Below are 72089 nucleotides of genomic sequence, written 5' to 3'. Positions count from 1 at the left end.
AAATTTTAAAAACTCTTTCCCTACTTTTCCACTGGAACAGTGACAAGTCCATGCCACTTCGTGTGCTGTGGTTGGAGACTGGTGTGGAGCAATTCAGCACTCACAGGGGTAGGCTTCACCCACTACTCATTAGTGCTGACCAGGCAAGTCATTAAAGCTTGTTTCTACAAATGGGCCTAATACTTTGCTTTTACTGGGTGCTTTTCATTCATAGATCATGAAGTGCTTGACAAAGGTGGACATAAATGAGTAGCTTCCACTTAACAGAAAGCATCGACTGAGCAGAGTCTTGAATGCATTTTTCTGAGAGGCGATGAAGTCTCACGGGCATTGACATCAGAAATCTAGGTTCCATTTCCCAGATCTGTCTCCAGCTGATTATGTGACTTTGGACAAATCATTTATTCTATGGTTTTAAAAAGTGTCCCCTGATTTTGGATGACTGAGTCATCTCTTCCACATGTTCAATATGTGAGTTTTAAAGGTCCATAACTATTAAATCAAACTCATTTCTTCTGGAACTAGGCAAGATGCTGCTCCTCAGTAAGGGCTATTTCCATAACGTTTCAACTTTCAACCCCAAGTTGCTACAGCTGTAGGGCCACATGATGAAAGGGTCACAAGAATTTAATGTCTTAAAAGAAAAGTAAACCTTTTTCTACTCTCCTCGTATTCAAAAATGGCCCAACCATTTTAAACCAAACTTTGAAAAAACAGAATTCACATTCAGGCAGGGACAAAGCCTGAAAACTTTCAGTCCAAAACATTTCAGAAAGTCATAAGCAACTGAAAACAGGGGGTTCTTATGGAAATCATTATGCAGTCTTAACTACAGGAGATCATGACAAACATTCAATATTTCTTTCAGCCTCTGGTTTATGAATGTTTGTGAGGCCATCATTTGAGTTGAAATAATTAAAACACTGGTGCATCTAAAGTTCATTAAATGCAGATACAGTCTGTAACAATTTCTTACTGTGCATGGTATTTCCAAACAGATGTTTAATTTTACTTTTACAAAACCATGCTGTGTAATCTTGTGACACGATCTACAGTTTGAAATAAAAGAATTTGGCTCTGATACATATATAGATATAGTATATTTAATATTTCTCTTCTTCATGTGCATAGCATGTCAGTGTAAAAACACTCACAGGAAAATATAATCTAAACGGCATTATAAATTCAAACAAAACAAAACTAGGTATTCTTCAGCTGTAACCATTTACCAAGTGTCCTTCATCAGCAGATAAATATGCCTCTATAAAAATCCTTATCAAACTTTACTTGCCAGCACATCTCTAAAAGTTTTAATTGTTATATCTCTAAGAGCATTACATCATTGTGTCAATTTGATGAAACAGTTTTTTTTACTACTTTTTTAATTAGATGTTTATTTCTTTTTAATTTTCTCTGTTCTGTCCACCTACTTTAGACTAATCCATGGCTTTGGCAAGTTCAGCCACAAGTCACTGGGCAAAATGTAGGAATTACTGGCGTAAAATTATATGGCTTGGTTATGCAAGAAGTCAGGCTAGATCATGGGTTTTCAATCTGGAATCATGACCACACTCCCTTTCTTTATGAATGAACAGTAGAAGGGGTCTCCCCCTCCAAAAAAAATTTGGTTTTGTAACATGGGATGATGGTATAAAAAAGATTGAGAACCACTAGACTAGATGATCACAATCTATGTATTTTAAAGTGCAGCTTCGAACCCTTGAGTATGATGGAGTTTCTCTGCACTGCTCCAAGGATCTCATCCAAAGCCCACTGAAGTCAGTGGCAAGATGCCTACTGACTTCGATAGGCTTTGGATCAGGCCCCAATGAGCTGTTCCGTCCCTGCGGAGGCTACGCCACCTGAATGCAGGGAAATGCTCAGATGGAATACATCATCTTCCTTTCCAAATGCAAACAGATGGACATCGTACCAAAAGGACTGAAGGTAAAAAATCCATTACAATCTACATACCACACAGACTATGCTGACAGCTTGTGCCACACGCTCTCAAAGAAACTGCGGAATCACCTGATCAACATCCTCTACAGCAAACAGGGAAAGATTAAGAATGAGCTCTCAAAACTGGATACTCTCATAAAAAACAAACCTTCCACACAAACTTCCTTGTGGCTGGACTTTACAAAAACTACACAAGCCATTTACAACACACACTTTGCTTCTCTACAAAAGAAAAAGGACACTAAACTATCTAAACTACTACATGCCACAAGGGGCCAAAACAGTGGTTCCCTTAACCCACCCAGCAATATTGTTAATCTATCCAACTATACTCTTAACCCAGCAGAAGAATCTGTCCTATCTCGGGGCCTCTCTTTCTGCCCCTCCACCCCATGATACAGTTCTGTGGTGACCTAGAATCCTATTTTCGACGCCTCTGACTCAAGGAATATTTCCAACACACCTCTGAACAACATACTAACCCACAGAGAGCTTCCTACCAAGAGTACAAAAAGAAGGATTCTGGGTGGACTCCTCCTGAAGGTCGAAACAACAGACTGGACTTCTACATAGAGTGCTTCCACCGACGTGCACGGGCTGAAATTGTGTAAAAGCAGCATCACTTGCCCCATAACCTCAGCCGTGCAGAACACAATGCCATCCACAGCCTCAGAAACAACTCTGACATCATAATCAAAAAGGCTGACAAAGAGGTGCTGTCATCATCACGAATAGGTCGGAATATGAACAAGAGGCTGCTAGGCAGCTCTCCAACACCACTTTCTACAAGCCATTACCCTCTGATCCCACTGAGGGTTACCAAAAGAAACTACAGCATTTGCTCAAGAAACTCCCTGAAAAGGCACAAGAACAAATCCACACAGACACACCCCTGGAACCCCGACCTGGGATATTCTATCTGCTACCCAAGATCCATAAACCTGGAAATCCTGGACGCCTCATCATCTCAGGCATTGGCACCCTGACAGCAGGATTGTCTGGCTATGTAGACTCCCTCCTCAGGCCCTATGCTACCAGCACTCCCAGCTATCTTCGAGACACCACTGACTTCCTGAGGAAACGGCAATCCATCGGTGATCTTCCTGATAACACCATCCTGGCCACTATGGATGTAGAAGCCCTCTACACCAACATTCCACACAAAGATGGACTACAAGCCGTCAGGAACAGTATCCCCGATAACGTCACGGCAAACCTGGTGGCTGAACTTTGTGACTTTGTCCTCACCCATAACTATTTCACATTTGGGGACAATGTATACCTTCAAATCAGCGGCACTGCTATGGGTACCCGCATGGCCCCACAGTATGCCAACATTTTTATGGCTGACTTAGAACAACGCTTCCTCAGCTCTCGTCTCCTAATGCCCCTACTCTACTTGCGCTACATTGATGACATCTTCATCATCTGGACCTATGGAAAAGAAGCCCTTGAGGAATTCCACCATGATTTCAACAATTTCCATCCCACCATCAACCTCAGCCTGGACCAGTCCACACAAGAGATCCACTTCCTGGACACTACGGTGCTAATAAGTGATGGTCACATAAATACCACCCTATACCGGAAACCTACTGACCGCTGTTCCTACCTACATGCCTCCAGCTTTCATCCAGACCACACAACACGATCCATTGTCTACAGCCAAGCTCTACGATACAACCGCATTTGCTCCAGCCCCTCAGACAGAGACGAACACCTACAAGATCTCTATCAAGCATTCTTACAACTACAGTACCCACCTGCTGAAGTGAAGAAACAGATTGACAGAAGAGTACCCAGAAGTCACCTACTACAGGACAGGCCCAACAAAGAAAATAACAGAACGCCACTAGCCATCATCTTCAGCCCCCAACTAAAACCTCTCCAACGCATCATCAAGGATCTACAACCTATCCTGAAGGACAACCCATCACTCTCACACATCTTGGGAGACAGGCCAGTCCTTGCTTACAGACAGCCCCCCAAACCTAAAGCAAATACTCACAAGCAACCACACACCACACAACAGAACCACTAACCCAGGAACCTATCCTTGCAACAAAGCCTGTTGCCAACTGTGTCCACATATCTATTCAGGGGACACCATCATAGGGCCTAATCACATCAGCCACACTATCAGAGGCTCGTTCACCTGCACATCTACCAATGTGATATATGCCATCATGTGCCAGCAATGCCCCTCTGCCATGTACATTGGTCAAACTGGACAGTCTCTACGTAAAAGAATAAATGGACACAAATCAGACGTCAAGAATTATAACATTCAAAAACCAGTCGGAGAACACTTCAATCTCTCTGGTCACTCGATTACAGACCTAAAAGTGGCAATACTTCAACAAAAAAAAACTTCAAAAACAGACTCCAACGAGAGACTGCTGAATTGGAACTAATTTGCAAACTGGATACAATTAACTTAGGCTTGAATAAAGACTGGGAGTGGATGGGTCATTACACAAAGTAAAACTATTTCCCCATGTTTATGCCCCCCCCACACTCCGCACTGTTCCTCAGATGGTCTTGTCAACTGCTGGAAATGGCCCACCTTGATTATCATTACAAAAGGTCCCATCCCCCCCGCTCTCCTGCTGGTAATAGCTCACCTTACCTGATCACTCTCGTCACAATCTGTATGGTAACACCCATTGTTTCATGTTCTCTGTGTATATAAATCTCCGCACTGTATTTTCCACTGAATGCATCCGATGAAGTGAGCTGTAGCTCATGAAAGCTTATGCTCAAATAAATTTGTTAGTCTCTAAGGTGCCACAAGTACTCCTTTTCTTTTAGCTTCCATAGTGGTTCCAACACTGCCCATCTCACGGCTACCCCGTACAGGGTGCATGAATGGGGGAACGGAGGCATAGACAAGGTATTCCTGTGCCCTGTGATGCCTGACTTCTGCCAGGGACACCTGAGGGCTGCTCTAATTTTTTGCCAGAGGTCCAGCCTAATATAAGATCAGCCCCAGAATCAAGGGAGGTGGGGTACAAAGGTGGGTTAAAGCTAGAACTCATCAAAAAATGTCAATCAAAAATATTTTGGACAAAAATTGACCTTTTTTCTAAACTAAACTTTGTGCAGAATATTTTTGTTGCTTTCTACATTTTTCCAGCTTTTAAAAAGCAAAACATTTTGGTTCCCCTTCCTGTTTCTCCCTTTTCCAGGGGCAAAATGAACAAAGAGGGTGAGGGGAAAGGGAAAAGGGAGAGAAATAGGGGGAAAATGAAAAATTTTCGGTTTTCAAAAACCCAAAAATATTTGGTTTTCAAAAAAGAATTGCAGACAATTTTGGGGAAAAAAATTGAAAACTTCTTGTGAAAAAGACTTACTATTTTTTGACCAGGTCTGGCTAAAGCCACCTTTGAAACACTCCCAAATGCTTCTCAACTGAAACCCATGGGTCCGTAGGAACAAATAACCAAATGCAGCCTAGTTCACATCCCAAATGGTTGCTATTTCTCCTCCAGCTGAAGTCGGCCCAGAGTACCAAAAACAAAAAGTAGGTTGATTTTGAAAAAAAAAAACAAAAAAAAAAAAAGAGAAAGTTGAACAAAGGAACTTAGAGTCATAAATTCGAAATCCAGAAGGGTTCACCAGATCATCTACTCTGACCGCCTGTATATCACAGGCCACCAACATTACCCAGTACCTGCACACTAAAACCAACAACCAAAATTAGACCCGAGTATTACATCCCACAGGAGACTCGACTATTGTGTGCCACAGGCAGAGAATAGTAGGAATCAAGGAGCACCAGTGCTCAAGACCCCAAAATGGCAGGGAAATGATTAAGTGAGATATACCCAGATAATCCTGGCAAGTGACCCACACCCATATACTGCAGTGGAAGGTGAAAAATCCCAAGGTCACTGCCAATCTGACATGAGGGAAAACTCCTTCCCAACTCCATATATGACGATCAGTTAGACCCTGAGTATGTGAGCAAGAACCAGCCAGCCAAACACCTGAGAGAGAGAATGCTTGGTGTAGGGTTGCCAACTTTCTAACTGCACAAAACAGAACACCTGAGCACTGCCCCTTCCCCGAGGCCCTGCTCTCTGCTCACTACATCCCCCCTCCCTCGGTGGCTCGCTCTCCCCCACCCTCCCTCACTTTCACTGCGCTGGGGTGCAGGCTCTAACTGGGGCTGCGGGCTCTACGGTGGGGCCAGAAATGAGGGGTTCAGGGTGCGGGAGAGGGCTCCAGCTGGGGCAGTGGACTGCGGTGCAGGGGGAGGGGCAGGGCTCCATCCAGGGGTGCAGGCTCTGGGGTAGGGACAGGGATGAGGGGTTTGGGGTGCAGGAGGGGGCTGCAGGCTGGGGGGCGGGGCAGATGGGTTCAGGGTGTGGCAGACAGCTCTGCACATGTCGCTACTCTTGCCCGCAGGCCCTGCCCCCACAGTTCCCATTGGCCACGGTTCCCAGCCAATGGGAGTGCAGAGCCAGTGCTCGGGGCAGGGGCAGCATGCAGACCCCCATGGCCCTCCCACATAGAAGCTGAACCTTCCAGGGTGCAGCGTGGAGCTAGGACAGGTAGGGACTAGCCTGCCTTAGCACTGCAGCGCCGCCAACTGCATTTTTAATGGCACGGTCAGCGATGCTGACCGGAGCTGCCAGCGTCCCTTTTTGACCGGGTGTTCTGGCCAAAAACCAGACACCTGATTACCCTAGCTCGGTGCCACCTCAGAGCACTTACTCACCCCATCCAGTTTCCTGCCATGCTCATCCCTGATGATTCAGAGGAAGAAGATTCAAAAAAAAAAACACAGAATACACTGGGGAGAGGAATCCCTTCCATACCTCTGCTGGTGGCTGGCTGAACCCCTGAAGAATGAGCCCATAGGCACACAAGAGGTAAACTGGAAGTGAGACCCAGGTCTGCTAAGTCCTAACCTCCACTAACACAAGCAACCCCATCATACAATCGCACGCATAAATTTGTCCAGCTCTCTCATGAAACTAATTAAGTTGTTTTCCCCCACAACTCCTATTGGGAAGTTGTTCAAGAATCTCATCTATCTGATGATTAGAACCCTTCTTCTAATTTCCAATCTGAAATTAGTTCGTGGCCAGATTATATCCATTTTTTCTTGTGCTAACATTGTCCTTTAGCTTAAATAGCTCTTCACCCTTCCTGGTGTTTATCCCCTAATGTATTTATAGACAGCAATCATATCATATCCCCTCTCGGCCTTCTTTTTGCTAGCCTAAACAAACCACATTCTTATAGTCTCCTCTCATAAGATAGACTCTTCATTTCCCTGATCATCCTAGTAGCTCTTCTCTGCAGCTGCTCCAGATTACATTCATCTTTCTGGAACCTCTTCTTGTTGCAGATAAAATCAAGAATATTTCTTTGCTGTTCCAACAAATTATACCAGCTCAAAAGTTTCTACAACAGCTTCAGACAGAAAATAAATCTCCCTTTTTTGTGTTTGTTGTCCCATTATTTTACCTCCAAAATGTTACTTTCATACGGTGTAATTTTAACTCTTACATAAGTAATACCTTTCAGATGAGGTTCTGAAAGCGTTTTATAAAAGTTAAGGCCCCTCTGTGAGGTTTTATGTCTACATTATACTGATTAAACTGAGACCTAGAGGGATTAAGGGACTCACCCAAAGTTATACCAGTTGATGCTTAAGCTGGTAGTGGAAACTAGGAGTCCCGAGTCTCAGCTCTTTGATGTGACCATTAGATTGTATTGATGTGGGAAAGACCGACATCTTGGACTCTCACAAGAAAGTGGTCCAGACCAAAGTAATCACTGGCATAAGGGGGTGTAACTCCACTGAAGTGAAGCTGGGGTGAATTGGGCAACTTATCTTCAAAGAAATAGAGTTTAATATATTCTTTGCATTTTGCCTTCACAAATATTACCCATATGTTGGTGAGAATGGGAGTCCAGGTATATTCATGCGATGTGAGTTTCAACATGCAAATTTACCTATTTCTCGCCATTTAAGTTGTTTGCACTCATATTCATAAAGAGCCATCAGATGGTTTGTTAATAGCTATGGACACAGTCCTGCTTCTGTTGAAGCCAATGGAATGGTAAAACTCCTATTGACTGCAATAAAACAGGTTTGGGCCATAAACCTGGAAGAAACCTTAATCAATTTAATTAATGAAAGGGGTGTCATAGAACCTGAAGAAGTGAATAAAGGAAGTAAGAAGTGAGTTTATCATCAGTACCTGACCTGACATGAGAATTGTGACCATTTGTTTAAGAATTGCGCACCTCTATTCCTGAGACATAAGCTACCATGGATGGCAGACCCTAAATCATATGCAGTACTTACACAGAGAATACTTCATAAATGAATAAGAATTGTATGGCTATAAAGAGTCCAATCCTACATTCCTTGGGCACCCAGAACCTGCACTGAAGACAGAACTCAGTTCCTGAAAACAGAAAAAGAATAATGATATATTGGTAATGTGTGACCACAAAAGCATGTAAACTGCTAGAATGCATTTTTTTAGAGTTTTTGATTTCAAGAGAGAAAGAATAAATTCCATGTTTTGTCAAAATATGTAAGTGTTTTGTATCCTCCAGTCATATTGCACAATACTAGGAATACAGCATAGCTAGGTAAGAGGGTCAGTGTTCATGTTACTGCAGAACTACAAAAACAATCTATCACTGTTAACTCTGGCACCACTCCTTCCAAAACTGTAAGAGTAAATAAAACAAAATGGCTCATTTCATAATGTGAAAACAATCAGCAGTCTGCGTCTTCTTTTAGTTGACAATAGCGGAAACCTATATGGAACTCTATTTTGGTAGATAAAAATATTGCACAAAGTCAGCCACATGTTCTTGTGGTTCTAAGACTTTCTGTGTAGACTTCTTAGTTGAGGCAAATTACTTACAAATGTACTTGTTCTTTATCCAACATATTGAGAAAAGGTCTCCTAACAGCGCAATAGGCTGCAGTGGATATTTTTAGTAACATGCTAGTTTTCAGATCACCCATGTATCTGCCAGTGGTAAGCCACACACAAGAATGGCTATAATTGTAGCTGCTAAGTTTATCCAAACAAATGTTTATCTAGGCTCTCTGTGTGTGTTTGATAGAGAAAAGAGGGGTACAAAGATCAATGTACCTTTGAGGTCCCATGTGTGATACATGTCCTTGATCAATTTTTTCTCTATTTTTTTTTCTAATAGTCTTTCTAGAGTTAAGTATCACACACAGGGAATCCACACAATACTATGGAAGTGCTAATAGATCATTTGTGCCCAGATGCTTTGGTAACCATAAAGGGTCATATGTTCCCCACCACTGCAGATCTTAAAGGGCACAAAGAGAGGTGGAAATTGAGCTGGGGAGCAGAATGGAAAGGTTAGGCCATTAAAATCCCCCATGGGGCAACAGCATCACCACAGAATCAACGCATGATTCAGAATACACATGTTTTGGCTAGAGGGCAGCTAGCCGGAAGAGGGTAAACTGTGGAAAACCCACTCTGCACTGCATGCTCCTATGCAAACTTTCTCTGATCTACACAACAAAATGCCGTGTATATTTTTGCTTCCAGTGGGTGGTTTCCACTCCCACTTCCAGAGGGAAAGGTAATTGCATGGCTTGGGGTCCCAGAACCTGCACTGAAGACGGGGAACCAGTAGCAGTAGAGCCATCCAGCTGTCCATGCTGCTGCGTGTGGGGAGGCCAGGAGGGCACATAGAGGGACTCCCTCTTCATGGTGATGACCCAAAATCTGGGATTCCTCATGGATCCTCAAACTTCATGCAGCTGGCAGGTCACGTCCCTTATACTTTCTACCTCACCATTAATCCTTCCCACAACAGAGGGAAAAGTAGAACAGCTTTCTTGATATATTGTACTCTATGTATTTTAATGTAAGTGTGTCTGTAAGAATGACCCTTCTACCCAAAAATTTGCATTAGGGGAAGATATGGGGCCTAATTCTCCATGCACCTGCCACACAGCATAAAAGGCCATATAGCAGGCAGAACTGGGTCCAAGGAAATATCTGGTTGTCTAGGGGGTTTCCCTGCTTGGCACAGTGGCCATGAAACAACTCTACGCCACCGCTGATAAGCCCCCATTGTAGGGAAATATTGCAGGCAAAGAGGTGGAGGGAAAGGTCATGGCCAGAGCATGTTGTGATCCAGCTATTCTCAACTGCCAGTGTACGTTTTCTGGGGTGTGTGAGTTAAACTGAGCCTGAGGCTTTATGAGAGTCAGGGTGTGTGAGGTAATATCTTTTATTGGACCAACTTCTGTTGGTGAGGAGACAAGGTCTCGAGCTTACCCAGAGTTCTTCCTCAGGTCTGGAAAACGTACTCAGTGTGTCACAGCTAACTATAAGGTGGAACACATTGTTTAGCATAGGTTTCAGAGTAGCAGCTGTGTTAGCCTGGATGCACAAAAAGAAAAGGAGTACTTGTGGCACCTTAGAGACTAACAAATTTATTTGAGCATAAGCTTTCATAAGCTACAGCTCTGTTAGACTCTTACGTGCCACAAGTAATCCTTTTCTTTTTATTGTTTAGCATAAGTTGTTAACACATATTTCAAGGGAACATTCAAGGTGAAGTGGCCCATTAATGCCTCTCTAGTCACAGGGGGGGAAGGAGAAAACAAAAGCTGGGGTGGGGGCAGAATGGGTTATAGATTGTTGCAATAATTCATACACCCAATGTGTCTATTCAGTTCATGATGTTTAGTGTCTAACATAGTTATGATTTTAAGCCCCCAGGTTTGCCTTTTGAAGGTGCTGTGCAGGTTTACTTTGAAGATGTGAACCAACAGGTCAGCTATAAAATGATTGCTTTTTGATAGGGTACTTTTGTCTTTTATCATTTTTCTGTGTGAGTGCATTTGAGAGCATAGTGATTTTATCATTTCAGTCAAATGGTTATTGGGGCATTAAGTGCACTGGATGAGGTACACCACATTTTGTGATAGGTATATATAGGACCCAGGAATCTTGTAAGGTGTGTTGTGGGGGATGTTGATCATTGTAGCTGTGGAAATATATCTGCAGGTTTTGCATCTGTTGGGTCTGGTGCAGCTTTGAGATGGTATGTCTTGGTCTGCGGGAGCTTGCTTCTGATGATGAGCTTGGAGAGGTTGGGGGGTTGTTTGATGGCCAGAAGAGGGGGTTTAGGAAAGATTTCTTTCAGGATGTAGTCTCCATCAAGTCTTGGTTGTAATTATTTAATGATACCCCTTATGAGTTCCCGTATAGGTGGTGACAACTAGGGATGTGCAGTCAGAAAGGGTTTTATTTCCATATTGAAGCAGATTCTCTTGGGGTATTCAGGTGGCCCATTCCATGATGCAATCTACTTCTCTTGTAGAGTGTCCTTGCTTGGTGAAGGCAGTTTTAAGTGTGATAAGGTATGTATCCTGGACTTTGTCCTTGGAGCACATTCTATGGTATCTGAGTGTCGGGCTGTAGATAACATTTCTTGGTGCATTTGGGGTGGTTACTGGATCTGTGAAGGTAGGTGTGATGATCCAGGGGTTTCTTGTATATAGTTGTATGTAGAGATTGGCATATTGGGGAGCCATCCTAGTACTCCTGGCTGTTCCCATGGTTTGGACAGAGTGTTTGTTGTTGAATGTAAAATTGTTATGGGTGAGAATGAAATGGATGAGTTTGGTTTAGCTCTCTGGGGATTGTCCATTGTCTTGTAGATATCTGAGGCAGGCAGCAATGCCATCATTGTGAGGGATGCTGGGTGTAGGGAAGTGACATTTAGGTGGGGGGGAAGGAGGGTGTTCTGAGGGAGGTTGCTCTGGGACTAACAGTCTGCAGTGTTGTTGTAGCCAATACCTGAGGTTTTGTGTCAGGGACCTGACAGTTCCCCAGACCACCCCGAATTCAGGAAGCATAGAAGTATCTTGAAACCACCTTTGCTGCTCCTGCAACCACCTGTTCTTGTACCAAGCACATGAATAGAGAGAGAGAGATAAGCAAGCCCTGGCCCCTAGGATTTAGCTGGCCATTTTTCTTTTCTGTATCTACATTTACGTTCTTGGGGCTGGGCTGGGCGGGGGCAGCATGCAGAGATGCCTGGCCGCACCTCCAGCTAGGAGCAGCAGGGACATGTCGCTGCTTGTGGGGAACTGCCCGAGGTGAGTGCCGACCAGAGCCGGCACCCCAAGCCCCCTCCCATACCCTAACCCCCTTCCCCAAACTCCCTCCCAGACCCTATGCCACATACCCCCTTCTGCACCCCAATCCCCAGCCCTGAGCCCCCTCCCACACCTAAACTCCCTCCCTCTTAGTTAACCGGAATTTTTTTACTTATTGGCACTCCCCATTCCCACAACATGCCAGATAACAAAGCTTTTACTGTAATGCCTTGTTATCTGTTACAGGTCAAGGAAATTGCATCAGTATTTCCCCTCAGTGGTTCAGCAAAGGTACCCACTCCCAGGCTTCCAGCTCCTCAACTGTTGCCTCTCTTGGGTGAAGACCTGCATCTCACTCCCTGAGCAGCGTACGTGCAGGCTGCCAAGGGTATTTTATTTTTCTGAAATAGATGATGTGGTGTTTAGCCCTGACTTCCTTATGGAAAAATATTTGAGAAAACTGATTTGTGCATGAACATGCAATGGCAGAAAACACCTACAGCTTCTTGTCTACAAAAGGGGCCCATAGGAGGCCAATACAGCCCTAGAGCTGGGCTGGGATGTGCTGATTCCGCACTTTCTTACTGCAGACTCCACTGCAAAGTCTGCTTCAGAGATCCCCTGATGGAATGTAGCCCTCTTCTGGCTAACCCCTGGGGAGGGTGGAAGTAACGCTGCTTGCATCTCTAAGGAGTCACTCTTTTCTATAGCACAAGCAGTCTTGCTGGCATAAGGAGGTTCAACTTGCCCCATGCTGTGCAGCATAATGTGCTGCAGAATTTGACCAAGCAGAAGAAAGATAATGAGCAGAGCTGCACAGAGGATGGAAATTTGGCTTCGTGAAGTATTTTGACAATTGTTTTCATTCTGTTTCAGCATGACACCCAAAAATTTAAAAGTTCTCCACTAAAAAATGTTTGCAAATCATTGAGTCAATTGAAACGTTTTGTTACAGCAAAATCAAAATGTTTCATTTCAATTTTGACCTTTTTATGTTGCAGTGTAATGTAGAATATATAAGAGAAAATGTACAGATTTTGAAACAGTCATTTCTAAATAAAAAACCTAAATGTTTCATTCCAAAAATGTTATGATATAGAACTTTTTCACCCTCATTTTTTTCCTAAACATTTTGGTGAAATTGACACGATTTCAAAAAGTGTTTCAATTTTGACATAACCGCATTTTCTGCTGGAAAATGGTTTCATCAAATTTTTGCAACCAGCTATAAAAATAAGTAATATCAACCACAAACACACTGCTAGGGACAGGTGAACAAGTGTATATCAGAGTTCTTGGCAAGTTTGATAACTGACAGATGGTAGGAACAATGTTCCAATAGTTAGGGGCACTAGTCTAGGACTTCGGAGACGTCTGTTCAATTCTCTGTTGTCCTGAAGACTTCCTTTGTTAATCGCTTGGGGTATGTAAGCTCTTGTAGACATACCCAAGCTAGCTTCACACTCGCTAGCGGTGACATTGCAATAGCATGGGCTGTACAAACCCACCCAGAACCCTGGGTAATTACTCGGTCAGCTTGCCTGCTGCGTGGTAACTGAGCTAGATAGATTAAAGTTAGCTTGCGCGTGTCTACATCAACAGCAGTCACACCCTGTGATTACAGTGTAGACGTACACGTAGGGTTTATCTTCATATGCAACATTGCAGCGACGCCACTGTAGCGCTTCAGTGAAGATGCTACCCTACACTGACAGGAGAAGCTCTCGTGTCAGTACAGTTAATCCACCTCCCTGGGAGGCAGGAGCTATGTTGATGGGAGAAGCTCTCCCCTTGACATAGCAGTGTCTACATTGGGTGGTAGGTGGATTTTTCACACCCCATGAGCAACGTAATTATACCAATTTAAGTTTGTAGTGTAGACCTGGCCTTAGTCTCTCTGTACCTCAGATCTGTAAAATGGGGATAATAATACTTCCCTACCTCACAGAGATGATGTGAGGATAAATGTGTTAAAGACTGAGGTGCTCAGAAATGGGAGGGTGACTTGGAGGGTGAACCATAGTCCTTGAAATAGGATATTGGATTCATGGACTTGCATGTGTGTGTAGACAAAACAAGTTACACTAAAAAAAAAATACCCAGACACTGTGTCACTGATTTCTCCTTCAACAGGAAAACAACCTACAAGGCCTGCTACTGCTCACCAGATGGATGACAATACTATGTCCAGTTGAAATTGCAGAGGGATTTACGCTGATGGAATGTCCTGGAATGGAACTTGGCTAGGACAACAGCTTGAATGTGAAAAGCACTGCATGTGTGTTTAAATTGTTCCAGAACATTTCTTTGTCTTCAGTAATGGAAACAGACATTTCTCCAGTTGCATAATTCTGCAGAAATATAAGTTATATGCACAGCAGTTTTGCCCATACTGAGACCCATTTTCAACTGTGGCTTTGTATTTTTGGTCAAAACATCAGAAAACCACTGTAAAACCAGTAGAAGATGGACTCAATACCTTTATAGGCATTTTTACCACACTCATCTTCATAATATTTGACTACTATAAATGAATGAATATATGAAACCAGCAGTAACATTGGAGATGGTTAAAATGGCTGCTGCACATACTGGATTAGAAGATACCTTTAGTCTCAGTTTTCCTTGCTTCCAGTTTAGTGCGTTGTGTGTGCTAACAGCAATATCTGGTCCACCTAGCATTCCTAACAACCTCAACTAGGGCCTGATCCAGCTGTCATTGCAGTCAATGGAAAGACCTCCAATGAGTTCACTGGGCATTGAATCAGCACCTTAGAGCTTTACTTGCAGTGGCAGTACCCTGCAAATTGTCAGGGCCCATGGTTAAGTGATGATTTCAAACAAAGCAGTTTCACTTCAACTCTGAACCACCATTGGAACATTTTAAATACTAGAAACAAATGAAGATGTGGGGGAGAGGGAGCTTTTGGCTTTGTTTTTTGGCCAGGGTTGTTTAATTCTGCAGGAGTCTTCTCTTTTCCTTGCATTGATTTATAGTCTTTCCTTCTCATTTTCATACTGCTGAGTCCCCTGCAAGGACTGAAAAACTATTTTCCAACAAGAAAAGGAGTACTTGTGGCACCTCAGAGACTAACCAATTGAGCTGTAGCTCACGAAAGCTTATGCTCAAATAAATTTGTTAGTCTCTAAGGTGCCACAAGTACTCCTTTTCTTTTTGCGAATACAGACTAACACGGCTGTTACTCTGAAACCTATTTTCCAACACTGCTTCTCACTCTCTCCTCCAGCAGGAGAAGCTGGGATGTGAGTGTCCTACTGGTAAAAAACAGGACTTACATCCTAACCTGGGTTGAATCTATATTTTCCATACCTGGTGATTTGTGTACCAAAATTGTTGCAAAGTAGCAATGTTTCAGAGTATGTGTGTGTGCATGCATATTCACTGTGGCTTACAAAACTTAAAGCTCAATGTTAAATTGTGCTTTTTCAGACTAGTGGTTAACAAGCAAAGGGGAGGGGAGGGAGCAAGAATAGCTCATGTGGTCACCTGTACTCACCAGGACATGATCAGTAAAACCCGTATGCAGGAAAAGAAAGTATTAACTTGTGTGATGTGTTTGGTGACTTAAAACTCAGCTAAGGCCAGATTTTGCTCCTGTTTAAAATAATCAGGAAACTCCATTAAATTCCCTGGGTGCAAAATCAAGTCCCTAGTGGGTTTGCAAATAGCTGAAAGAGAAATCAGTGGTAATAGAAATATCGTGTAGGTTTGTGCACCTGACACCTAGAGAATGTTACCCAACGGTTCGTCAGTCACTTTTGTTGCCAAGGAAATTAAAAAAAAAAAAAACAACACCCCTCACACGCCAACCAATTTATGTGTCATTCTAAAAATTGAAGATTAGTTCTTTTCTGAAGATAGCAGAAGTCAAAATGATGGATTCAGCAAGAACAGTACTGTGAGCCTGGCTGAGAAACCCTGCTACATTAGATGCACTAAAGCTTTTCAGCCACATTTGTATGGAGAAATAAAGCAATTGTAACTTGTTCTACACTGTAGAACAGTGTAATTTCCCCCTCAAATAGCCAAAGGAAGATGTATTATAATGCATTTTTCTATGTATCAGACAGAACCTAGACTTGTTTTGAGCATTCTAACTAAAGCTGAACAAATCGTAGGAAAACTTTTTGTAGCAGATTGAGCACTCACCGCCATAGCACCTCCTACTGGTTGCCTTGAGAATTAGCCTCAGCCCCCCCCCCACCACCACCACCACCACATCCCTCCCAGACCCCACTGCCCCTTACCTTGGGGTTCTGCCCACAGCAGCACCGCCACACTCTGGGCCTCCCTTCCCAGAGGAACCCCCTCCCCCTATGCCCACCTTCCTTCAGTGACTACTGCCAGTCATCATCTAGCCTCCTTTCTCTAGGGCAAACTGCAGTCTATGATGGCTACTCATTGGCAAGGGGGTTGGACCAGCTGCCTCTGCCTATCCCCAGGCTGCACCTCCAGTACCTCCTTGGGCCTTAACAAGGCTGGCGCTAGACTCTAGGCAGCTAGGTCCTTCCTACTCCAAGGCTGAAGTGAGACTGACTCAGCTCTTCCCGTAGCCCTTATATCAGGGCCAGCTGTGGCCTGATTGGGTGTGGCCGCAGCTGTGACCGCTTCCCCAATTAGCCTACCTTTTTCCCCAGGAGAGGGGTAACTGCCCCGCTACGCTTTTCCCTAAATATTCATTCAAATTCAAAACAATTTCAATTTGACTGTGTTCACAACTCTTTTGTGTTCACTTTCTGCAAACATATGAGTGCTCAAGCTTGAGTCACAAAAATCCTAGTGCAAAGTGAATTTAAGGGTGAATGTTCAGCTAAAGCCTGATCCAAAACCCGCTGAAGTCGAAGGAAAGACTCATGCTGATTTTAATGGGCTTTGGATCTCCTTCTAATAAATCTTTACATCCTGCTCTTTTCAAACTACATTTGTTATTCAAAACAGTATTTTAAAAAAAAAAATGTAATTAGCCAATCATAGTACAGTATGTAGCATTGGCAGAGCATTACTGAGCTCAAGACTAATGTCCTATCCTTCCCAAAAAGACTACAGTGTCCATATTGTCCCAACCTTCCTTTCTCTTCCAATATGTTTTTTTTTTAAAAATACCCCTCATGGTGAGATTGGCATTGGCTGCCAGCCAGCCAGCCTGAACTTTATCTTGACAAGTGTGATGTTGATATGCTTAGTTCTTTGAAGCAGTGCCAGGTTTACAATGGCACCAGTGGCTCCATGGAGCCAGGCCCAGGCTCTGAAGAGGCCCCAGCCTGCACTGCACTGCACCCCAAGACCCCACTCCCCCCCACCCACCAATTGCTCCTCTTGGCCTGCCCGCTGGCTGGCCAAGGGCTCCTCTCTGCCCCCTGGCTGAACCCCAGTGCACATCCACCTCCAGGAAGTCTCTGCTTCCCACCACCTGTGGGGCCCTGCCTGTTTCCCCGGAGCTGAGCCACCTGGGACTGGTGCAGAAGCCTGGCCAGTCTTAGCCGGGGGAGGGGGGGAAGAACAGGACAGTGTGGGGGGCTTAACTGGGTCCCTCTACGCAAGTGGGTCTTGAGGGAGCTCGGCCAGGGCAGGCCCTGGTCTAGCTGATCGTGCCACAGTCACCTCCCAGCAGGGCCGGTGAGGCAGAGCGTGGGGGAGTTTCTTGGGGTGTTGGGCTGTGAGGGGCAGGGAAGATGTGTGTGTTGGGGCACTAGGAGTGGGGGTTCTGTGTGAGGTGCCAGGCAGTTGTGCTGGGGCTGTGGGCAGGGGGGCACTGGGCAGGGATGGTGTTGTGCAGGGTGCTGTGCATTTGTGGGGAGGGACCTGGGGGGGTGCTGGTCATAGTCAAGGGGGGCTCTGGTCATAGGGAGTTGGAGGGTGTTGGGCAGGGGGGCTGCATGGCCCGAACTGCGTACTGCCAGCATGCCCCAAGGGGAAGGGGCATGCTGGTAGCACAGGGCTGGGCAGACCACTGTGTCTCTGGCAACTGCCAGTTTATAAATAGTGCCCTCGCACTGGGCTGGGCGGAGTGGAGCTGCACCTGCCACGCCATACCCCATTGCCTCTGGCTGGCCCCTCGCTCCGGGGACTGACCTCCCCACGCCATGCTCCATTGCCTCAATGGGGGCCTACAAATATGTTTGGCGCCAAGCCCACAAAAGTTTAATCCAGCCCTGCTTTGAAGAGTCACATTACAAGTCCAATCAGTTAGCTTTTTTCTCAACTTAATTCTTTTGCATGCATAGCTTCAGCCCTAAGATGCATCCCCTGCAAAATTATTATTCAAAATGGCTGCTGGAATACTCAAACTTCAGCTGACCTCCTTACTTCCTTTTTTAAATGTTTCTGACCCCGTGCTATTTATAAGAAACACAACCAAGGGGTGGATTTCAAGAAGATTACATTATATATGTGTTTAGGCATATTTCCTGCATCGGGGACCCAGAAACCGGCCAATGGGAACTGCAGGGGTGGTGCTTGCAGGTGTAGGCAGAGCATGGAGACTCACTGCCCCCTACCCACAAGGGGCACGCAGAGCTTTGCCAGCAGCAGCCAGCCACAGCCACTTCTGGGAGCGGCGTGGGGCCATGGCATGCAGGCAGCCTGCCTGAGCCCTGCTGTGCCACGGGCCGGAAACCGCCTGTGGTAAGCGCCTCCCAGCCAGAGCCTGCACCTCACACCCCCTCCCGCACCCCAACTGCCTGCACCCAAACTCCCACCGAGACCCTGCACCCCCTCCTGCACCCCAATCCCCTGCCCCAGCCTAGAGCCCCCTCCTGCACCAAACTTCCTCCCAGAGCCCCACCCCGCTCACCCTCTCCTGCACCCCAACACTCTGCACCAGCCTGGAGCTCCCTTCTGCACCCAAACTCTCTCCCAGACCCCAGACCCCATACTCCATTAATATAGGAAAAATGTGAGGCCCATGACGACTTACCAAAATTCGTGGAGTGGCCCCCCCTGTGAAAATTATTGCCGACCTCTGATCTACAGAGTCACATATCCTTAAAATCATACAAATTTAAGAAGAGACATAAAAGACAAAATACAATCTGTGTTGTTTTTGGAAAGTTCTGTAGTGTCTAAGCGCATTAGGTACTGATTTCATTTTATTTCATGACCACATTTGAAACTACATTGATAGTAAATCACAAATAGAGCCTAATTTACAAAGTTGTTCAATGCAGTAATAAAGCCATTGCGGTTCCTTTTAATTTTTTTACATAAGTACATAGTTACCTCCATGGCAGTATCATTAATAACTAATTCCCAGAAGACACTGTTAACTTGTTGGATGAACTGGTTACCTACTGATGATTTTATCTGTTCACTAGTTTGCATTTGATTTTTGAGTGTGTATAGCAAGGTTGCACTGCACCCTTGATTGAATCTTGTCATTGCAGGAATTTTATCTGTTATGCTCAGTGATTGCTAGTCCTTCACTTCTGTTGTAATGACTGAGTCAAGTCTATCTTTCACATTCCAGCCCCAAGCTGTTTTGTCTTGGGACTTGTTTCTTCTTTGGGATGTGGTAATATGCTGGATGAGACAAGGTAGCAACAGTAAGAAGCCTCATTGGGCTCTGAAGTGACATGCATTCATTAAGTGGCAGGAGTAGGTAATTGATACAAGCAGAGCCTTCTCCCACACACTGCATACTACCACAATCTGTATCTGTGCCAAAGGTGTGTGACTCTTACAATATGGCTTACTCCTAACCTGTGTAACCTGTCCTTAAAAATCTTGTCCCCATGTTCGACAGTTGCACATTGTGTTTTATGCACACCATCCTTCTTTTGTACTTACACTGTCTCTTTGCCCGCAGTGCAGTACCTCGTTGCTCGGAAGGACAGGGATGTCTCATATCATAGCTCATTGTTGGGGTTACATCTGCTCTGTTGGGTGTCAGGTCCTCAGAAACCATAAATGCAGATGCTTTTACCATATTTAAATACACATTGCCTTTTCATTGTTTATCTGATGCTTCCTCATTCACTGAAGCTATCCATTAACTCAATCACAAATCTACAGAGAAAAGAGAACTACTGGTACCTCTTCCTACCAAAGCAGGATTGTTGCTAGCAGTAGTAGTACTTTGTATAGTCTACTGATCGGACAGCCACCATTTCCCCAGTCAAACAGATAGCACCTTCAGAAAAGTTTTCTGGATAGTATCCCTAATTTTCTTCTTTCTTCATTTAATTCCAGTATTTCTAGTTACTCTGTGATCCGTTCTGTTATCCTAAATTGTTTCTCTCCTCGTTCACATCCTTTAAGTATTTGCAGACTTCAGTCCATCCTCACTTATTGTTTTGACAAACTACACATATTTAGTTCTTTTTGTCTTTCCTCATAAGGCAGCATGGTGTAAAGCAGGGTTTCCAAACGCATTCATAGCGTGTACTGCATCGTAAATGAGATATCGTGCCAAGAATTATCTCCTTTCCCATACAGGATTGTGAAGCATCCCTGTGGCTACTACAACAATTAGTTGAATGTGGAAAAGTTACACTGGGTACATACTTGTATATTTTTAACTGTCTTTAATGTGAGAAGCATGTTCGCCTGTTTAAAAACAAAAACAAGAGTTGCTCTTCATTTTATCTCACTTAGCAGGCAATATAGAGGACAGCCAACACCAGCTGATACAGTACATATCTCCAGTAAGTGCTCTGCAAACCATGGTCCACAGCTTGGGAAACACTTGTGTAAAGGAATGAGCAAGGGTTGAGAATCAGAAACTCCTGAGTTCTAATCTTGACTCTCTCTTAGGGTATGTCTCAGTTCCCCACCCCCATGGTAAAAATGGGCATATTAATACTTATACATATCTCACAAGGGTCTTGGAAGGATTAGCTAATTAATGTCTGTACATCCCTTTGAACATTTCAAGTACTATGAAAGTGCTAATTGTTACTTAGTTCATCTATACAGAACTCTAACTAGTTATGTTGCTCTCCCTGGAACTCCCTCCAATTTGTCACACATTTCTGGCAATGAGGTCCAGGAACCGAACACAAGGAAAAATGGAAAGGGGAAGTTTCTGGCCAGAGGCTACTACAAAATAAGGCCCTGGATCCCGAAAACATGCATGTATTTAGCCTTAGGCCCCCGAGCAGTTCCACTGATTTCACCTGCATAAAGTTAAGCACATGCATAAGTGTTTGCATGACTGGGGACTAAAGCTAGACTCAAAGCAAAACTAATCAACAACAGACATGGAGGAATGCAAGCAGCAGAATGGAACTCCAAAGAAGGGAGCTTAGACGTTTCTTTTTTGTTAAAACACGCCTAATTTACACTGGGATTTCTAACAGTTCCCTCACATGTATGTTGCCTAAGGCCTTTCAGGCAAAAGTACATAGTTTGTTTTTTTATTTAAATCAATGTATGTCTTAGACACCCTTGCAGTTCAGGCCTATCTGTATTTGTATACCTGTCTGAAAATGTTATTTATATACAGTAGAGTGAAACACTGCTGGCAAGACTCATTCCTTTCCAGTACAGCTGGTCAAACAGTATTTGCCAATAGTTTGGCTGATTTTGATTTTCCCAGCCAACTGATGAATAACTATTCCCGGTTGTTTTTCCAACTTTACAGATGGTTAGATCCCATTTGCCCTGGCACATTATTTACAAATACAATGTTATTTGTACTGGCAAATAATTTCCCCTACTATTTCCCATAGTGATTCCAGGGGTGCAGGAACAATTTGTATTGTGGGGGTGCTGAGAGCCACTGAACCAAACTGTAAACCCTGTCTATGATGGAAACCACTTCAAGCCAGGGGGTGCGGCAACGGCAGCACCCTGAGCGCCCCTGGTTCCAGCACCTGGGGGTGGTTCCAGGCCTGGAATGCCGGGGCAGGGGGACCCCAGCTGAGTCTCACTCCCTCTCCTCTGCCACTGCCCCCCTAGTTCCCTGGAGGGAGCTGTGCGCCCCCCTGGCCAGGATGCGGCTGGCCGTGAGAGGGGGCTGAGAGGCAGGAGGGGCACACGCTGATGGCTGCACGGGAAGGGGCTGGAGGGCAGAGTGGCCCCCAGGCTCACGGTGCCGGCTGGCTAGCGCCCCCGCCCCCACACAGCTGGGGTACGGGGGGCAGCCGCCAGAAGCGGGCGGGGCCGGGAGCCCGCGGCCTCTGATCTCCTCCCGTGCCCGGGTGTCTGGTTTCTGGCGGCGCGGAGCCCCCGCGGCCCGGCCCCGCCCCCGCCGCGGGAAGGGGGATATGAAGAGGTGCCGCCGCGGCTGCCGCTGCCGAGCGAGCAGACGAGTTGCCGGCGACGGACAGGGGCGCACGGGAGCCAGCGGACGGAGCAGCCCGGCTGGGCAGGGAGGCTGCCCGAGGCGTGACAGCCGGAGCTCGCGGCCCCTCCCCAGGAGGGAGCACGGCCGCCCCGCCAGCAGTGCCCAGCCATGGGACCCACCGTCCCCCCATGAGCGCGGGCGGGCGGCGGGGGCTTGGCGGAGTGGCGGGAGCGCTCCCCCGGCCGGAGGATCCGGCCGCACCTTCTGCCTGGGCCAGTGGCCCTGCCTGCGGCGCCCCCGGCTCGCCTCCTTCCGAGCCGCGCGGCGCCTCCCCTGCCCGCCTGGCCGGCAGCTCCGCGCGGAGGACGGGACCGTTCGCCTGCCGCCCACCAGCCGGGTTGCTGGGAGCTGGAGGGAGCCCGAGAAGACGAGGAAGGAGAGGGAATAAGGCGAGGAGAGGAGGAGGGGGTGGAGAGCTGGCAATGTCCCTTCCCTGTTGCAACCTGGTCAGATACCTGTTCCCAGCCCTGCTCCTGCACGGTGAGTGCCCGAGGGGAGATTTGCCCTTGGGGTTAATGTCTCTTAGGAGACTGCTGGAGGCCCCCTTCTCCCAGGATGGCTGCAAGGGAGGGGAGGCAGTGCAGCAGGGTGCTGCTGGCGTCAACGCAGGAGTTGAATACGATGGAGTTTTCCAGGGCGGGGAGTCGTGTGATTCGTTTCCAAGATCAACCCTCAGAAGAGCTCTCTCCCTCCCCCACGCCCTGTCGGATTTCCAAACGGTATCCTGAGAGAGGCTTTTTAAAAAACCAAAACCTAAATTGTGGTCGGTCTCAGGAGCGTTCCAGAGCCCGTTGGGTGACTCTTGATGTGGCCAAAAATTGTAGGAGGTTATGAAGGACTACGCTAGGCTCATCTGGGGGAAAGTTTCGTGTATGTTTACGCCTGCCTGTCTTGGAAGTGGATGGTTCGTCCACATGGTTAAGTTTTCTTGTTTGTCAGAGGGGAAGTATATCGATCTATAAAGTCAAAGCATACCATGATTTCAGTTACCTTGCTTAAACCCTCATTGCTGAGAATCTTTCTTAATAAAACATTTCGACAAATTCTACAAACAGGATCACGTGGAAGGTGCCCCACCAGTTACCTATGAAGTTCTTGTTCATTATGTTAATTTAAAATTTATGTCTGTACCAGCTCTGGCACTGCATCCCATCTGGGGGCTCAATGCAATGCCGCTTTAAGAGGCTCTGAGTAAAATGCTACCCCTAATGAATTCAACCAGAGCTTTGCTATGGAGTTCAATAGGGCCAGGATTTCACCTGCAGGCTTTTCCTAAGAGATGGTCTTTGGATTTGGGAGTATTTATTGAGACATTTATTGAGAAAGATTGGATAACAGAATATGTTAGTACTGGGTTTAGTGCTCATAATAATTTGATTTAGAACACAAAGGCTCTTTGGACCTGGTACTTTAAAATATGCCCACTTCTACTTTGACACTACCTAAACATATCACGAGAGTAAAAGTCTTCCGAAACAGCATTGTGGTGGGAACAGGGTTAATTTTAAGTGGTATGGGACAGAATGGTCAAGGCTGGGTGCATAAAGCCACATTTAGGCATCCAATTTTCAGAAGTGCTGAGCACCACAGTTTCAATTTTTTTTAAAGGTATTTGAGGGTGCTCAACACCAGTGAAAATTAGGCTATTTAATTCGGTGCCTAAATAAATATTTACAGGCCTCCCTTTATGCACCCATGTTTGAAAACTTTGGTGAGATATGCTTCTGAAAGAGTGTCTCAACTTATTCAGGTTTCAGAGTAGCAGCCGTGTTAGTCTGTATTTGCAAAAAGAAAAGGAGTACTTGTGGCACCTTAGAGACTAACCAATTTATTTGAGCATAAGCTTTTGTGAGCTACGCAGCTCATGAAAGCTTTTGCTCAAATAAATTTTAGTCTCTAAGGTGCCACAAGTACTCCTTTTCTTTCAGCATACTCAGTTACATCAGCATTTTGAGGACTGTACCTAATACTGAAGTATTCTGCAGCATCCAGCCTTCTTCAATAAACTTCCTCAGGTCCCAAAATCTACTTTTAAAAGGAGGTGCCTCTTTCAGGTATACTAAAACTGTGCACCCCACTGGATCTAGCCTTAGAATAGGGGACCGGAGTCAGAACTTTAAAGTGCTGCTTAAAATTGTCTGTTTTGAAGTGGGGATTGTCTTTCTTTATGTTTGTACAGTTTTAAGCTAAACAGACGGTGCTCAATAAATTTGTGTGTTTTATTTTTATAGAGAGAGCATTTGCTCACTTCTCACAGCTCACCTCCAAAATATATAGACTATGTAAACAAGTCTAGTTGAGCCAGACCTGCCTGGACGCCAAGGTGTACCTTAAAACTCTGTGATCTGGGAATCTAAAAGTCAAAATGGAAGGTTTGACGTTAGAGAGTAAAGAGAGAAGTTATAATTATAGGGTTGACTACCAGCCTCATCTGCTTGGAATTACAGAGCAGTTTTAAACTTTGGCTGAAATGAGAAACAAATCAGGGCCTATGATCAGATCAAAATAACAGCTGCCGAAAGAAGATGAAACAGGAAAATCATCTATTTTTTCCAGCTGCAGTTATGTATCACAAAACAAAATATACTTAGTCAAATACTGTTTAGAAAGAAATAACTCGAAAACCTGTTCGTGAACATATACATATAAGTAACATAGGGACTGAAGCGAAGATTTATTGTGGAAAAATATTACCCCCTTGGGCTGAGATAGAAACAAACAGTGGGATACAATGCCCCAAGATGTAGTTTAGCCTAATCTAGTCTTTGCCCATTCTATGTTTGATAATAATCTCTAAACATTCTAAATGTATTGCACCACCCTGGGGCTTTTTTCCAAAGGTCTTTTAGATCACATAACTATCTTCCAGTCAACTGGATTGCTCTTGGAAATCCAAGAGTCAATTAAGTATGTGTGTGTATAGAAATAAGAATTAAAGCTTTTGTTTTCCCTTTTTAATTCAAAGTGCTGTTAGTTTTACTTCCATTAAATTAACAATGTAAACGCAGTATAAGACTCAAGCTCATATTTTCATTGCAACATAACTCCTAATATTACTGAGTTAACATTTTGAAAAACTTGTACTCATTAGTCAAAATGAAACCTGTAGAATGTCAAAAGAGGTTTGCAGCTGGAAGTTGTCCATTATCAGTATTTCTTTGCTTATATGAAAAGCCACAAAAGTTTCAGATGTCAAATGCTGCAAACATTCAGCTCCAGAAAACTTGATTAATCAGACCTATACTAAAGTGGATTCAAAACAAAATGGCTAATTTATTTTGCAAATGACTCATTTATGTTACAAATGTGAGGAAATTACCGTAGATTATTTCTGAATATGTGATTGTTAAAGTAACATGTTAAAAAAATTAATAATTGGTTCCTTATATGATAACATCCCCCACTAAAATATTCAGTTTTAATGACATTTATTCAGTCAGGACTGTTAGAGTTTTCATGGCAGAATTCATTGTTTATGCAAAACTAAATATATAAAAGTGCTCCAATAGTGTCACTGAAATTGGTTGGATAGAAGTGTTTTATTTCCTTTCTTGCCTCAAATTCATTAAAATACAATGACATTTATAAGAAAATATGTCCCCATATATATAGGGATGGGCAAGGCGTGGGTGTGAGCTGTGGGATGTATGTTCCCTTTAGTAAAATAACTGAATTCAGTTAGGATTTAGGAGAGGAGAAATCCGAAAGAGTTCCCTCTGTTCAGTGCTTACTATATCAAGCATGGAGGTAGATGAAGAGAGAAAGATAAAAATAAGCAGTTGTGGGCTGAATTCCACTTTCAGTTAAAATAAAATGTAAATCCAAAGTAACTCTATTGACTTTCAGTGGATTTATAATAAATTTACATTGGTGCAACAGAGCTGGATTTTTGTGCTATGTGTATATACATAGAATATTTTGAAATAGAGAAAGTGTGTCTGTAAACTTAAAAATAAATCAATGAATGATGCAGAAATAAAATTTTCAGGTATTCAAGACAAGAGTAATACTTTGTTATTAACGCAACTTTTGTACAGTAGTTATATTTGTAGTGTATGCTTCCTAAGCATAGATTGCATGATTACTTTGGTATAGGATCCTGTCCTATAGTATTTACTCAAACTCCAATAAGTTTAGTGGTAGTTTTGCTTGAGTTTTTCACTAATTTGTATGTAGAATAGAACAGTGGTGCAGGAACAATTATTATAGTGGGGGTGCTGAGAGCCATTTAACCAAACTGTAAATCCTGTATATAAAGGAAACCACTTCAAGCCAGGGGGTGCAGCAGTACCTCTAGTTCCAGCACCTATGGTATAGAATAGATGTGTGTAGATCTGAATTTTGCAGACATCTGTGGTATAGATTAACATACATTTGCTTGAAAAAGGGCAAAGTCACTCTACTTTACGTATTGTGTTGCATTTAGGGTCCAATTTTCCCTCCTGGAAGTCAATAGCTAAGCTCCCATTGACCTTAGTGGAAGCAGACTTGAACCCTTAACAGTTCACAGAAATACACACTAGAGATACCACCGCTTTTTCTTCATTCAGTGATGGTGGTCCATTCTAGTACAAAATTTAATTCAACATTACAGAGCTCATTATTTTATAAAACCGCTTAAAAAGTTTTATATGAAACAACAGAATGTGAAAACTATATGAACCCACAGTTATCCTACTCTCATACACTGGTGGGAATTTATCGTTGTGCCATTGGACTCAGGTTTGATTGCTATATTTTTTTAAATTTTTTTTATGTACAGCACCTGTGAGCCTTTTGGTAAATAGTGCTTACGTGAAATTAAAGGGCACTCTCAATGAATTTATCATGATATTTAAATTAATTTGTTATACAGTATTTTATAACAATGCCTTGAAAGCATAACTCTAAAGAGTTGTAAACTTTTCTCCTTACCAAATCCATTCATTCCTCCACCATGAATACCTACTTTGTTGTTGTGAAGTGGCTCATAAGGAATACAGATCTGAGGACACTGATTCTGTTTTAAAGTAGAGAGCACAAATGCATCTACTTAAAAATTAAAGTAAAAGAATTTCAGTAGATTACCTGTGTGAAAAGTTATAGGGGCCTCAAGTTCTTACTGACATTACTCAATTGTTGACTGAAACAGGTGTTTTGGAAGAGTAAGCACGGAAGGCCTAACCCTCCCAGGTGCTGAGTGAACTGATTTCGCTAGGTTTTGAAGTTGTTCAGCCTCTCCTAAGAGATTCTCAGCCTATTTCGGTACTGGGCATTGAGTAAGGACCTCAGGATTTGCACCATAAAATAACAGAAGATCTAATTCTGGGCCAGTCAGCTTTGATGGAGTTTCTAATTGTTACATCTTAAAATCCTTGTTTTGTATCTCTATTCAGTAACTTCACCATTATAAACTGGCATTTCCCTCCTATAAACTACGGGTCTGTTTGCGGACCTATATCTAAAAACTATGTACACACACAAGAAAGGTAATAGGTACATATGAAACAAAAGCACATCTTGTTATCTTTTACAGTTGTAAACTTCAACCTTCTCTGCCCCCAATCCTTTGTTTGTAATCCCTTGCTATGGTATGTCTAATTTAAATCCCAATCCTGTAAGGGTCCTTTGAAGTATAAAGCAATAATGGAGAAAAACATGGAAAGTAAACACAGACGAATTTGTTTGCCAATGGAACATTATATTCTCCATTGTAATTACACAAGTTTGTACTGTAATTAAAAAGCTGTCATAGAGGTTATCTAGCACTTTCCCACATCAAGAGATAACTATTCTCTACTGTTAGTCTCTAAGGTGCCACAAGTACTCCTTTTCTTTTTGTTCTCTAATGTATATTTATTTAATTATGCAGGGCAATTGACAAGATAAGTAAAGCTAAATAGTTAACTAGTCAATTATTCTTCATCTGTTTGAAAGATTTTTATCATTTCAGACAAGTTCCAACTTGAAAATAGTTTGCTGCAGAAATAAAATACTAGTATTAAACGTGATTCCCTCCAAGGATGTAATGCTCAGAAATAATAGCAGTTCAGCTTCCACGTGAGGTTGTTTATGTGAGAATGAGCTAAAAGGAAGCTATACTGGATTTACACTGGTGTGAGTGAAGAAAGAGTTTGGCCCTATGTGTCTCAACTGATATAAATGAGGAACTTCCCAGTTATCAGACACGCCAATCCAGATCTAGGTTTGAATCTTGTTTGCCATTCCAATTTAACTCTCTAATAGGCCACATTTGAAATCTGAACATGAGAAATTCAGGGTCTCAATTTTGAAACTCCAAGTGTTTGAAGCCAAAGTTTTGATGGAGCTCATTATAGATATATTGGTCCAGACTTTGCTGTCAGTTACACTGGTTTAAATCCATAGCTATTTAGCAGATTTTGAAAGAGTTACTCTAGTGTAAATCTGGTGTAATTGAGAGCAAAATTTGGCCTAAGAATTCAGGTCTAGATCCTTTGAGTTTGAGCAAAACTCTAGTTGTAGAATCAGTCGTAAGACTTGAAGGGACTCAAGAGGTCGTCTAGTCCAGTCTCCTGTGCTCATGGCAGGACTAAGTGTTATCTAGACCATCCCTGACAGGTGTTTGTCTAACTGTTAAAAATCTTCAATGATAAAAATCTCCATTCCACACCTCCCTAGGCAATTTATTCCAATGCTTAACCGTCCTGACAGGAAGTTTTTCCTAATGTCCAACCTAAACTGTCCTTGAAGCAATGGGCTTAAATTGAAGCTTGTCCTATCCTCAGAGGTTAAGGAGAATGATTTTTCTCCCTCCTCCTTGTAACAACCTTTTATGTACTTGAAAACAATTACATGTCACCTCTCAATCTTCTCTTCTCCAGACTAAACAAACCCAGTTTTTTCAATCTTCTCTTATAGGTCATGAGACTCCAGTTGAGGCCTGTCATAAATAGGAAAGGAAGGGTAACAACCTTCCTGTATACAGTACTATAAAATCCCTCCTGGCCAGAGGCACAATATCCTTTTTCCTGTAAAGGGTTAAGAAGCTCAGGTAACCTGGCTGGCACCTGACCAAAAGGACCAATAAGGAGACAAGATACTTTCAAATCTGGGGGGGTGGGTGGAAGGCTTTTGTTTGTCTGTTCTGTGTGCTTGCCGGACAGAGATCAAGAAAGCAAGCAATCCAACTCCATTTAAATTAGTAAGTACTAGCAAGGAAATGCGTTAGTTTACTTCTGTTTTGGCTTCTGATTTTCTCTGTGCTGAGAGGAAGGTGTATTCCTGGTTTTCTTTTTGTAACTTTAAAGTTTTTGCCCAGAGGGAAATCCTCTGTGTTTTAAATCTGATTGCCTTGTGAGATTAGCTTCCCTTCTAATTTAGAGAGGTGCTTCTTTTATCTTTTTTCTTTCTAATAAAGTTCTGTTTCTTTTACGAGCCTGACTGATTTCTCTATTGTCCTAAGACCCAGGGGTTTGAGTCTGTGATCACTTTGTAACCAATTGGTTAGGATATTATTCTCAAGCCTCCCCAGGAATGGGGGTGTAAGGGCTTGGGGGGATATTTTGGGGGAATAGGAACTCCAAGTGGTCCTTTCCCTGATTCTTTGTTAAATCACTTGGTGGTGGCTGCGTACCCGCCAAGGGCAAAAAGTTTATGCCTTGGGGAAGTTTTACCCTAAGCTGGTAGAAATAAGCTTAGGGGGTCTTTCATGCGGGTCCCCTACATGGCTCTGGGAAGAAGGATAAAGGAGTTTGAGGCGCAAGTGGTGTTCTTGTCCATCCTCCCCGTGGAAGGAAAAGGCCTGGGTAGAGACCGTCGAATCGTGGATGTCAACGAACGGCTACGCAGGTGGTGTCGGAGAGAAGGCTTTGGATTCTTTGACCATGGGATGGTGTTCCGAGAAGGAAGAGTGCTAGGCAGAGACAGGCTCCACCTAACGAAGAACGGGAAGAGCATCTTCGCAAGCAGGCTGGCTAACCTAGTGAGGAGGGCTTTAAACTAGGTTCACTGGGGGAAGGAGACCAAAGCCCTGAGGTAAGTGGGGACATGGGATACCAGGAGGAAGCACAAGCAGGAGAGCATGAGAGGGGAGGGCTCCTGCCTCATACTAAGAAAGCAGGACAAACAGCAAGTTATCTCAAGTGCCTATACACAAATGCAAGAAGCCTGGGAAACAAGCAGGGAGAACTGGAAGTCCTGGCACAGTCAAGGAATTATGATGTGATTGGAATAACAGAGACTTGGTGGGATAACTCATATGACTGGAGTACTGTCATGGATGGATATAAACTGTTCAGGAAGGACAGGCAGGGCAGAAAAGGTGAGGGAGTTGCTTTGTGTGTAAGAGAGCAGTATGACTGCTCAGAGCTCCGGTATGAAACTGCAGAAAAACCTGAGTCTCTACATTAAGTTTAGAAGTGTGAGCAACAAGGGTGATGTCGTGGTGGGAGTCTGCTATAGACCACCGGACCAGGGGGCTGAGGTGGACGAGGCTTTCTTCTGGCAACTAACGGAAGTTACTAGATCGCAGGCCCTGGTTCTCGTCGGAGACTTCAGTCACCCTGATATCTGCTGGGAGAGCAATACAGCAGTACACAGACAATCCAGGAAGTTTTTGGAAAGTGTAGGGGACAATTTCCTGGTGCAAGTGCTGGAGGAACCAACTAGGGGCAGAGCTCTTCTTGACCTGCTGCTCACAAACCAGGAAGAATTAGTAGGGAAAGCAAAAGTGGATGGGAACCTGGGAGGCAGTGACCATGAGATGGTCGAGTTCAGGATCCTGACACAAGGAGGAAAGGAGAGCAGCAGAATACGGACCCTGGACTTCAGAAAAGCAGACTTTGACAACCTCAGGGAACGGATGGGCAGGATCCCCTGGGAGAATAACATGAAGGGGAAAGGAGTCCAGGAGAGCTGGCTGTATTTTAAAGAATCCTGATTAAGGTTACAGGGACAAACCATCCCGATGTATAGAAAGAATAGTAAATATGGCAGGCGACCAGCTTGGCTTCACAGTGAAATCCTTGCTGATCTTAAACACAAAAAAGAAGCTTACAAGAAGTGGAAGATTGGACAAATGACCAAAAATATTGCTTGGGCATGCAGGAAGGCCCTGAAATCAGGAAGGCCAAATAACACCTGGAGTTGTAGCTAGCAAGAGATCTTAAGAGTAACAAGAAGGGTTTCTTCAGGTATGTTAGCAACAAGAAGAAAGTCAAGGAAAGCGTGAGCCCCTTTACTGAATGAGGGGGGCAACCTAGTGACCGAGGATGTGGAAAAAGCTAATGTACGCAATGCTTTTTTTGCCTCTGTCTTCACGAACAAGGTCAGCTCCCAGACTACTGCGCTGGGCAGCTCAGCATGGGGAGGAGGTGACCAGCCCTCTGTGGAGAAAGAAGTGGTTTGGGACTATTTAGAAAAGCTGGACGAGCACAAGTCCATGGGGCCGGATGCGCTGCAACCGAGAGTGCTAAAGGAGTTGGCGGATGTGATTGCAGAGCCATTGGCCATTATCTTTGAAAACTCATAGGGATCAGAGGAGGTCCCGGACAACTGGAAAAAGGCTAATGTAGTGCCCATCTTTAAAAAAGGGAAGAAGGAGGATCCTGGGAACTACAGGCCAGTCAGCCTCACCTCAGTCCCCAGAAAAATCATGGAGCAGGTCCTCAAGGAATCACTTCTGAAGCACTTAGAGGAGAGGAAAGTGATCGGGAACAGTCAGCATGGATTCACCAAGGGCAAGTCATGCCTGACTAATCTAATTGCCTTCTATGATGAGTAACAGGCTCTGTGGATGAGGGGAAAGCAGTGGATACTTTTGTATGTGTGCAACTGATGGCTCCTTCTTAAGTGGAGTACTTTGCATTTGTCCTTATTGAATTTCATCCTATTTACTTCAGACTATTTCTCCAGTTTGTTCAGATCATTTTGAATTTTAATCCTATCCTCCAAAGCACTCACAACCCCTCCTGGCTTGGTATCATCTGCAAACTTTAGAATTGTACTCTCTATTCCATTATCTAAATCATTGATGAAGATATTGAACAGAACCGAATCGAGAGCTGATCTCTGCAGGACCCCACTTGATATCCCCTTCCAGCTTGACTGTGAACCACTGCTAACTACTCTCTGGGAATGGCTTTCCAACCAGTTATGCACCCACCTTTATAGTAGCTCCATCTAAGTCCTATTTTCCTAATTTGCTTATGAGAAAGTCATGCAAGACTTATCAAAAGCCTTACTAAAGTCAAGATACACCACATCTACCACTTCCCTATTTTTGTTGCAAATGTATCTCATATTAATACTTATTCACTGAAAACTGAAAATTGAATATGTAATAATAGAAGACTTTCTGCAAAATTGCTCATAGAATACTTTTTCTTACCAGCCTTTGGACCTAATACTGTTATCCAACTGAATACACTGCCAACATCTTAATACTTGTAAAAAATTTATTTTACTCTCAATTGATTGCTTAAGAACTTTGAAAACAACTTTTTTCCCTATGCTTGTTTTCCTTTCTTCATCTAGAAAATACTGGCTATTTTTTCTTCTTGAGTTTCTCATGGAGCTGCAATTATTATGAGTTTCTTATTTTACTTTTTGACTTACTGTCTTGTTTACGTACCAACGTGATGAGTGATGCCATCTTTGTAACTAGTGTTCATTAGATAACTGAAACTACAAAGCCAAAAGAAGTTTTTACGGCATTATTTTTGTGGGTCATATTTAAAATGTGGATCTTGTTTGAAATCTTTCAAACATCTCAGGAATAGATTGGTAATTACCCCTCTGATAATTGGTAATTTTGTGTTTTGTTTTTTTTTTTAAAAAAGAGACATATCAGATCCAGAAGATAATTCCTAATTTATAATAAGTTTAAGGTAGGTCAAATCCAGAGTCTAAATTACTTACATGCCCCTTTCATTGTTTATCATTTCCTTAGCTATCTTGCAACAAACATGTGTATAGATTGTGAAACCCCCTTATTTGCCTCTGTTGTAGAAAGTAGCACATTTGGATCCCTTTCAATGAAAGCCAAAGCTCTAAGTATACAGCAATTATGTTTTGGTCTCCGATGTTGTTTAAAAGTGGTCTTTTAAATTGACTTCCACATTTTTCAATTTCACAAAAGCACAGTTAACCATGAGGCTGCCAACATCTTTCCATTTTATATCAACCAAAGGAATACTATGAAGTTAAAGGGACTACTCACTGCTTAAAGCTGAACACATCCTTAAGTGCTTTGCCTAAAAAGCATTTTAAAAGACTATTTTACATGTTGTACTGCAACATACCTTAATACACCAAAGTAATCCTAAAATCCAATAATCATGTTTTTTTTTCCTTGTAAATTAGGATGGTATATTTTTCAAAGCAAATAATTACTTGCCTATCCTAGTGTGCCATGCTCCAACTCTCTTCTTTTAAATTGCTCATGAAAACCCACTCCTTCCATTAAGCCTTCAAATGCTAAGCCACGTTGCTGTGATCTAGCAGCAATATCTAAACAGATTTTTGTGTGCTGTACAGCACCAAGGAAAATGTCAAAGCTGAATAAATGAATAATGTATTTCATCAACACATTTGCTCTTTATGCAATTCGAATCATGGATCCTTTTTTCCTTAATGAAAATGCACCAGGCGGATTTTTTGTTTTTGTTTGTTTAGAATGTGTCATTACCTTCAGAGTATCCTTAACAACCTGTGGATTCTCACTGCAGAAGGAGGAGGAGAAGGAAAACATACTGCTGCAAAACTTCCCTCTGTGTGTAGAAAAGCATACAAGGAGATAAATGGTGCTCAAAGGGGATCTTGTATCCTACCCATGTCCATACTATATCATACTCTTTCAAGCCTCTGACAGCATCCAGGAATGGGAACAAGCACACTTAGGTTATATCCAGGAAGGACAGATGTGTAAAGGCAGTGGCATGGTTGTTTACCAGGCCATTTACTGATGGTCAAAGGCTGGGATGGAGAGCCAAAAGGGAACAATGTTTGACAAATGTATCTGATCTTAAGGTGATCTAAAGAGGAAGTATGATCCCACATCTGGGTACTTTTGAACAATGACACGTACAAAGGTGCAGAAAGGTGCAAGCACTGAGACACTTATTATGCTGATTAGATGGGATGGTTGGAGCAGTGAGATTTGTAACTTGTCCATATGCAGAACCAATAGATGAGACTGTGTTTTGACACAATATGGGAAAGTTAAGGTATAAAATGCTAACAACCCAATGCTGAGCAATGCGGAATTTTATTATAAAATCACTAGACATATTGCAAGTGTTGCTGAATTATTAATTACATATTTCTTATCTTCACATAGTTGTTTTCAACTGTGGTTCATCTGCATAGCTGTTAAAGCAGTAATGGGTAGTCATTTTAATAAAACAGTGGCCGTCTTCTAATCGGTAATCTAAGATTCATATTTGTTCACCTGTTAATCCGAGATGTGCTTTTCTCTTGACCCATATTTTCCTACACCTTATATAGCATGCAGCCTAAAGGAGTACAAGAAGCATTCTTTCTTACACTACATATTCATTTTGTTTGATTAATTTTGTGTAGAAAGATTGCTGGTGAGTTTCCTATGTAAGAAACCAAAATTACTGAGTGCTAGAGATAAAATTAGCTTTAGAAATTCCTTTTTCCCTGAAAATAGCAGAATCCGCCTTTAATTGACCACCTCAGTCATCACAGAGACTTCCTGTGTACAGAGGCTGTGTTTTGAATATCTGTTTTCCTTTGACTTTAAAAGGTGGCCTTTATTTGCAAGTTTAGAACCATTCAAATTAGAGGTGGGCCCAAGCTGCAAAGATCACATCTGGATCTGGATCCAGCTTTCCCACAGTTACAGAGGTGCTTGGGTCCAGGGTTTGGGGTTGTCCTCTTACTGACAGACAGACATAAGAACCAGTTGTGAAGTTAAAATCCAGATCCACACTTCAGAGGTATTTGAATTTGGTTCTGGTTCTGTTCTCATTTTACAACACTAGTGAAATCTAGTCAGGATTTGTAATTTGTTGGCAGAAAGGGATATCTTCCAATAATAATAATATTATGCTAAGCGACTGATGTGTTAGCACTGTTACTCAACCTGCTTTACTGTGTGTCTATCAGTCATCCTTGCCAGAATCCCCTGGTAACTTACACTTTTATTTCCCAGGGCTGGGAGAGGGTTCTGCCCTTCTTCATCCAGACAGCAGATCCCACCCTCGATCTTTAGAGAAGAGTGCATGGAGGGCTTTCAAGGAATCACAGTGTCCTCACATGCTGAAACATCTTCACAATGGAGCCCGAATCACTGTGCAAATGCCTCCCACCATTGAAGGACATTGGGTCTCTACTGGGTAAGGATAACAAAAAAAAGATGCTTGAGTGACTTGGGGGGAAATATCTACAAATGTAAAAGCATTTTTCACAGATACTTAGAATGATAGATATTTTAGTTGTACGACAGAATAGCATGCTGTAAAGCTACCTTGTTATACACCACTTCGCAGTCTGCGTCTTAAACAATAAGGAATGCAAAGTTTTCTAAACCTTTTTTTATTTAGAAAGAACAAAGTATTGTTAAAACCTGCTTATCTGAATATTGCACTATTACAAGTCTTTGTACGGTATATCTAATGAATGGATCCTTGTTTTTAAGAGCTTTTGCATAAACAAATTTCATTAACAAATTAAATTAAGAAACTTTGTTTCATCAGCCCAAGCATGTGCAAGTGCTTATCTGTACATCATGATGACATTCAGTCAGACTGAGATTTCATTTCCAGTGTCTCGGCTGTAATATTCATCAACTTATTTTAAATGATTTTCTTAGACTGTTTTGGGGGTTTTAAGATGTTTTATGGGGCCCAATCTTGTAATCGTTACTCGGACAAAGCTACAACAGAACTCAATGAACGTGGTTCCTGAGTAATGACTGCTGGATTTGGCCTGTAATTATTCCTGAAGACTCCTATAGATTTCAGTGGGAGTTCTGCGTGTGGAGCAATTGCAGGATAACGATAGAATCTTTTCTGACTATCCTAAGCAGATAAGCCACAAAGGGTTTAAACAGACAAGCTGCAAACTTTACTTCTATTACTATTGTAACTTTTTCAGTTACTGTACTTTATATTCACTGTTTTATAACAAACCCAAAGCTACAGCAAGTTCACGGTAGCTAATACACTTTCTTAATGGAAAAGTTATGTGACCTTTAGTCTAATAAATAAGTCAGTAAGTTATTTTATGTTTAATGAAACCCTTTTTGGATGGGATTTAATGCTCTCTTGTGAAATGTGTAGCAAGAGTTCCTTAATAGTTTTTTGCCTACACTTTCTTATTAGTAGAGTGGAACCACTTAAATGACTGACCAAAGAATACATTTTCCACACACATGTATAGATATACACCAAAAAAGTGAGGTCCTGATCCAAAGCCCATCAAAGTCAATGGGATTTTTTCCATTTATTTCAGTAGACTTTAGACTAGGCCCTGAAACCCTAAAACTATTATCTTATTATAAGGGGAGCAACCCCTCTATTTAGGTTACCTAGCACTTTTCAGGGGTCTTGTGAAAGAAGGCAGTATGTGATCATGTAACTAAAGCCTTTTATCATAACACGTACGCACAAGGGTGACGAATCAAGGTTTGCATGGGCAACCTAAATTCTGGTACTTACTAATTTTCAGCAGCTTGACTTTGAAACCTAAACAACATTCTTCTAAAGTAGTTTTTTCTCTATGATCATAGCAATATGTCTGTGTAAAGAATAAGTTCTCAACACACTAAATGAAAAATGAATTGAAAATTGACCTGAAAAGTATAATCTTCTGAGCTTATAATTCTTATTAAATTTACTATTTTTTGAAAAATATTTGTTAAGCAGCCTGGATGACACCCAAGAGAGATTTTTTTCAAAGACACAAAGGGGAGCTTCGCAAAAAGAAAAGGAGTACTTGTGGCACCCTAGAGACAAACAAATTTATTTGAGCATAAGCTTTCGTGAGCTACAGCTCACTTCATCAGATGCATGTGAGCTGGGAGCCTCACCTCCTTTGTGCCTTTGAAAATCTTCCCCAAGATTAACAATTTAGCCTCTCGCCTCTAGGTCACGCATTCAGGTGTCAAAAAAGCATTACCATCTGATGGCTGTTCAGTAGCCTGTGAGTTGGTAGTTTGAGTCCAAACTCTGCTGAGCTGGTGTCACATTATTCTCTATATATAATATATAAATTTACACTAAGTGTTTAGGAAGTTTGCACAGCTGCTACCAATACTGTACCTGTTCTGTGGTCAGTTAAGGTGCTTCATATTTCAGTGCTCTTGTCTTTTCTCTAAATTCACTATTTTTTTTTTTAAAGGAAATATTTATTTTGTAGCCACTTCCTCTGAGGAAGAACTGCTTTACATGACAGTCCTGAGACAAAACTGAAAATATAAACATTTTTTTTAAAAAAGGAGAAGATTAAACATTCAAACTAATATGGTCAAAATTAAGCTTCATATTTAATAATCATGTAATCCTAGAAAGAAAATATATTTGATAAAATGACAGATTGAGGGTGAATTTTTTCCTAGGAGCAACTATACATAAAACTACACTTTTTTTTTTCCTTCCAATTTAAAGCAGTGTTAGCTAAAGAGAGGACATAAGAGCTTGTTATTCCAGTTGTGCGAGTGATAAAAAAAGGAGGAAGAGGAAGGGCTGCCCAGAGATTAACATAGGACCCTGGGACTTGGGGAAACCCAAGTTCAGTTCCCTCCTCAGTCACAGACTTTCTTTGTTACTTTGAGCGATTCATTTAATTGCTTCTGTGCCTGAGTTCTCCATCTGTAAAATGAAGGTGATAGTACTTCCTTTCCTCATGGGTTGGGCCCTACCAAATTCACAGTCCATTTTGGTTGATTTCATGGACAGAGGATTTTAAAAATCATAAATTTTATTATTTCAGCTATTTAAATCTGCAATTGCACAGTGTTGTAATTGTAGGGGTCCTAATCCAAAAAGGAGTTTGTTGGGGGGGGGGGTGTCACAAGGTTATTGTAGGGGGTGTTGCAGTACCGCTACCCTTACTTCCGCACGGCTGCTGATGGCAACACTGCCTTCAGAGCTGGAGAGCAGCGGCTGCTGGCCGGGAGCCCAGCTCTGAAGGCAGAGTTGCCACCAGCAGCAGTGCACAAGTAAGGATGGCATGATATGGTACTGCCACCCTTACTTCTGCGCTGCTGCCTGCAGAGCTGGGCCATCATTCAGCAGCTGACACACTCTGGCCACCCAGCTTTTAAGGCAGCAGCGCAGAAATAAGGGTGGCATGGTATGGTATGCACTTACTTCTGCGCTGCTGCTGGCAGGGCACTGCCTTCAGAGCTGGGCATCTGGTCAACAGCTGCCACTCCCCAGTCACTGAGCTCTGAAGGCAGCACAAAAATAAGGGTGGCAGTACCGCAACCCCTGTAAAATAACCTTGTGACCCCCTGCATCTCCCTTTTGGGTCAGGACCCCCAATTTGAGAAACATTGGTCTCCCCCATGAAATCTGTATATAGTACAAGGTAAAAGCACACAAGACCAGATTTCACAGGGGAAGGCCAGTTTTCACGGTCCATGACATTTTCATGGCCATGAATTAGATAGGGCCCTATTCATGAGGGCATTGTGAGGATAAATTATATTAAAGACTGTGAGGAGCTCAGATACTAGTCATAGTCGCTATGTAGATACTATAGGTAGTTGAGTGGTATAAAAAGATAATGTATTTAAGACGTTTCTGCAGTACTAGTGCAGTACTAATATACTAGTGCACACTATAAGAATTTGGCCATCTTATTAATTGTAGCATGATAGTGTGGTGTAGATCTCTCAAATGTTGTTTTATATTATTTTCAATCCTCCTACAGCTGTGAAGTTAGATCAGGCCCAGAGTTTATCACAAGATCCTATAGATTCTACCACAACAACACATTCAAGGCCTACCAATTTTATTACGGAGGTAACCGCTGCACAAACCCTACCTACACCTTAGTTATCCGTGGTAAAATTCGTCTTCGTCAAGCATCCTGGATCATCCGAGGGGGAACTGAAGCCGATTACCAGTTACATAACATTCAGATCATCTGCCACAGCGAAGCAGTAGCCGAAAAACTACGTGAGTTGGTGAACCGTACGTGTCCTGGATTTGTACCAGACAGCAATCCCTGGGAGCAGGATGTGAGCTACAATTTATGGAGAGAAGAGAATGGATGTGAATGCACCAGAGCTCTTAATTTTGCCATGCATGAACTTCAACTGATCCGAGTAGAGAAGCAGTATCTACATCATAATTTAGATCACCTAGTGGAGGAGCTATTTCTTGGAGACATCCACACTGATGCTACTCAAAGGATGTACTATCGGCCTTCTAGTTACCAGCCTCCTCTTCAAAATGCAAAGGTACATTCACTTTATTTTTTGACAAAAGAAGCAAACCAAATTCAAGATCTTTTATGAATGAACCTAAAATCCCTAAATAACCTAAAATCCCACTGTTATTCTAGAATCCGAGATGGATTGCAGGGTTACAGACAATGCAATTCGATCAATTTTTAAGTGATAATTCATGGGAGTAGCATCCCACTTGTGGATTATGAAATTGCATTAAGTGCATTATAAGTTTAGGTCAACAGGAGGATGGGCTGCTTGAGCACGAAGAGAGCGCCTCTCTGGGTTAGAACCGATTCCCAGAATGGGGAGATGAGAACCGCTATAGAAATGGACAAAGTCCATGGACTTTGATGAAAGTCAGCATCAAAAAGGAGAGAATTCAAGGTTTGAGGCAGAAATTGGGAGAGAGAAGGGGAAGGTAGTAGCAGAGGGTGGAAGGTGGTGCAAAGGCAGCAGTAGTGAAGAGGGAAATAAAATTGTGTGAGCATATAAGGAGGGAGCAATTGTTAGACTGTGCAGGTCATGGGTCCAGACTCCAATGCATACATTATTTGAAATGAAAAACAGGGACATCTTGAATCTGAGGCTATAATTCCATTTTAGGATTCCATTTTCAGTCTGCCCTCAGCTTCAGTGTGAGCTGATCAAACCATAGTGAGTTTAAAAAAAAATCAGAGAAGAGAGTGTGCAGTGGTGTACATTTGCAGTGGGTCTGTCTGTACATCTTTTCTGATGACATCTCAAAGAAATGTAGCAACTGGAACCATAGGTACTGAGTTTCTTCTTTTCCCTGGAGGTGCTCCACCCCGTCCCTCAAGGCCCCACCTTTTCTCCACCTCTTCCGTCCCCTCTCTGCCTGCTCACTGCTCTCCGCCCTCCCCCAACTTCTCCCCCAGACTTTAATCAGCTGTTTGGTAACTCCCCCGATCAGCTAATCGGGGTGCTGTTGCTGGTGGATGCTGAGCACCCATGGAGTCAGCACCTATGATTGGAGCCACAGCTGAGACTTCAGTTGCCATTAAGAACTTCCAGACAGTCATGTCCAGTTAATGGGATATCACAATTTTTAACTTTCACTATAACTGTTACAAAAATTGACCACAACATGCCGAGTGTGAGAGGAGACACAACCGGGGAAGAGAGCAATTTGGGGAGAGTGGGTTTGGGTGCTTCTTTCATTTACATAACCCTTCCACCTTCCCAGGGTTGCTTCTGTCCTCTTCCCTCACTGGAATTCCAATAGTATGACACTTCTAGATTGGTAGTGTTGGTTAAAAGCCACAATCTTGTGTGAGGCTATGCAACCCTGGCCATTATTTTTGTCGTCTTAGCTCACCTCAAGTGGGCCTGGAACAACTTTTTTTCATTTTCTTTTTAAACCCTACATCTTCCCAAAATAGACAGATTCTAGCTCACACACACACACACACACACACACACACACACACACACACACACACACACACACACACACACACCATAATCAAAACACCTGAGTTCAAAACAATTTTAGTTTGTCTATTTCATTTGATTAACTAAAATAACTTTCTATTTTAGATTTTTCTCTTTACTTATTTTGGAGTGAGGGCCTTTGTTTGAAAGGGATCCTTAAGTACAAAAGTACATTAATGTATGTTGTAGCTATACTAGCAAATTTTGTAGGTGTTTTCAGAACCGTTGAAAAGGAGACACAACTCTGATTTCAGTACAACAGCTAAGACTCTGGGCAGTCCCACCAAACCTGGTTATCCTGATATTGGCAGTTAAATGACATGGTAAAAATGTCTGCACTTCATTTTAGAGAACTTTACTAGAGGTTCAATGTTAGAATGGTCAGCTTTACTGCTCAGCTGGCTATACAGAAACCAGGATTTTCAGTTCTACTGTCACCTTGATACATACTGGTCACCATTCAGCTGCCTTGTCTCTGTGTTGCAATGGCATTGCTAGACTGCTCAGATCTAAAATGCAATGCTCTAGTTAAAAAGAATAAATCTTGCAAAACAAGTCTCTCTGTTAGACCATGTGAAGTCTGACTATTAACATATCATCAGCACAAGCTGGGTCTAGTAAAGTTTAGCTGAAAACAATATTTATACACTGTTCCACATATCATTCTGTAAAATGTAAGCTGAAGAAATATAATGGATAAGCTAAAAGACTTTATAGATATCCCAAAATATTTAAAGCAGGGTAACAAATTTCAGGCCACACTGGAAATTTGCCAGGAGCCCAGAAACCACACCCAATATTGAGAATAGCTAAAAGAATGTAACCCCCATCATCTTCACTCCCAGGATTTGTCTCACAGAGACCACAATGCAAAACAAAATGCACTATTTTGTTTTGAGTGGGTCATGCCTACATATTGTAGACCAGGACAAACAACTCTGGTGTTTGTTTTTGAAGAACCCGACAATTTTCATCTGGGCTCAGGACCAGGTTGTGGCAGGAAAGGGGTAATCAATCTGCCTCATCATGTATAAGAAGTTTATATACCTATCTTATAGTCTCTTTGACGGGCCAGATTCTGCCTTCAGAGGCATGTGCACAACTCCCATTGAAATCAGTGGGAGTCTACTGTATGGATTCTAGACAGATTTTGGTCCTATATGTTTACCAGAACTAATGGAAGAAAAAAATATCTTGAAAGATCAATATTTGGGGAGCTCAGTGTATTCAATCATAGGCTTATCTGTCAGCATATAGGCAGAGTCCAAGTCCTGAGGCTGAATTAATGGCGTTGGAACATCATTCACATAAGTATCACTGACAACAGAGAATGACATTACTAAATGGCAGGCAAGCTAATTCAGAGTATTCTCAAGGTACCCAAAAGTGCAGACAGATGTAAGTACTGGGTAATAAAAAAACAGTGTAGTTTAGTGGATAGAGCAGCGAGTCAGGAGATCTGGCTTTATTCTCTGTTCTGTCATTGAACCGAAGTCACTTCACCTCTGCTTCTCCTCCATCCTTTGTCTATATAATCTGTTTGGACTGAAAGCTCTTCAGGGTAGGAACTGTCTCCCACTGTGTGCTTGTACCGTGCCTAGCCAGTGGGGTCCCAATCTTAGTTGGAGCCAGTAACTGTAACAAAGCAATTAATTGGACCTATACAACTCCTGAATATGCAAAAAAAGAAGATTCTATAGATATTTTTAGTTTTGTGCATCTTGTTCAGATACTTGTGACTTTTTTTTTAAATAGGAAATTTGGGCATTGAGACGATAGCAGTAGGAAAAAAAAGTGTATACTCGCATTAGCCATCATAAAAGGCTGCTGGTTTTGGATGTGTACTTACCCATGAAGTCCTCTGTACCAGCAGGCTGTTAACCTGGGTCTGGGCTGTAGTGTTTTTTGAATGTAGGAAGAATGGTAACAGAAGATGCGTTTTTTTTGTTTTGTTTTTGTTTTTTTGTTTTTTTTTTTGTTTGTTTTGTTTTTTGTTTTTTTTGAAAGACCACACAAACATACCATTGAAAGGTTATAACCCTTCTTCTTTGAACTCCTTTCCTTTTCTAATTGCTGGTCCACAGGGACCTAGCTGAAAATGAGTTTAAATGCTAAATTGAGTTTAAAACCACTAGTCACAGACTCCTCTGGAAACTGGACACCTTAAATAAATAGAAACATTAAATCAACTTATACAGCTTTCTACAGTCATGCAGCAAGACTGGGGAGGTGAGGAAATGGTCATTGAACTGAATCAGGTGTGTTGTATGGAATCTTTCACATATGGCTTGTTTCATTTCCTTTTTATTTCCTTATTATTTTTTAATATATAAGGACTTGGCTAAAATTAGTTTTTAAGAAGATTCACTGTCTGAATTAAATTTATAATTAGGCCTCCATGAAGACGATCACTCCACCCAGCTTATAAATTTACATAGCCTAAAAGTTGGCTGTGATAGCCACCACATTCATTACTTGTGCAGTTGAAGCAAATGGTAATTAAAAGCAAATGGCTGCTGGATCAGTTAGAAATGCTAAAGCCACGTGATCAGACTTTAAACAAATATAGTTTGGCCTTTTCCAAATTCCTGCATTGATTTAGCCACAGGATGGTAAATCAAAGGGGCTGTCCAAAAACCAGACCGCTTTAAGCCATGCTACTAATCTAAGTAAATTCACAAATGCCCATATCTTAACTCAAGTGTACATATGAAATTGGGGAGCTTTAAAAAAATATCTAATTTGTAATCTCTTAAGGCCTTACAAATTCTCTTAGATAAGAGCATAGCCTACACAAATTCCTACTTTAAAATATTGTACATAAATTCAGCTCAGCAATTTGCATCAGTGATGGGTCAATATGCTGACGGAGCTGAAGATAATCAATTCAGATCTGACTCTGAAAGTTGCTGAGCATCTTCAGCTTTTGTTGAAATCACTGGGAGTTCAGATCAGGTGCCCTGCACCTTGCAGATTCAGCCTTCTAAATAATATCCGAGAACGGAGAGAGGCAGAAAGAAGGTTGGAGCTACCTTAGTGGTGTAATAGTAGCAATACGTTGTGCTGTGTCATATGGAAGATCTAAGGTCAAGAGTGACTTCAAGGATTCTTTCTCATTAGCCATAGAAATTACATGGTTTGCAGAGGTGGTGAGAGATATAAAGTCCCTAATGGTCTGAGAAATCAAGAACAGGTCTGGAGCTCGACCTGCTGTTAGTGAAAATAAGAGCGCTATTTAGAAAAGATGCATATGTCTAAAAATGGAGGTAATATGCATGGAAATTGTACTGGCACCCAGCTTGCACACATAATTTGCACTAAAATATTGTTTACTGAACATTGAACTCCAGGTGCCTCTTTCTCTTTATTCTGTCAGGCTACAAAGATCAGAGTGAGGATTATGTTAACGGGTTATTCTACTGACATCGTGGTAGCTATTAGAGTGTTAGGACGGAAGTTTTTGTAATGTCTTCAGAACCAAAAAATGTGTTTGAATACCCTTATTTACCACTTTTTTTTTTTAGCTCAAATATTTGACATGCAATTTTAATGAGAAACATTCTCATTCAAAACCATATACTAAGTGTCTGTCTTCTCTCTTGCAAATATTTGGGAGAGGGGGTCTGATTTTCAGAAGTGCTTAGCACTTGCAAGTACCATTGACTGTGGGTGGAGTTCTGGGTACTCAGACGTCTGGAAAATCAGGTTTTAATTGAGCATCCAAAACCAGAGGTGTCCAAAATTAGTGGACACATTTGAAAATTTGGTCCTTAATCTGAGTTTCTTCATCTGTAAAATGAAACCACTACTTATTTGCCTAGTACCCAGGATAATTCCAAGGATGAATTAATAAACGTCTATTAAGTGTATTGAATACCTCAGATAGAAGGTGATGTGTAAAATATTACTTCAGCCAAGAAATGTAATTGTCTGAGGACAGTATTTTTTTGATTGGCCAAACCATAAATACTGCTACTAAAACATGCAAAGTCTGTTCTAGATACAGTGGTAAATGGAGGGGTTTCACATCTTTGTATTTGCGTAAGACAGTTGCTTAAGGAAATAGGATGGGGGGGAAAGGAGAAAGCAGAAGAAAACTATTTTTAAAAAAACTCAGTGATTTCAAGACAATTATGAGTAATAGAATGTATGGGATTGTCTTTAGAGATAAATTAACCAATCATTTATCTGAGGCTTATTTCACATTTCAAATCTACTGGGTATAATGTTGCAAAGAATATGCTACTTTTAAAAGTTCTTTCTTCTTACTTTTAAAGTAACACACTTTATTTACTCTTCAGAGGAAAAGCCATTCTTTAAAATTGGCAAGGTGAAATATGACTTTTGCTCTTGTATAAACCTTGAAGATTTTTAAAATGTGCTTTATTTTGTCTTTGTGGATTTAATTATTAGTTCTATTTTACAATTGTAAAAGCATAACTAACATTTTAAGGCAGCTTTATTCTTGCAGTTCTTCATGCCCAGAGTCTTCAAGTTCAGTCAAGTTCAATCAATCACTTGCATCACTTTTTCCAGGACCTTGTTTGTTGCTTCTGCTTCCCAAAATATATATGGTTTGTTGCTTCTGCTTCCGAAAATATGTGATTTGTCACTATAAATTAGCATCAATTTAGCGGGATAGATGACAGATGCAGGCATGTTCCTCTGAGGAAAAAGCTGTTTTGGGTCTCATTTCATCTTTTGCTGTAGATCAGGGGTGGGCAAACTTTTTTTGGCCCAAGGGCCAGCCACATTGGCGTGCAAAACTGTATGGAGGGCCAGGTAGGGAAGGCTGTGCCCTCCCAAACAGCCTGGCCCCCTCCCACTTCCTGCCCCCTGACTGCCCCCCTCAGAACTCCTGACCCATCCAACCCCCCCTGCTCTTTGTCCCCTGACCACCCCCTCCCAGGACCCCCCGCCCCAAACCACACACACACACGACCGCCCCAGAACCTGTGCCCCATTCAACTGCTCCCTGTCCCCTGACTGCCCCCTGGGACCCCCTACCCAACCCCTGCCATGCACACCACCGCCACCCCTTACCATGCCCCTCAAAGCGGTAGGAGCTCACAGCTCCACTGCCCGCATGGCAGCATAACAGCAGAGGAGGGGCTGGGGGCTAGCTTCCCCAGCCAGGAGCTAAAGGGCCAGGCAGGATGGTCCTGCAGACCGGATGTGGCTCACAGCCATAGTTTGCCCACCTCTGCTATAGATGATGGGATTTAAATTCAGGAAGAACAACAATTTAAGACTTTATTTTGATTTTATGTGGGCTTGTGAAATTCAATTAAAATCATTTATATCCGCCAATGGTGCAATTATAGCACCTTCAGCTTCCTTCCCTGCCCTTCCGCTTCTGGGAGCATTTGACACATGCAATGCCCTAAAATTTGTGGCATTCATATGTAGACAAATCTCACCACTTCCCACCCTTCTGCCTGCTCTGAATTCCCCAAAAAAAACCCTGGCAATGTTGCAGCAGGATTACTGATTTTTTTTTTTCCAACCATATGAAACATCTTTCATTCATTTCATGACTTTTAAAAAGTTTTAAATCTTCTGTTTTTGAGTAAGTTCATCCCATTTGGCAGCCTGAGTTACAACTGCATCAACCATACTTCTCAATGACCAGCAGTCAGCCTTCTATGTTAGCCACCTTGGCCACATATGAGGTCATGGCAAGCCTACAAGGTACCACTTTTGTGGTGGAGTTCATTAAAGCGTTGTCTTGGTCTGGAATTATCTTTGAGGGTGGAGGAGTGGAATGAGAAATTGTACTGAGTATCCATGAAAGTGACAAGGTGGGTGAGGTAAGCTTTCTCTTTCACCCACAGAAGTTGGTCCAGTAAAAGATATTACCTTCCCCACCTTGCCTCACTAAAATATCCTGGGACTGACACAACTACAACGTGGCATAGCCTTGAAAGTGCCCTTTATGTGGCCTGAGCTAGTTGGCAACATGATGATGAAGTCCAGCTTTTTGCCTTTATTTTAAGACCCTTTTAGCCTGCCTGTGAATTTAATGGCTCCAAAGGAATTTTTTTTTAGGTTATTTGTGTTTCCATCTTGGGACATTTTAGTTGCTAGATCTAGGATCTGCCACCTAGATTCTCAGGTGATATGCTGCTTAGAAGTGTTTATAGTAATAATCGTGACCTGGTATGCCCTTTTCTGCTATTAGCCTTGGCAGACTAGCTTTGTGGATTTTTGCTAGATTATCGGTAAGAGCCTATTTTATTTTTCCCTTCTCTCCTACCTCACCCTTCCCCCGCATCCAGCCATTCACCCATGGCAATATTTTCTTCCAGCTGATTTCAGTTACTTGATTCACAACTCTGACATTTCTAACTAAATAACTGCCTGTTATTAATTTGTCTGAGACACTAGCTAAACAGGACCTGCTTCTTGGGGCACAGCCTTGTGAATCGGTGTTGCTCCATTGACTAATGGAGTGATAATTTACATCTGCAAAAGATCTGGCCCTTTTGAAGCAAACTGTTGCATGAAAGGTGCTGGAGTAGACAAGGGAGTGGAAGGCAGTAGGAGCAGGACGTTTTGGGAATCATTTTTGTTTCTATATAATTTTATGAAGCCCAGTATTTTTATAAAAAATCTAAAGTATGTGAGTTCACAGTGCATGAAGTATGGGAGTTATTCTAATTGAGCAAGATAGGGGTGACAGCAGCATAGGAGGAGAGCTGGTAAGCTGGCTCAAACCACAATGGTAAAGTAGGGGGAACTTAAACCAGAAGCATTAAATCTATCCCTGAGCTGAGTTTAAATAAAAAAATGAAAGTTAAAAGCATTAGGGCCCCAAGTGGAGCATTACAGAAACAAGCAATCGCTCTGCCAAGAGTTTCTGGGTTGGGTTTTTGTTTTTCATTGGTGTCACTGGAAAGGAGAGAGTAGGATAAGGAAGAGTTCAAAGGCAGGCAAGCAGGATCAGAAAGAACTTTTGCAGAGTATATGCTTGTGAATATTTTACTGGCCTTATCATTTAAAAAGGATATGTTCACCATTCTGTGGCTCCAGAGAAAGAGGGCAGGGGAGTTGCACGCAGCTTTAGCATGTGTGAAGGGAGGAATGACCTCCCGAACCCCTTTCCAAGTTAATGGAAATGGATTGTCTTTTCACTAGGCTCCTGTTTTTATTTTCATTTGTAGTGTAGTTTGAGTAGAATAAATTTAAGGGATTGACAAGCTCTAAAAAAGTGCTACTCAGAAAACTAGTGTTCACAGCTGTGGGTCCCCCCGCCTCAATATTCTCAGGGTACATCTACACTGCAGTTAGACACCTGTGGCTGGCCTGTGCCAGGTGACTCAGGGTCCTAGAGACTGGGTTCCAGCCTGAGCCCAAACCTCCACACCACAATTAAACAGCCCCTGAGCCTGAGCCCTGCCAGCCTGAGTCAGCTGGCACAGGCCAGCCACAGGTTTTTAATTGCATTGTAGACCTACCATCCGTCTCACCTTGCCTTAGCTAGCGTCAGCCCTAAACAGCTGGAGTCGCACACTTGCTCCTGATTCAGACTCTCCTGTAATAAAGTGCTAGATTCCAAACTCCACGATGGGACTTTGAGAGCTACATGCCACCATTATCCTCACCACCCATTCTTCTGCCATCTTAATGTGCCCCTGCCTGAGAGGTATAAACTCCTATTAAGAGCATGAGTAAAGCAGGTCAGGAAATGGTAAATATATGCTGTCAAAATATTCAAAAGGAACAAAAAAATTGTTTTTTTTCCTGAATTTTTCATGGAAATATTTTAATTTTTCAGTGAAAAAACAAACACTGAAAATGTTTGTTTTTCACTTAATTTTTTTTTCAAAAGAAGCTCCCATTTTCCCTGAAAAACTTTTGTTTTGAAAAAGGAATGTTTATTTTTTTAAAAGTTGAAGTTTTTAGTTCTGTCCCCTCTATACTATCTCAAGATATAGGCTCATTATGATCAACACAATAGAGAGCGCATTAGTTGAGCACCTAAAAATAACTACATTTTTATGGCACCCCCATCACCATTGTCTGACATGTAGTTCTCAGGATCAAGTCATTGTTCTTGGCTGGTCACTAGACACTACTGTAATAAACACCATCAGTAATAACCTACTTATCTGCAGGATGTATCTCATTGATATAAAAAGTAGGGCAGGGCTGTTGGATTCCACTTGAATTCCAGCTGCCTCTCTACTTTAAAGAAAATTTTCTGCTTTTCTGAAAAGGGCTTAAAGGGCTTTTAATTTTGCAAAGTAGGAGTGAAGTATGAAGGTGTTCAGTTCAGACCAGGCAAATACCCTCCAAGGAGAAAACATTAGGCTTTATTTTTAAGATTTTACCATCGCTCAGGGGTGCAGAAAACAGCCATCTCCCTGATGGAGTGTCTATAGCCCTGGCACTGGCATAACCACCATGACCAGCTCCGAGAATAACAAGTCCCTGGCAGCCAAAGGATTTGTAAGAAAAATAAAATGTACTGGGAAAGGTTATTTCTGAATTCCCAATCACAAGGGAACTTGAAAAAGTCCAAGGAACCCCACTCCTACTGCTGTTTCAATGGGGTTTTCCCCCAAGTGAAGGCAAGGGCTACCGATCAACCTTTCAGTGGAAGCAGCAGCAGAGAATAATGAAGAGTGGTAGTGGTGGTAATCTTCAAATCTCTAGGATCCTCTTTTGTCCCTGAGCTCCTGAACAGAGCTGTCAGCTAGGGAACAAGCCTTAGTCTATGTGGCCTGACTGACTGACTTTACAATCGGACTCAGAAAAGTCACCAGGAATGGAGAAGATTTAGGTAACCACAGAGTCAGCATTTTGCAGGTACTAGCAAAAGACAAGCCCTCTGCAGAATAGGAAAAAGCCCCTAGAGCTCCATAGCTTGAGAAGCTTGTAGAGTTTTCATTTGGCAGCAGCTGTTTCTTCTAGATAGATCCCAGTGTTAGAAATACTTATTCACACACAGAACCTTACTTTTTTTGTAAAGCAAGAGCTATCCATCTTATCCACCATTCATTTTAAAGCATTTTAGCTTATTTTATGCTCAAGTGAGTTTTTTATTAGAAATTATTTTAGTTGTGCTTGGAGAATGCTTTTTGCCTGTTTAAGGTTTTCTTTAAATGTCTGTGTTTAGAAACTAGATCCTATTGCCCTTGCTAAAGACATATGGAAAGAGTGATTTTTACAAGGCCTGAAGCAGTCTGATTTAGAGCCAAAAGCAGTTGGCCTAGAAAAGAAAGATCTCACAAATGAAAGCAACATTGAAAAAAGAAAAAGCCACCCTCAAAAATAATTACTCCATAATTAGATCTATTCACTTTATAACAAAAACTAAATGTCTTTCTTCCATTAATTGGACAAAAGCTACATTTTCAGGGATTTTGGAGCAATGTATAAGCATACACTTGCTATTACAAAGTTCATAGCTCTCTTAAAACAATTTTCAGTCAAAGCTATAATGAATCTGAAAGGGGTTTATATGGGATTGGAGGGAATAATCTGAATCCTAAAGGAGCAGTGACTTCAGTAGAGCTCCCACTAGAAGGCAGCCAGCATAAGTAAAAAGAAAGGTTAGAAACTTTATATTATAGCCCTGCTCATGAACAAACCCTAAAACAAAATCTGATGAAACTTGTTTCCTCCTTCTTCTGTTCTACCATAAAAAAAACTTACCAGGCTTGCTTGGGAGTTATGAAACTCATCTGTCTTCAAGTAAATCAGAAAGTTTTCTCCTGAAGATTTATGGTTCAGAGTTGCTCATGGGCTAATACTTTTTTTAAATGAATATCAAGTGAATGAGTGCTTGTGAAAGGTGTTGGACTGACAGCTTAGAGACTCACTGCACATCTCGGGTAGCTGCTCTGCAGTTTTCCCCATTCTCCCTTGCCGATATGCCTCAGCCATGAGTGGGGAAGAGTGCAGTTCAGTCTTCATGTCTGTTCAATCCTGAGCTCCTCTGCTGAAACTGCTAGCAAGGTTTTTGAATGAGAGGTGGAGATGTGCTCACTGCCCTTTAATTTCTTTTAACTTAGACTGGATGACACAAAGCCAGTTAACTTCCAGTCTATCTTAGATGCCTTCCATTGCCTCTATTACCATAGAATCTGAGCACCACAGAGTCTTTGATGTATTTACTCTCACTTCATCCGTGCTTGGCAGAGAATGCACAAGTTGTAGATAGGGAAACAGAGGAGTCTGGTTGGTTTTTTTGTTTTAGCTCAAGATCACACAGGCACCCTGTGCCACAGCCAGGAATTGGCCTTGGGTCTCCTGAGTTCTAGACTAACCACTGAACCATTGGACCAACAAACTCCAAATAGAACCCTCAAGCCTCAGAAAATGCCACACTTTCACAATCCTCATATTATCGGTGCTTTTTTAGTGTTCATGTAAGCCAAATATTCAGGACCAGGTTCTGTTCTCAGTTACAGTCATGCAAATCTCTAGTAGCTCCACTGGATCAGTGAAATTACTCAGTGGCATTTTTCTGTTTTTATATGGGTATGTTCCATGAAAGGGGAGAAAGGCACAAGACTGTGTGTTCTGTACCTTTCCTTCTAACTATAGAAGTTTTTTCAATCTAGTGTAAAGTACCAACCACCGCATTCTGTATTTCAGCAGCCCTTTATAGAAGTACTACCATCAGATCCAAAGATATGTAAACAAACAGTATGTAGCAAATACACAACAGGTGCTAGAGCAGAAAATTTTGCTTTTATCTAACAGCGCTCTAGTTATTCTGCATAATTTAATTATTTATAGACATAATTCATGTTAGCTAAAAGAATTTGTTTCATAATACTTTATCCTTCAAGAAACTGTGGTTCAAAGTTTGCTTAGAAAAGCAGAAAACGTTTCTCTTGCAGCTGAGTAATCTGCAGTTTGAAAGCAGAATAGCTAAACTGCCCTCTCTTGCCAAAAAAAAAAAAAACAAACCCCAAAACCCTAAAACTTTGTGAAGTCACAAACAGTGCTAGAAACTACATAAAAGTCTTCAGAGTTTTCATTTCTGATGTTAGAGGACTGGGAGCCTTGGAAATTGAATTCCTCCCTACTAGGGACCTTGAACCGGACATCGAGAGAAGGTTCATTCTGCATGTTAGTTCAGTTACTGCACACCCAACAAACTGCATCTCATACCAGAATGCACCTGATGTGTAATCGTTTGATCATTGTGTCAACACTTATCCATTAGAAAGAGAACTGAGACTCTCCCTCCCCCCACATACATACACACTCATTTTAGTTTCTGTGGAAGGCCTCTGACAGCATATTTATAATGCTAAACCAACCCAGCTCTAGCTCCCCTTCATGTCAGGTAAAAGGGCCAGAGCAGTGCAAAAAAAGCTCTAAAAGCATGGGAGCTGGCTTAAGGGGTGGGGTGGGGATTCTCCAATACTGGAACTGAGGATGACAGCCTAAGGTTGCCCTCCCAAGGCCCCGCCTTCACATGTCCTCACATAGGGGATGAGGCCACAGCACAATGGAGATTCTGGGGATCGCTGCAACTCCTAGGCAGCTGGAGCAGCTGCCATAACTTACACTGGCCCCCAAAGCTGTCAAAATTACACTGGGAGTCATGGAGCAGGCCAGGATTGGGAGGGCACCAATGGCTTAAACTCACCTTAGCCCTCTTTCCCCCACCCCGAATGAGTTCTGTGCTGCTCCTGGTGGGGCCACAGCTCAGAATCACAACCCACATGTCCAATCAGGGCTGAATCCTGCTGAGTGCCCTCATCTCCAGTGCGGGGGGGGTCAATGGAGGTGCTTCACACCTTGCAATGTCAAGATTTATGCTAGATAAACAAGCCAAAGCGTGTTTCCATTGAAATCAGTTGTATACCTCTCACTGATTTTAATGGCACTAAAACATAGCCCATCCTGAACTAGGTGCTTGTATTATAGAAAGGATAATATGTCAGGTAGTCTTGGGCCAGAATGTAGGAGTTAAAATATCCATTAGAAATGTTTTCTTGATTTTTTTTTATTACAGTGAAGACACATGTAGACATGGCGACCCACATACCACATCATTGTCTAGTATATGAGCACCAGAAAGTGACACTAGGCCATAAGGGAGACAAGGTGGGTGAGGTAATATCTTTTATTGGACCAACGTCTTAAGAAGAGCTCTGTGTTATCTCAGAAGCCTGTCTCTCTCACCAATAGAAGGTGGTCCAATAATAGATGTCACCTCACCCACCTTGTCTCTCTGATAGCCTGGGACCAACACGACGACAACAACAACACTGCATAGTAGGCCATAAGATCATAAGAATGGCCATATTGGAACAGACCAATGGTCCATCTAGGAGTATCTTGTCCTCTGACAGTGGCCAATGCCAGATGCTTCAGAGGGAATGAACAGAATTTGATTTCCAATTTTTAAAGGATGCCTTTTTGCCTCTTTTAGTCTCCTGTTTTCTGGTGGCATTTTCTGGTCCTTTTGCAGTTTTTTGTATTTGGGGTGTGTATATATATATCATTTGAGCTTCTATGTTCATTTGTGATGTTTTTAAATAGTTTCCAGGCAGCTTGCAGGCATTTCATTTTTGCTACTGTACCTTTTAATTTCTGTGTAACTAGTGTCCTCATTTTTGTGTAGTTCCCCTTTTTGTACTTAAATGCTACTGTGGTGTTTTTCTTCGGTATTTTTCCCCCTACAAGGATGTTAAATTTAATTACATTATGATTGCTCTGACCGAGTGGTTCAGCTATATTCAGTTCTTGGACTAGATCCTGTCCTCTGCTTAGGACTAAATCAAGAATTGCTTCTCCCCTTGAGTGTTCCAGGACTACCTGCTCCAAGAAACAGTCATTAATGGAGTCTAAAATTTTTCTCTCTATATCCGATGCTGAAGTGACATGTACCCAGTCAATATGGGAATAGTTGAAATCCCCGGGTATTATTGTGTGTTCTGTTTTTGTAACCTCTCTAATCTCCCTGAGCATTTCACAGTCACCATCACCATCCTGGTCACATGGTTGGTAGTATATTTCTGCAGCTATACTCTTACTGTTCAAGCATGGAACTTCTATCCAGAGACTGACTGTCCAAAATGAGTGAAAAACAAGAAGTAAATCAGTTGTGAAAAATACATTCTCACAGTTTAATCATCAATGGTGTTTTATTAGTAGCACACAGGAGAAAGTTGATGTTCTGTTTTTAAGTTTAGGGCCAAACTTTGCTTACACACACCTTTGCAGCTACATTTAAGTGAGTGGAGTTGCATGCATGTCATTGAGAGGAAAACTGACAGAGTCCCTTCATGCAGGTACCCCTGGAAATGAAATATTTTTGCGTTGATATTTTACACGAAAGCCTAAAGTTTAAATAGCAGGATATTAATTTTGCAGACTGCTAACCAAATTAAAGTTAGGAGGATGTATGTACATATCCACCGCATCCAAAGTTAATCATTAAAAAGAGGTAATTAATAAAAAGTCAGAGCTGAACATTTCTTTTTAATGAAATGAAGAGCAGGTTTTTAAGGCACCTACTTATGAGTTAGCCATTCTGCCAGCATTATAGATTCAAAGTTTTTTTTCCCTTCCAAATGAAGGAAACAATAAATACCTGAAATAGAATATTTGTTCAAGGTAAACCCATGAGAAGAAATTAATATCTTAACCCTCTCCCTGCTGCAAAATATGCTGTGTGCAGCATATTTCAGGTACATCACTCTGACGTACGGAATCTACAGTAAAATGAGGCAAACATTTGAAATCGTTAGATGTGAGGTTGATTTCAACATGACACAAACATCATGGTCTTCATTGAGGAGAATGTCTAACAGGGTTTTTCTCTACTTTGTTTCAGAATCACGATCATACCTGTATAGCATGTAGAATCATTTACCGGTCAGATGAGCATCATCCTCCAATCTTACCTCCAAAGGCCGATTTGACTATTGGATTGCATGGAGAATGGGTGAGCCAGCGCTGTGAGGTGCGTCCTGAAGTCCTCTTTCTCACCAGGCACTTCATCTTCCACGATAACAACAATACCTGGGAAGGTCATTATTACCACTACTCTGATCCCATCTGTAAGCACCCCACCTTTACCATCTATGCCAAAGGGCGCTACAGCAGGGGAGTGCACTCTTCCAAAGTGATGGGAGGAACAGAGTTTGTGTTTAAAGGTACGACCGCTACATTGTGCAGTTTTGTTCCATTACTGAGAAAGAAGATAGGTGGTTCATAGCTGGGTGAAAGTTGCCAGTGATAATGATTCAAAATTTGTATAGTGTCAAGAACTTCCCAAACTGATATGCAAACTGTGCAGAGGGGTCACGTCTCTCTCTCTCTCTCTCACACTCACACACACACACACAGAGAAATGCAGCAACTTCTGAGGCAAAATGTAGTAACTTTTAAATGCACAGCAAAACTACAAAACAGCTTCAGTCACTAAGTGAAGAATATCTATTGAAACTACAGGAGCATATGGGCAGAATTCAGTTATCCAACTGGTGAGATAAATGTGAGAAAGCACTCTCCTCTTATAAAGAATACTGTAGAATCTTTCACAGCAAGAGAGCAGTAGCTTTAGCATCTTAAGACAAAAGACAGTCCCTCCCCCCTTGGTATCACCCTGGGAAATTGGTTCAGCATTGACAATGTCACCTATGGAATCATCACCAAGCACTGACTATACCTTTCTGCTTAGCTTGAGATCTGGCAAGATTCACAGGCCCCTGTGGTCTAACTTGAAATGACATTTGAGAAGCCTCATATGCCCTTTTAGACTCTCCTATGTCTCCAACTTAGGAAAGAGCCTGACTGGAGGAACTAACAGATTAGGACAGAATTTCCAAAGGAGCCTAAGGGTTGCTCCAGTCTGGCGGAGGTTCTGCTCACAATAGCAACACAGAGCCATGGTTGGTTACCTGGAAATAATTATGTGGGGTGAAAACTTCAGTAAGGTCAGCATTTCACCCATGCTGCTTATTTATAATGTATTGTTCAACCTGCTGCTGAACATATGAGAATCCAGCACTAGAAAACCAAGAGGATGAACTGTTAGTTTTCTTCAGTTGATCTTTGTGTAGCACCTGGGAAATAATATGGATCGTGAGACCACCCAAACACATACACGGTTATAAAATCTCAACATGAAAATTCTGAGAAGTCCTGCTTTAAAAAAATTCTGGAATCACATATACGTTCCTAATATCCTACAGCAGAATTTACATTTCTGGAGGGTTGTGAAGGATTTTGTTTTATTTTTGGTGAAGTTTGTCAATGCTAATCCACTGAAAACCCCAGTTCTCTTTTTATGTAACATACTGGGCCAAATTCATCCCTAGTGCAAACTCCATTTAAGTTCCCCTAAATCCATTCAGTTTAGCTTTTCTTCAGGTCTGTTGCAATTGAGCTGATGAAAATCAACGCTTACATGCCAAACTCCACTGAAATCTGGTCAGTATAGCTAGAATTGCAGAAAGTTGTAAGACTTATGTTTGAAATTATAAACTGCGGTTATTTTTAAGAGATGGGATAGGGTCTCTCTCTATAATTCAGACCTAAAGATGTAATTCATATGGTGGTATGGATAGTCTATGAGAGATGGTGAAACTGTTACATTTTCTGAGGTTTGAGGTGTCCATTTGGAATTTGTTAGGTCATTATCTTTGTGGACTATCTTAAAAATTCTCATGTTGCCCGTGGAACTAATATTTAATTAAATTCTGAGTAAAGTTTTATTGTATCCTCCTTCCTCTGTCTTTATAGCTAAACCAACCAACCGAGAGAATCAAGCCCTTTGTTGCATCTCTGAATTCAGGGCTAATAATAAGACTGTCACCTTGACTTTTGCTTTGTCCCTCAGAGATATTTAGCTTTCTCTTTTTCCTTTACAGTAAATCACATGAAAGTCACCCCCATGGATATAGCTACAGCCTCTCTACTGAATGTCTTCAATGGGAATGAGTGTGGAGCAGAGGGATCGTGGCAAGTTGGAGTACAACAGGATGTTACTCATACCAATGGCTGTGTTGCTTTGGGGATCCGCCTACCACACACAGAGTATGAAATCTTCAAAATGGAGCAGGATGCCAGGGGTAGCTACTTACTGTATAACGGCCAGAGACCTAGTGATGGGTCCAGTCCAGACAGACCAGAGAAGAGAGCCACTTCTTATCAGATGCCATTAGTTCAGTGTGCTTCATCAGCACCGAGACCTGAAGAGTCACCAGAGGAGAACAAAATAGACCGCTATAGCAGTGAGGCACCAAAAAAGGACTCCAGTGTATTTGTCCTTACCCTGATGTTGTTTGTTTGTACTGTGTCACATTGGAACATTCTCAGTTGAAAGGAAAAAACTATTTTTAATGACTATAAAACTAGGGTTCCATATGACTGAGGGTTTTTCTTTTCAGAAAGAAAAGGACATTTATTTTCTTGATGCACTGGAATGCCTGAGAACTGTTGTTCTTTTCCTTATTTTTTTTCCCCTCCTTGAATCCTGAACGGCACTCGTTTGATGTTTTTGCTTTGAACTTCGTCCAGTCTGATCCCTGGCCTGACATGACTGCACAACAGTAATTGCACTTTACGACTGCAGACGTACTTGGCTTTTTAACTACTATGGTAACCTAAAGCTCTTGCTTCAGTTGGCTCTGCCATTTTGCTGTTGTGGTTCATTTCCCCCTAATACTCAGTTTCTCATCCAAATTTAACTATCAGGAATCACTCTGTATAGTATTGTGTTAATACTGTGATAATGGCTTTAGTCTTATTCTTTAGGACTCTGCTGTAGATATGTATATATAAAGAAACCCTACAAGGATCTATCTTACAGGTTTTACACAAAAGAAAAAAAAAATATATAAAACTATCCTCCTGTCAGAAGTTAAATGGAAAATTCTCCTAAGTAACATCCAAAGTAATTTAAGCTATTTTTACATATCGTTGTTTAACTTGTAAAAACAACCAAAGGTTTAGTGGGATGTAAGTATTTTTCTCATTCAGTTACATTAGGTATGCAGTTGCTTCATGCCTCCCATTGTATTTACTAACTAGTTACGAAATCAGATAGAGAAAACATTTTTTCAGCAGATATGCATCGTATATGTAAGTTGCAGAAGTATTAGTGGATTGCTCCATGTTGTTGTACTCACTACCCCTTATACCCTTTCTATGCAATGTTCCTGCCTCGAATTTCATTTGGTTAGGGGTAGACAAAATAATGAAGGGGCTGGGACCATAACACAAATCATAAAAAAAACCACCCGGCTGCTAAAGTAGATTAAGAATTGTAAAGTGGCAGTAGGTAGGAAGTAAAGAAAGGATTCTAGCAGCAAACATACCCCCCCATGGGCCAAATCACGTCTTCCTCCTTTCAACTTAGAGAGCAGAGAAACAGCAGAAAATTTGAAAAGATGGAGCAAATTTCACCAGAGGGAATGGGGTTTCACAAATACAGAGCACTCCCACCCTTCCTTTCTGTACACAAGCCCCTACACAGGGTCACATTGAGTTTGAGGCTCTACAGGGTTGGGAGGATGTGGCTGGGAAGAGAGGGGGCACACTCAGGGGAGAGCTCCCCTCCACAACATCATGTGAAGGGCATCTGTTTAAAATGAGGAACTAATTCAGTTGAGTCTAGTATCAGCAGGGAAACAAACCCTATTTCAGTGGTGATGGTTATGCTCAGACTCCCCCATTGACTCCTATTTCACAGGCCCCAGAATGTTTTCTGTAGAATTGCCCCCTCTTCACCTGAGTTTTCCAGGCATGGTCTCAGCACTTAAAGACAAACTTTGTGGGGAAGACTCATTAGGTGATCTGGTCCTTCTTTCCATGTGACTATCTAATAGAAACCAAAGTGGTTAAATTAAATAATAGTAATAATGGCAGACTTTGAATTACCAGTTTGCGAGGAGTTGGCTTTGCATAGTTTTCTTAATTAGACCACTTGCTGATGTGACAAAAGTTTAATTCACATCTATGCACAATTCATATTTTCACTACCATAGACATGGTTAAAAAAGGAATCACTAGATGAACATTTTTATATTGCATTAGTATAGGAATTCAATCTGGGACTTTTCCAGTTCACTTCTAATATTGCCTGTGAAACATAACGTCCAGGTATATAGTTATGAACAAGGTCGTTTGCATATTCCTCATCAGCTGTGGTTTTTTTTTTTCAAATGAAAAAAAGAAATGCCTCCCTGTGTCCATACACAATGTATATTGTTTTAAATATGGTTATTATTAGTTACCTATTAGCTTGTCTTCAATATTACATGGCTGAGATAGGAACAAATCTTCAAAATTATGAGTAAAATATGCCATCGCTATACTCTACAAGATGTATGCAGTTAGGTCACATATGCAAATGAGATAGCTGAGAATTGCACAAGTTATTGATCCTTTAATTTCATCACACTCATTTAAGTTGTATAGTACCATGTACACCTATGGCACAATACAAATAAATTCCAATCTATAGTTTGTGTGACGTGGCTCCATAGCCTGTCAGCCTAAGGTGTAAAGACTCAGTAGTGGAGGACCTGTGAATGGAGTAATTTATATCATATAGGTTCAAATACTTTTAAAAAGTGAAAGGATAAAACAAGGTTTTTTTCGCAGCCGTGCAACTTGACACTGGAGTTCTGTAGCAACATTGTTACATTCCGGCCCAGAAGAAGTTATTGCACCCAAAATAAAAAACCCAGAATATAACCAACGAGAGAAAGAAGCTGTTGTGCAAATCATTTTTACACATTTTTTTTAAAAACTAACTTCTCTCAAAGCACAAAAGGGAACAAAGACAAAAGAAGTGATCAGAAGACTCCTTGTGTGTTTTACTACAGTTTACACATTGTGCCTGCTGTCATAGGTCAGAACATGACAGGAGTCCATATTTTGAGATGTAAAGTCATCCTTGTCAATGTTGGAGTGCATTAGCTTAAAGCCCAGGATTTTAAAAAAACTATAATTTTATTTTTGTAAAGTTATAGAAAATATTTTGCTTCCCAATTTAGTATTCCAGATTAAACTGCCAGGGAACTTTGAGCACTTGTTAAAATACTGATTGAAATAAAAGACTCAGTGAAGAACTAAGAATTCCTCAGTATCTTATCTGTAATGGTTGTGTTTTGTCTCCTTTCCACCTGTAAAGAATAAAAAGCCACTTGGTAAATTACACCCAAGCTAGATTGAACCCCTTTATCTAATAATTTAGCTGCAGAAAACAGATTTTATTAACTAATAAAGAGTATTTTGCTTCAGATCACCTCAGCTGAGGTTAGAAAGCTCTGATGAATGAACACAGGTATCATTATTTAAGTTTCAAACTAAAACTCTTCAGGTTCTTTTGATAAAATGGACTGAAATATGCGCTGAAAGCACACAACAAGGAATGATACTGTTGGCCTAAGAGGACTGTACAGTCATCCAGTCAGAACAAAGGGTGTGAGGTTTCAACAGAAACAAAATATTTTCATAAATGAGCTCTATTTATGAAGTCAAATTTTTTTGGCAAATTAAAAGGTAGAAAAATTCATTTTGGATCAAACAAAATGTGCTCTTTCGATTTCGACAACTTTTAAATGTTTTTAATTTTTTTTTATCAAAGCAAGTTTTGAAATGAAAAGTCCTTTCAAACACAAAAAATGAAACATTGCAAAAATGCTGAAAGAAAACATTTAGCTTTTTTCAGAATGTTTTTCCAGTTGAAACAAGTGAGCAAAAAAATCAAGACCAATTTCTGAAACATTTTGGTGTCACTGAATCTGCATCCCCCTTCGCCTCCCCTCCCCCCCCCCCCAAAAAGAAAAAAAAGAGTGTGTGGAAAAACTTTTCCCAGCTCTAGTCAAGTCTTTGCAATTTAAAAGAAATTCTACTGAAAAATGAGAACAAAAACTGCACAGGATAATCGTTTCTTCATTCAATACATTAAAGGCTTTCATCTTGAAGGGTTTGCAAAGTAATGGCAGCACAAATTTACACTTTGAGATAATCTATATAAGCAAACTGAATGGAATTCAATAGATTTGTCTATATAAGCAGTATGGCATTAGGCCATATATATCACAGGTTAGACAAATTCCAGAAAGAGAATAAAATGGATATATTAAATGTCTCTAGACATTTCACTGATTTCTCTAAATCCTAACCATATTCCCAAATAATTTTTTTTCCCTCTCAACCACAAGCACTAATATTTTGGAGGCTATAGGAGGCAAACAATAAAACAGTAAATTTGCATTAGTTTCATTTGATTAACTGCATAATAATATATATTTCTAGATTCAGTCATATCTTCCAGTAAGTAAATGTGTTAATAAACCACCATAATACCTCCGATCCATGAAACTCCACATACCAAATATTTTGCTTCAAAATGAAATACAGACCCCAAAGTTTTATCACATGTATTGTGACTTTAAAGTTATCTTAAAGACTTAATCAATTGATCTTGTGACATCTCCATACTAGAATCTTTAAGCAGTTCATTAGGTAATTTAGAACTCACTGGAAGAAATTAAGCTCTCTCAAACAAAATAGTGGATAGGCATAAGAAAATATTGCCATCTAGTGGTAACAGCTTGCCTTATATTAATTCACTAATTAAGTCCTACCACCACACATTACACCAGTGGTCCCCTAACTTTTCTTCTTGTGTCCCCCTCTTACCAGTAATAGAATGTGTCTGTGCCCCCCTCTCCCTCCTGGCCAGGAGCAGAGTTGCAGCTAGGCTAGGGGCTGTGACTGGAAGCTGGGTGCCGGCCGCTGAGAGGGGGCCAGGGGCCAGTGGCCAAGAACAGGGGCCAGCAGCTGAGCTGCAATCAGACGCAGGGACAGGCCTGGGACGGGAGCGGAACAAGGGCCACAGATGTGGGTGGGGGCAGGGCTAGAGCAGAGTGGGGGGGCAAAGTAAAGCTGAATGGCGTTCCCTCCCTGCCTCCTCGTGGGGTCTGGCCAGGCCCGACTGTGACCGCCCTACCTTCCCCAACATTCTTCCACGCTACACAGAGAAACACCAGAGCTCATTGTTATTCTCTTCGTATTAAGCAAACATTTATTTTTAAAAATAATTAAATAGGTGCTAAATATCTAGCTACAGATTTAAAGATGATCCATTAATTATGTGAAAAGCTTGCATATCCTTAATTTGGAGACTTTGTGTGCGTGCATGATGATACAGTCCTTAATTATGCAATCATAGAATCAGGGTTGGTAGGTACCTCAGGAGGTCATCTAGTCCAACCCCCTGCTCCAAGCAGGCCCAATCCCCATTTTTGCCCCAGATCCCTAAATGGCCCCCTCAAGGATTGAATTTACAACCCTGCGTTTAGCAGGCCAATGCTCAAACCACCGAGCTACCCCTCCCCCCTAAAGAAAGGAGTAACATGAAGCAGGACATGCCTTCTGAAGATCTTGGAGGATGCCACATGGGGAGAAGTTCTGCGTGCCTGACCAGGGACTTGAAACCTGGACCCTCAGATTAAAAGTCTGCTGTTCTACCAACTGAGCTAGCCAGGCTCATCACATACTATTTTTTCGCCACAGGACCCCTGTATCATTCAGTGCACATGATGGCGCATGCTCTGGGGATAAATCAGGATTTTAGAGTGAAGACGACAGTCTCTAGGACCCCGATTCATTTCTTGCAGAAACTGAAAGGTGTGTATGAGGCAGGGAACTTTAAGAAGGGAAAGGATGGTCTCATGGTTAAGGCAGTTGAATTCTACCCTGGAGAACTGAATTCTAACCCTGCCTCTACCATGGAGTTCCTATGTGAAGCTAGGCAAGTCACTTAAATCGAATGTATATAAAATACCTACAAGGAATCCCTTCTCCAACTCCCTCTCCAAAGTACTGAAAAACTTGGCTTGTCTGCATAGACTGTAAGCTTATCAGCCATTTCTATGGGGTTTTAAAAGCCGTGAAATGGGTCGCTTTGGTGTTACCTTGTCAAATGCCATACATCAATATTTCATTAAAAAAGGTATATGTACACACACACGCCATGGCATAGTATAAAGGCTTTATCAGCATATATTAGGCATGACAACGTTACTATTGAATGCTGAAGCCACAAGTTATGCGAGTGATCCCAAATGAGGACCAATTAATACCGTAATACACCAAGCCAATGCCAGTATTTTTACATCAGACCATCATATAGTCTGCATATACCACACATTACAGGAAAACTATTTTACAATTACTTAAGAAAAAAATTATTAGGACCATTTTGTTGTCTCATTCTGCCTATAAAACCAGGTGCCTTAATGGCCATGAATCCAAACATATGGCTCAGAGCGAGCTATGAATAACATCTGATTAGATTTTCTGTACCTAAACTACCTTGGCTTTAAGGTCTGATCTCTCAGGTAAAAGCAGATGCCATGTCCCACATTGGAATGCTACAGATGTTCTTTTTCTAGAGCCTTAAGGCTCCTATTCCTATCTCTGCAGGGTCAAGCTATTGGACCTGAAACCTTTCCACAACTGAATAGGCTCTTAGGGAAGTGACATTTCAGGAAAGGTAATTCCACTTTTGGTGAGAAAGAAGGAAACATTTCTCTGGCAGGTTGCTCCAAAAACATGAGTGACCCTGAAGCGGCTCAGAAGTCTGAAATGTCAGCAGTTCTGGCAGAAGATGAACAGAGGAAAACTGAAGCAATCAGATGTGTGTGATAAAATTCAGAACAGTGTGGTACTCACAGCTCCTCTATTTATCACATGGCTCCACAGTTATATAGATACGTAAAAATACATGTATGCCCAGACATACAAACAGTACATAAGACATCTTTGTAGCTATAAAATCATTTAGAGAAGAAAATGCCTTGACCATAGGATCAACCTGTCTGGGACCCAGACACTGTTCTGTTCCTGGCTCTGCCACAAATTATTGTGGGACCTAGCAGAAGTCAGTCTCTCTGTGCTTTTGTTTCCCTATCTTTGTCATAAGGATAACAAGTATACATTTGCTAATATTTGTGACGCACTGCAATGGAGCAGTCAAGGGGTGAGGGGAGCAAGTAGGACTGAACCTCGGTTGATATTTCCTGGAGTTGCAACATTTCTTCCCTTTGACTTAACTGGTTCCAGCTTAACTGCATGGAAACGGCTATGTTCCAAGTTGCGAAAAGGCTTTTGAGAACAGGCCAGCCTTTCATTCTGGTGCCTTTGATATGAAACAATTAGGGATATTTTAACGAGTACATTGACACTCTTTTCCAATGTAATTCCAAATTAAATGAACCTGGTTTCCTTGGAGGGGAAAAATCATTTTAATCAGGAAAATAGTCTTTAAGTGAAGCTGGAGCACCGGGAGAAGGGCAGAAGGGCCACAGTTTATGGTCCAGCAGAAAGGGCTGAGAATTTGGAGGCAGTGCCAAGGGGCCGAATGTCAGACCAAAAGCCTGAGGTTAGGCTGCGATAGTCATGCGAGTTGGGTGACCGTACATCCTAGTTTTCTGGGATTCTTTTTGTTTACAGGCCTGTCCGTGACTGGATTTGCTAAACCCAGTTCTTCCCGCTTTTAGTTTAGTCCCCTCCCCCTCCACAGGATGTACAGACTCTTGCTGAACTGAACCACAGGAGTGCAGCAGATCAACACCTCAGCCAAGTATATAAGTCCGCTCTAATGGAGAGGGACAGGAGAGAAATATGGGGATTTCTGGCACCTATCCATATATTGAGGGATGAGGCAACCAACCTTTATTGGCTGCTTCAACCCTCAGTAAGTATATTGGCTGAACTTTCCCAAGGAGGTAAGTGGAGCAAAGGAGGAAACGGCTACTTACTGGGACTGGTTCCATGACGAACTCGCAGCTGGCTATCCTCAACTGGAGGCCTCCTTCAGCATAGATTTTCCTGCCAAAGAGGTCCATGTGTTTGGCCTTCTTAGCCTTGGGGGCCAGTGCCTGTTGCCCCGGCACTCCTTTTCATTCACTGCCGAGACCATCAGGGAGCAAGGGTGTGGGTGGGAGAATGACTACTTGGTTCCCTTAGGCGGGACAAAGTACTTCCTCTCTACGTCCCTGGCAGTGGGCGGAATGGAGGCCGGAATCTGCCGCAGGCTTATTATTATTATTTTGTATGGTCTTTATTAATGATAACACCACCCAGGACGGACCTTCTGGCGCAAGGGTGTTTACCACTGGGTCCTCTGTTTCAGTCACTTCCTCTTCCTGCAGGCCCATGTTGCGGGCAATGTGGTGGAGCAGGTCTTGGTACGCCCTGTGGTCAATGGCCGGGGGTCCTGAAACTGATGCTCCTGCCACCACCTCATTGGGCAAGGTTGATTATGTGGCAAGTGGAGGTACAGGGTCCTCATGGCCCTTTACGTGCCTGGGTTGCTCCTGTGCTGAGCTAGGCTCCTCTACTGGCTCAGCAGGGGCGGATGTCTCCTGGGCGATCAGTAGGTCCCAGGCTGGTTCTGTCAACACCTCTGTAGTCTGGGGGGGCGGTCTGGAGAGAGCAGCTTCTGCTCCCCAAGGGGCAGATCTATCTTTAGGTGACTGGGAAAGGTGGCGTCCCAAGGTCACAGACCTAGAAGCCCTAGAAGGGGTACCCTGGGCCAGATAGTAAGCTCGGGGGTTCCGAAAGGGCCATTGTGCAGGAGATGGCCACTGTGGCTGCCAGGCCACCTTCACGTCCCTTCAGCCCTACCAGGACTTATGCCAACTGTGCCTCGAATAGTATGAGTCTGCATCAGACTCTGAGGATCCTGAGGGTGATGACCACGGTGGTGCTGAAGACCCCTGTGCCGGTGCTCGGTGCCGTGTAGTGGAGGTAGGGGACCAGTGCCATGACGACCTCACCGAGAATCGGTGCCGGCTGTCTCATGACAGAGACCGGTGCCATAGGTCTGGCGCTGGTGAACGGCTCCTGTGCTCTGGTGCCACATGCCGGTGCTGGTCCTGTGATGGCGTCATGGAATGGTATTGACCCTCAGTGCCGGGGAGATAGATCACCATGCCCCCAGTGCCATGCGCGTTTCCACTGAAGCCGGTGCCGGGGAATGGTGATGCGGTGATGGGGACCTGGAGCAGTGCCAGGTGCGGTGCCGATCCAGCAACTGGGAGCGCCGCATCATGGCAGACTTGCCTCTGGACGGTACCAGTCTCAACAGTGCCGGAGGCTTGTCTCTAATGGCTGAGGGCTGAGCTGCTATCATCTCAAATGTGTCCGGGGTGGAGGGTGGCTCCAGCACCTCCACCTGGCACTACCCTGCCGGAGAGTCACTGTGAGCCAGACTCGATGGTGCCTTCTGGGGTGCCGGAATTGACAGCACAGACACTTGCTGCCTAGGAGCCAGGTCCTTCCTCTGGTGTAGTGAAGCATCCCCTGGCAGTCCCTCAGCGCTCTGAGGAGAGCACCCTCCGTCAGCCTTTTTGCACTTGTGGGGCACCAGAGAAGTAGAGCAGTGCTGGGCCGCTGCTCCTTGTTGTAGTGCCGGGGATTGCCGGTGCTGAGGGTCTCTCATGCTAGAGTCCTTCCTCGGCACTGATTTGTGGACCAATGCAGGAGCGCTGCACACTGAAGCGCTCAGACCCGGGCCTTGGCAGTTAAGTGCTGCTGGACAGAGTGCGGCCTCCATGAGCAGCTGTTTTAAATGGAAGTCACGCTCCTTTTTAGTCCTGGGCTTCAAAACCCTACAGATCTTGCAGCGCTTGGACTGATGTGCCTCCCCCAGACACCTCAGGCAACAGTTGTGGGGGTGGCTATTTGGCATGGGCTTGTGGCATACACTGCACGACTTACAGCCTTGGGCTCGCAGCATCCCCTGGAGCCCAAGGAGGGGCGACGGGATAGGGACGATCCCGCTCACCAACCTCGATGCTAACTATACTAACAACAACTATTGTACAAGAAACAAAGAGAGAACTAGATAACTAAGCTAAGGGAGCACTTGTGAGGCAAGCGAGACGCAGTTCCAACAGCCGCCATGGACAATTAAAAAGGAACTGAAGGGGGGTTGGGTCAGCAGTGTCATAGATTGAGCGCCATGAAGGCGCCACTCCAGGGGACTCCCCAGCTGACCCAACAGGAGCTGCTAAGGGGGAAAGTTTCCCACAACCGTCCACGCAGCGTGAGCACACCCGGTTGGAACTGACGAGAACAAGCACTCAAAGAAGAACTGGATTGCGTAGGCCAATCTGACAGTGTCTAGGACTCAGCTGTGGGAGGTAATAGTGTCCCATGCATTGTAAAAGCCAGCCAGCCTGTCCCCAAAGGGACAGGGGGATGGAATAATGACTGGACTAGTACTCACATCAAAGGAGTCAAAATGGGCACTTGGCCTGCGCCAAGGGAGGGTGCGTGGACTGCCCGAAGCCCAAGCCCAACTACTTCCTCTTATGGGATTTATCCCTCTTTCTAAGCCAGTCCCATTGTGGGGGAGGGGGTGGGGGGGGGGGAAGGTTGCACAAAGGAATGCTGTAGGTGATATTGTTGCTGCTGTTGTGCCCCATAGCAGCGTCTTTGCGTGGATAGCACCGGAATCCTTGAAAGAGTGTAAAATGTCATCAGTCTTGTCTGACAGAAAGACTCAGCCATCCAAGGGCAAGTCTTGGATGGCCTTCTGGATATCCAGAGAGATACCAGAGTTTTGCAACCAGGAAGACCTCCTTGTAGTTACTGCAGAGGCCATAATCCTAGCCAAGGTGTCCGCCAAGGATGGACTGCAGGGACGTTTTGGTCACCAAGAAGCCTTCTGCAACGAACACCCGGAATGCCTCACTTGAGGCCTTGGGCAATTGGTCCTCAAATTTAGCCAGGGCTGACCAATTGAGGCAATCTTACTTGGCCAGCAAAGCCTGTTGATTTGCAATCCTCATCTGTAAAGATGATGAGGTATAGATCCTCCTGCCCAGACAATCCAACCACTTGGAGTCTCCATCCCCTGGGGTACTTGAATCTACCCTGTCAGGCCCTGTCATTTACCACTGTTACAACCAGGGAATTCAGGGCCAGGTGGGAATAGAACCCGTCAAATCCCTGCATAGGAACAAAGTAGCACTTTTCCAATTGTTTTGCCACTGGAGATACGAAAGCCACAGGGCACTCACCAGCTCAAGGAGCGTATCACTGATCAGGAGGGCTGCTCTTCTTGGGACAATGGACTATAAATGTCCACCAGTTTATGCATTTTGTCTTGGAGGAACAACACCTGGATGCCCAGCTATGCAACTTATGTGGCGTAAAAGGTCCTGGTATGCCCTAAAATCTTCCAGAATAGAAGGGGAGAACAAACCAGGCCGCAGAGCATTGTTCAGCAATGAGGACAAAGTTCTCAGATGAGCCAAAACCAGCTCTTGCTCCCAGAAAGTCATACCCGGAAGGGAGGACTCCATTGGCTCCCCAGAGAGGAAAACCATCTATGCCTGGGCTCATGGTTGAGCCAAAACAATCACCAATCTGGCGGGTGACTTCGGCATCAAGCGGAATGAAGAGTAAGATCTTTGCAAACGAGGAGTGTCCCACTGACTCCAAGGCCATTGATAGGGGTTTGTCGTTGGTGGCCCATATGAGGCCAGGCCAGGGTCCTCCATCCTGGCTACGGGGCACACACCAACCCTGGGAGCCATACTGGTCCATTGGCAGCCTCCAGAGTTCATCAGGTCATGTAGCATGGGAGGATGACTATTACAGCTCTGAATGAGAGCCCCGGTTTCTTGGTGACATGGGAAGAGCAATGTCCAATTCATCCATCACCCAGAATGAGGCAGGAATTGGCACCCCCAATGAAGGCGGTACTATTGGTACTGAGCATGCCAGTGCCACAGGCAGAATTGGTCCCAGTGGAAACTGCAGTACTGGAGCACCCAAATGCACTGATGTAAAAGGTGTGAGAGCCACAATCAAAACAGTTGTGGCATCAAATGCGGTGGGGCTGAAGAGGGTCCCCCAGTGCAGAGGTCCCCGTGCACCAATTCTGGTACCAGCTCCATCCCCACCATGGCAAGGGAGCTAGATGCAGTGCTGACAGACATGGAGATCCAGTGGCTCACTCCACTGAAGGGGCCATAGGTGGCACAGCCCTAGGAAAGTCCTGGACCAAGCCTGAGATCGGGACCAAAAGGCAGAGGAGGTCTGTGGCTGCCTGGTATGGCAATGACACGGATGCAGTCAGTACCAGCATCTCCCCTGGCAGTACCAGACTCATGTCTGGAGGCCAGAACCGGAGTCAATGGTACGGAGTTTCTGCCCTTCCCATTCAGTATTCAGAAGTGCTCATGCCTTCCCATATGCTGGTCCTGGATGAGGCAGACAAGTCGCCCTATTACCTGGGGTGGTCACGATCGATCCGATGACACCTCTTCCTCGGTGCTGAGGGAGAACAGTTCCTCCATCTCTTCAACGAGGCACCTGCCTCAGAATGAGAGGCAGCAGTGCCCTCCCAGCCAGAGGGTGATCTTCAGCCCAAGAAGGGCCTCAGTACCAAATCAGGCTATGTTGCCTGTTCAAGCAGGTGCTGCTTGAGGTAAAGATCCTGTGCCACCTGAGTGCGCTTCTTAAACGGTTCACAAATAAAATAGAGCTCTTTAAGGTGGGCCTCGCTGAGACAAAGCAAGGACCGTGTGTTAAGGTTGCTCTTGGGGATTGACCCTCCACACAAAGGAGAGTGTTTCAACTCCAGTGAGGGCATCACTGGGGAATACTCACTGTCAACTAACACTAATTATATCCAATAAATTAGGCTAAAACAAAATGCAAGGTTGTGAGACAACCGCACAGAGCTCCAACTCCAGCCACAGGCGCTGAGAAGGAACTGAGGGGGTTCTGGGTGGTGCCACCTCATATAGCCAGGGGAGGGGCCCCAACTATGAGTGCCACCCCTCTACATGTACTGCTAGGCAAAAGTCTCTGTCTGGGCACGCACACACCTAATTGGAATTCACATCTGCATCTACTAGATGAAGCAGCAGCCAATCTGAACAGGTTTCTTCCATGGTGTCACTTACCGAGCCTCCCTTACTGCAACCTGCCCACACAGTCCTTCCCAAACCGCTAACCCCACATTTCTATTCCTATCAATCGTCTGCCTTGCCCTCCCCGCAGCTTTCCAAACCTCCTCTGAAATCTCAAGTTAGGTGTCACCTCCGCCTCCTACCCCCTCCCTGGGCCATGTGACAGATGCCTTGATTTTAAATAATGACAATCTGCTCACCTATACATTAGTTTTGTTCATCCTCAGCAAAATGTGCTATTGTCTGATCTGCTACTCCCGGCGAAGGCTCCCTTTCTCTTCATTAGCCCAGTCACCTTCTAGTAGGTATTTCAGGTTACGTGTTGGGCATATTTTGATGTTTGGCTGAGTTTTGATGTTTGATGACGGGTTTTGTTTTTTTAAAAAGGAGACTACCATTAGTCTCACACTTTGGCTCCCTAAACTCCCCCAGTAAATACAGTGCATTAAGGTACTGTAAAGGAATTATTCCAGCCAGTGCTCCCCAGACACTGAGCCCTAGCACACCCCCTATCTTATTGTACTCAATGTGGTAACAGATTCTTCCTCTGATATATGTTAAACCAGTTGAAATGCCAGCCACTTCCAGCTCCCACCACCACTTGGGAACCATTGATAAAAGCAATGGGTTTATGAATTTTTAAAGTTGCCCGTTTATTACAAATTAAAAAATGAGTTGTATTAACCTTCCTAAGAGCCTTATGTTCCTCAAGTACTTTAACTGCAGAATTCAACATCCTTTCAGTCATTGTCATGAACTGCCCTGGAAATCTATATATTCAATCTCTTCCAGACCTTACAGGAAGTGCTTGATGCAGGACTGCCCTCATGTCTTCAGAAAATATGTCTGTAATGCATACAGCTTTATTTTATATTAACTTTACTTGAACTACAAAAATGACAATTGAAAAAATATTCCCCACTTCCCGATACTACTAGCATAGTAGCTATGCTGTTTGCCCACATGACTTTGAACAGAACCTACTTATCTTTCCTGTCCTTACTTTGTAGGGCAGATAGATGCAAAACACCATCAGCACCACCGAAAGATTTCCCCCACACGGGATCAGCATTATGCCCTAATACTACCACCATCACCAGGGTACTGGGACCTTTAACAACTACTTTTGGTGGTATCACCACTGTACAGTATGCCTATCTACTGATGTGATGAGCCACTCTACAATAAAAGCAACTCACCAGCCCCAGACTTCCTCAAATCCCCATTCCACCCACTCACCTCATGACTTCAGGAACAAGAAGGTATCAGCCCACTCCTATTCAAGAAGGTTCGCATGGCGCCCACCAGAGAGGTTTCCCCAATTACATACAGCAGCATCTTGGAGACCCAATAGAGCAGTGTCTTCAAGAACCCAAAGAGGTCTGAAGAGGAGGCCATGTGGCACAGTGGACTGAGCACTTAGGAGACCTGGGTTCATTTCTGGCTTTGCCCCTGGCCTGCTGGGTAACTTTAGGCAAACCACTTCACCTAGGTGTCTCAGTTTCCCCATCTGTAAAACGGGGATAATTACACTGAACGTATTTGTAAAGCACTTTTGAGATCTACCACTGAGATGTGCTATATGAGAGCTAGATGTTATCTACCCAGAAAGCAGACTGGGCTTGGAGATCAGCAGCAGCAATCAGCCTGAACATGTTTCACATACATAGATGACACTGGCTATAGTTTGGAGATATTTTAAAAATACATTGGAAGCACTGATCCCCATTTAAAGTTATGATGCCAGGAAAAGGAGATATGGGAGAGGAGCTAATCAGGTTGACAGTATCCCATTCACATGTTTGAACGACCTTGCTGCCTAATTTATATATAGACGTTTTTGTGGTAAGAATGCTCACCCTTGCTAACATCAGTGGAGCTGGTGCTGGTGTGAAAATGTTCAGAAAACATGG

General features: G+C 42.9%; 1 protein-coding gene and 1 non-coding gene across 2 annotated transcripts; one reads left to right on the top strand and one right to left on the bottom strand.

The window, feature by feature from the left end:
- The first annotated feature begins 22724 nt into the window (after positions 1-22724).
- On the top strand, positions 22725-60381 carry APCDD1 (APC down-regulated 1). Its single transcript, XM_074944647.1, has 5 exons — positions 22725-22887; positions 35546-35729; positions 39271-39802; positions 55053-55374; positions 57094-60381. The coding sequence occupies exons 1-5, from the start codon at positions 22830-22832 to the stop codon at positions 57543-57545; spliced, it is 1548 nt and encodes a 515-aa protein (XP_074800748.1). The 5' UTR covers positions 22725-22829; the 3' UTR covers positions 57546-60381.
- Positions 60382-62655: 2274 nt separating this feature from the next.
- Positions 62656-62728, bottom strand: TRNAK-UUU (transfer RNA lysine (anticodon UUU)). The gene has a single exon. It is a non-coding gene; the product is annotated as a tRNA-Lys (tRNA).
- Positions 62729-72089: the final 9361 nt, after the last annotated feature.

The sequence above is a fragment of the Natator depressus genome, chromosome 2 (assembly GCF_965152275.1).
Source record: "Natator depressus isolate rNatDep1 chromosome 2, rNatDep2.hap1, whole genome shotgun sequence".
In the NCBI taxonomy this organism is placed as follows: domain Eukaryota; kingdom Metazoa; phylum Chordata; order Testudines; family Cheloniidae; genus Natator; species Natator depressus.
The sequence above is the reverse complement of the archived record's forward strand: the minus strand, read 5'-3'. Positions and strand labels throughout refer to the sequence as shown.

Excerpts from the sequence above, each read along its gene's own strand:
- APCDD1 (XM_074944647.1), top strand. The coding sequence starts at position 22,830 with ATGTCCCTTCCCTGTTGCAACCTGGTCAGATACCTGTTCCCAGCCCTG. Across the intron at positions 22,888-35,545 it reads CCCAGCCCTGCTCCTGCACG|GGCTGGGAGAGGGTTCTGCC; the intron begins GTGAGTGCCCGA and ends TTTATTTCCCAG. Across the intron at positions 55,375-57,093 it reads AACAGAGTTTGTGTTTAAAG|TAAATCACATGAAAGTCACC; the intron begins GTACGACCGCTA and ends TTTCCTTTACAG.